The following is a 72,089-nucleotide window of genomic DNA, read 5'->3' as shown; positions in this document are numbered from 1 at the left end:
AGCAGGAAGTAAAATTTAGTGCATTGTGTTCAAAGCTTATTCACTCTGACAGTAACAGGGTATGAAAATATCAATTTTTGGTGATGTTAGGTATCCAACTGTTCTGGCTTAGAAACTTTTCAACATTGAAGTTTTGAACGCAAATTTAAACCATAGTTTGTAATCATAGAAGAAAGAAAATCATAGAAGAAAAAAGCAGGAACTTTTTTTTTTTTGTTTGTTTTTTAGTTTAAGTAATTTTAAGCTATATTTGGGAAGGAAGGGTTTATTAGCTTTCCTGTGGATGTACCAAAAAAACACAATTTTCCTTTTTTTTTTTTTTTTTTTTTAGGATCTTTAGTGATGCTAGGAGGATGAACTATCAGCGCATCCAAAACTGAAATCATGTGGCTCTTCTAAAATTTTTCAAAACTCAAGCTTGAAGAATGCAATTTAAGGCTATTTTCTGGTTACAATAATAGAAAAAGGGCGTTTGGGGTTCCCACTTGAATTCTTCTTCTGAAAACATATAATTAGGAATAAAAAGCTCAGAATCTCCACCCCACCCCCAGAAATTTAAAGCTATTTGTAGCATTTTTATGAAAGAAAGATGTAAGGACTTAGGAATCCTTCTCTTGGGCTAGAGTGGGGAAGTGTTATATTTCGTTTATTCTCAACGCAATCTTTTTATATAGTCACAGAAAGTGCATGGAAAAAACCTTTGTTCTCAATTTCTCTGATGAAAAAACATTTTTTTTTTGGTTAAAATATTATTTTAACCTTTAAAAAAAATTGAATAAATGCATCTTTTTCTTCAAAAAAGCTCAGAACTCAAGATATGGGGAGGGGGGATCAACCCTGGTTCAGATAAGTCTTGAAGTAAAGCAAAAATCCTTTTCAGAGCATTTTTTTCTCTATGATGAACTAGTGTACCGTTTTCAAGACAGATGGCAGCACTAAAACATGGAGAGAAGCCAGATTTGGTAAGTGAAATTTGATGCTGAAGTCGCTTTCATCGTTTCAGAGACTAGTCGAATTATTTTCGCTGCTCTTTTCAATATTGATTAAAATTTAGAAGTTTTATTTCTTGCATTAATTCTAAGTTTTAATGCTGAACCTCTGAGGTAAGTAACTTGTTTTACTTTTAAATGTCATCTCCATATGAAAACTTCACGTAGTAAAACTTTACCTAACTGAACTGTGGTATTTAAAAGCGAGCGTATAAAATTTCATAAAAGCAGCATCAATGTGATATGTATTTGTCGCACAACAACGTACTGCACTTTCAATTCATAGCAAGTCAATTGTATTTGTGGCATGTCGATTTATTTTATTGCGTTCTCAAATCATCAGGTACCGCAGTTGGATGATTATGCTGACAAAACCATTAGAAACCAAAAAATATTGCTATTTCCTTTTCACGGCCTTTTTTTTTTTTTTTTTTTGACAACGGTAATTATTTTCTTGCCATAAAATATTATATATAATTTCTCTTTGACTTCCAGGGCAGCCGATGCCGATGCTCCGCCTCTTCCCCCGTAAAACTTTTCCGTGTTTTATGTCTTTTTGATTAGTTCAGTTTATGTATTTTCTTATTGAACTCCCACAGATTTCTTTACTCCTAAAATTCGAATACAGTATTAAAATATATATATATATATATATATATATATATATATTTTCCCCCCTTTGATATGTGAGCACGTTTTTATTTTGTCGTTTCGAAGTTCTAATTGGTAATTCCGAGGGGGCAAAAAAAAAAAAAAAAAAAAAAAAAAAGGCGCAAAAGGGGAAAAAAAAAAAAGGTGATCAAAGAGCGTTCGTGGGGGCATCGGCCGGCGGGCTTGAGAGACAAAAGGCTTTCCCTAATTTAGGTTAATCGGGCCCCCTTCTCATAAGATATGTATCTCGTAAATATGTGCATGTTCATATTTTTTTCATTCGGTAAAAATTGAATTTCATTCAGCAAATTAAGAATTTCCCCCCTCCCAAAGTTTTAGTTTGGAGCTGATTCTTGAATCAATTTATTCTTGGAATGTATATATATTTTATATATTAATCACCACGTGTTGTTGATGCTTCTCATTTTCGATTGATGAGTTTTTGAGCTTCTTGCGCAAGAGCTGCTATTAATATTAATTTCATGATTGTCCAGAAACACGGAATTTTTTCAAAATGTATAATTGTTTATTTATTTTTTTTATATTAATAATTTCTGCTTTGAAAAGTGTGGAAGTGAATTACATTTCAATATTGGAGCAATCTCTGAGAGCTCTTCATTGTGTAAACATTTTCGAAAAATGCAACATAATTTTCTGGAAAAACCCCTAACTGTAGCATTTTTGATGGAAGACTTCAGTGACCATCTGGCCAAACTATAAAAAACTTTTTTCTTTTTTTTTTTCGTTTCTTTAGAAGCATTTGAACCCCCCCCCCCCTCTTCTCCTCCTTTTTTTTTTTTTAAATCCTCTTGTCAAGAACACTTTTGCTATTTTCGGTAGTAAAGTTGCAAATGAAATATTATTCTCACAGAAGAATCTTGACAGTGAAATGCAAAGTGGGATAAAAATATTAACAAATCAAAAATAACCACAGCAGAACTCCAATTATTCGAACTCCAACCATCCGGATAGCTGATTATCCGAATCGCTTTCAGAATAGTGGGGGGGGGGAATGTTCGGTGGAACGCGATTTTGTTATTTTCCAATAAAATTTGCATTGAATCCTTTCTTTTCAAAAATGCGAAATCACGGACCTGCCTCCCACTAAAAATTCCACCCCCCCTCCTTGCGACGCCCCCTCCCCCCTATAATTTATTTAATAATGTACGTATCTCATTTTGGATAGATAAATTGAAATTGCTTGCTTTCTTTTTGTCACATTGGTCCCGGTAGAAGCCGTTTTTCATCAAGACTGCGAAGTGTAGATCGTATTTGTCATTGACTGTTGGTCATCACATTTTAATTGAAAGCTTACCTTGAGTTATAATGCATAGTTCCAATCTAATTTTCAAAATTGTTTACGCTCGAATTTATTCAAAAATTTAGGATGTAAATAAACAAAGGATCGTCGTTGGTGGAAGAGGGAATATTTTAAATTATTTTTTTTTTGATTAAAATGTTAAAAAATTTATTCACGTCAATTTGTTTCTTCAACAAAACTTAAATCCTCAAAAGATCGATACAATCGAACTCGCTTTTATAGCGAGCCCTGATTTAACGAGAATTCGGATTTGACAAGGAAATCAAAAAAATTTGGTTGGTACAATGTTAAGTGGTTAAGTCTACGGGAACAAAACTCGCTTATCGAGCAAACTCCGCTTAAAGAAAGCTAGGGAGCAATATTTTTGGAATTCATAAAATGTCAGTTGATTTCCTGCTCAGAAAAGATTATTCTATTTTTGGAAAAATCCCATTAACATTTTGAATTTAACCGAAAGTTAGAGATAAGACATAATCATGAGAACCAGTGATGACAAGGCATTTTATTTTTTAAGTTCGTGGGGTAGAGGAGCATTTAAAAATAACATATTTGTTAAAGAGAATGTTATCATTTCCGAGGCTATTGTAGCTGAAAGTCAAGAGAGAGAGGGGGGGGGGGAATATATAAAAGCAACCACCATTACGACAAATGTAAAGAATTTGAAGTTAAATAGACCTCGGCATACTTTGCTTCTAAAGTGGAGAAAAACTTCAAACTATTTTGAAATTACAAATGCAAATGACGATGTTTTTCGGAACCCACATTCCTCGAAAACAAGAACGAGACAATAAGACAGTTCAAATCAAATCACAAACTTCTTTGGTACTGTACAGAAATATAAAAATAATTAGAGGACCCAACAGACGTTGTTCTGTTCAAATTTTGTAAATTGAAAAGTTAAAAAATTTCAATTAACTATCAAGTGTTTAAACCGCTTTGTTGAAAAAAATAAGTAAAAAAAATGTTAATGCGTGTATTTATTACAACTTGATTTATCTAATGCCCACTGAACAGTTGTTTTATTAACTATTTTTTCTCCCGTACTTGATGGTTTGTTCCTTCAGCCACATTCAAAGGATAAAAAAGTCCTTATGTATTAAGTGTAAAAAACTAATTACCCATCTAAAACAAACGGGAAATCCCGCTGCAACATCCCCCATATAAAAAGAATAAAACAGTAGAAAGGATATCGTTTTAAAAAATGATAAAGGTAAAAACAATTCTCTGAATAAGCGAAAGTCACTCATCCCTCCCCCCCCCCTCCCGATGTAAAATAAACATTCTTCAACTAAAATGACTAAAAACTCTTTAAAAACGAAAAACAATCAAAGCAACTAAAATGCAAACCAATGCGCCAGCTACTTTATTCGGTTCCTTTGCGAGATTGGTGAAAACTGTTCTCGCGAAGCGATCTTGTTATTATAACCCCGCCCATCATTGCACCGCTGTATCCCATAATTCCGACTTTAATTTCATCTCCTTTTTATCATAGCCGGGGCCCATAGAGTAAAGAAATTGCATAGAGAGGCCCCGCTATACTAAGAATTTAAAGCCAGAAGTTGCACCGCTGTATCCCAAGATCCTTAGATTCTTGCTAAATATCTTGAGATACATTTAGATTCAAAACATTCTATAACTGAATCTCAATTGGTAGTTAACTTAAACTTAGGTATTGTTGCAAGTTTATGAAGCGTTTGAATTTATGAAGCGAATTTTGAAAGTGCATTACAATATAAATTAAAATGTAAACCAATCCGCGAGCTATTTTATTTGGTTGCTTTCATAACCTCGCCCATAATTGCACCGCTGTATCCCATAATTCCCCCCCCCCCCCCCCATAATTCCGACTTCAATTTCATCTCCTTTTTACCATAGACGCGGCCTCTCTATGTATATGTCTTTACTCTATGGTACTTTCACGGGAACCTAAAATCGTTGCTTTCAAGAGATATGAAGGCTTCTCTCTCTCTCTCTCTCTCTACGTTTTATCTATTCTCAATTGACAATCACAGTAGGAAATTTCATTACAAAAAGCAGAGCCGGTTTTCTTATTGTTCTTTGGCAACGGGTTACATATTTATTTCAGTTCTCGCTCAACAATAGGTTAAAATAAATATTAATCCTTTGGGAGATATAACCATCCAATGTTTTTAAATTTCTTAATTAATTATCAAAAACGTTTCCGATTCGATCCATCGCGCTTCGAAACCATGCTTGCAACAACTTAATTACACACAAAAAATTTCATCAAAATCAGTCTAGCCGTTTAAAAGCCTTATGGTGACAAACGTCCGCACAGAAGATTTTTATATATTAAGACAAAGTAAACATGTTTCAATTTTAATGATTTTTTTCACGTAACCTTTTTTTCAGAGCACTCGGTAAAACGAGCAAATATCGCGGTCTCTTCGCGCTCGTAATAATCAAGTTTGGCTATACTATACTATTAAAATTAATCAAATATAAACATAAATCTACGATAAATACCGATATACTGATGTTGTATTTTCGTATATACTCTTAACACATTTTGAAATAAATATGTAAGAATGGCAGGGGTGGAAATTTTCCTAGTTGTGATATCTCTTCACCGTGTGTGTTTCAAGAATTACAAACAGCATCGATGAAATATTTATTTTCCCGTGAACTACAGGATGCGTACGGACAAGAACCAAAGGATGAAAATAACTGCTCAAGAATGATCTAATTTTAGATTCCTCCCAGTCCCTGCCGTGACTCCGCTTCCATGGTGCAGTCGGATCAATTTTTTCCCCCCTTCTTCTTTCTTTCTTTACGTAATGGGGCTTTGTGTAAGAGAATTAATTTCTGTTTGGAAACATCGTATAATTTAAAACAGAGGACGCTCACTTTTGTTCAAGATCTAAACTCCCCCCCCCCTCCTTACCTATAACACCGCGGGTGCTATGATTTCAATATATTTTTCAATTATAATCAAGTATAAACTTAGAACAACAGACTTTTATGGATCGCTTCAAATGTTTTTAAAAAAAACGAAGGCGTACAAGCAAGGGGGTGGAAGAACAAGCTGGCCGAAATGCGCTCATTCTGTCTCAGGATTGAGCCCCACCCCCTCTCCCCCCGACTTACAAAAAAAAAAAGTTGCACAAGCAGGGAAAAAAGCATACAGGTTCGAGGGCACATAGGCGGCAGGGCGCTAACTTTGGCTTAAAATCTCATCAACTCATCCCTGAAATACCTATTACATCCCGGAAGCTATGAATTCAAAGTTAATTAGCATAAAATATTAACTGTGGACACCTTCAGTAAACCTTTTATGGATTGCTGAACGTAAGAGACAGAAAACAAAGGCCACAGATCCGAGGGCGCTCACTTTTGCTCAGAATCTCTCTCTCTCTCTTTATATTTTTATATATAATCTCTCCCCCCTCCCGCCTTACCTATAACATAACGGGTGCTGCGATTTCAATTTATTATTCTACTGTAATAAAGTATTAACTGAGAACAGCAGCAGACTTTTGTGGAAGGCTTCACACGCTTCAAATATAAAAAAAAAAAAGAAAAAACCGAAGGCACTCAAACATAAACAGGAGGATGGAAGAACAAGCGGGCAGGAAGGCATCACCCTATTTCAGCACGCCCCCCCCCCCTCCCTTTGACTTAACGAAAAAAAAGGTGCAAAAAAAAGTAAAGATGTTTAGGCTTGAGGGCGCAATGGCGAATAGACGGGAAGGCGCATCGGTCCGCGGGCCGGCCAGTCCGCCCCTGCTTAAACTGTGTTTTAGTGATTTAAATTTCAAACAATTTCCAGGGAGATACTCCGAGAGGTTCTTTCCAAACATCTCCATAGCTTAAAATAGCGTTTTCGAAACTCCAAGAAAAAAATTTTCTGGAACAACTACTAAATTCTGACCAGTCCTCTAACACCATCAAAGAAATCCTGAAATGTGATTTTTTAGCTTCGTTCCGAAAAAGTTTCTGAAGAGAGCATCTGAAAACTTTCTCATTTCCTCAATATCACAAATCACCAAAGATAATCTAAAATTGCGTTAAAAAAAAAGTTGGAGAATTGAATTGCAACTCCTCTTTCCCTTAATTTTACTAAAATTCCCCGAAAAGGCGAATTGTGATGTACATTTTGAAAATTTCACCGGAGGTGGACGCTGAAACATGTCCCCCCGACCATCTCTAACGCCGCCAAAAATTGACTAAAATTGCGTTTTTAAGACTTCAGTTTGTAAAAATTTCCGGGTGATATGACTCGAGCCTCCGTCTTTTTTCTGGTTCATTCTGAGACATTTGATGTGTACAATATATATATATATATATATATATATAATATATATATATATATATATATATATATATATATATATATATATATATATATATATTATACACTTCTGTTTGTGAAAATTGCAACACCACGAAGGGCTTACGCGAGTGAGCTGAAAATGGCAGGAAATGTAAAGTAGGGCATGATATGCAAATGATTAGAATTGCAGACCGGTAGCGCATGCGTATGATGAGCAGCGCCCTCTGAACGGCGAATTGAACCGAATATAAATAGACGGCTGTAGCGAGGCCTCTATGATTATCGGTGGTTATATGCTAGAGTAAATGTTAACTGAATCTTTACTATGCCTCTTCGACGAAAGAAAGCGAAATTTGGTCAAATTTCGGAGTTTGAACGATGCAGAATCGTCGGCCTTCGTGAAGCTGGATTGTCTTATCGTGCAGTAGCCGCTCGTGTGCAGCGTAACAGCAGCACAATCATGCGTGTTTGGAAGCAGTGGACGGACGAAGGTCGGACAGCTCGGAAATCCGGGAGTGGACCCCGAAATGTGACGTCAGCTCGCGATGACAGACACCTGGTGCGTATGGCGCTGACGGACCGCACAGCTTCTTCTAGACAATTGGCAGCACAGTGGTCAACAGCTACAGGTGTTTCATTGTGTGCTTCATCAATTCGGAGACGTCTGCTGCAGGGACGTAACTAGATCATTTTCGAACAGGGGCAAGACCTTGTTTCAGCGCCCCCCCCTCATAAAAAATAAATACTAAAAAATAATTATTTAAAAATATAGCAGTGAAAATAAAGGATGTGTTGATAATCCTATAAATGCGATTTTACAGTTTTATCACTGTATTGCATTTTTAAAAATATCTATAGGGAGTAAAAATCCTTTAAATTTTATTTATTATTTTACATACGAAGGTTTTCAAGGAAATATAATTTTGTAATTCCATTTAAGAGTAATTAACAACTTATTGCATTATTTTTTTTCCTACTAGGGGACTCTGCCCCCTGCTCGTTGACGCTTACCAACTCCTGAAGATTGATTCGAAACCTTCTTTGATTCGCGAAGATTTAAATCGTCTGTCAGAAAGAATCAGATTGAGAAACACGTTACAAGTTCTGTTTCGAAGAAAGTGAATATTTCCCTCTCAATCCCATAGAAAATAGAATGTAAATGAAGAGCTCATTTTTAGAACATAATCCCACTCCTACCCGAAAATATACAACGAATTTGATAGAAATATGCATAACCGAGGCATTAAAAAAAATCACTTTAACGAGCACCCTTTTCAAGTCTTCCAAACTAACTTGTATTAACTTGCAAAGCTATAGGTTCTAAAGGACCTAAAGACTGAGCCTAGGACTTTTCGCTAAAATGGAAACCCTTATATCTGCTGTTCTAATTTATTGATAAAATTGTTACATGCTTTATTTGATGCAGAAAAAAATCTTTTGGAACAACATGAAATGTTAAAGGATGTGAGAAATCTTTCATCCGTTTAATAGGCAATTTACGTGAAATTTTAGACTAAAGAAATAATCACAAAAAAAAAAACTAATTCAAAATTTAAAATAAGAAACCCCAGGTGCAAATCCTCGGGGCTCGAAGTAATTTTGTACAAAATTTCAAGAATGTAGGTGCTATGAGGTCTCCTGGACGCAGGCCCGCCACAGACATCCTTTCACAATTTCTTTGGAGTTACTTTTTTTTAAATATATTGAGATACGAATTTAAAATTACCACTTCAAATGAAAACAATAAAATAAAAATATTTTCGATTATTTAAGTATTTTTACTATACTACTATGAAGAAATTCATAAGAAAAATAACAGTATTCAACTACAAAAGAGCAACATGTCGCAAATAATACGTGAAATAATTTTAACTCCGAGGAAAAATTTAGTGGGCTATTTGTTTTTGTTTCTTACTTGAAATTAATTGAATATTACTACACTTAGTATATTGACTTTAAGCCGACAACTTACAATGAACTTACTTACGACAACTTACAATCGAAATGGACAGATTGTCTTATTTAAACATTATCTTGATAATTTTATATGAAACGCATTTAAAATTAAATATTAATTATTACAAGAGTTATATTTTATAAAGGACGCACGTTCCCCACCTATGGTATTTAAGTATACATTTGAAAAACATTCAATTGAAAAACAGAAACCTAATGTGCGTGATATCAAAACTCTTTCTATTAACCTTCTTTTTAAAAAAACACATATCTTGAACATTTTAACATTATTTATTTTCAGTGCGCTTCTTCTCGGGTTATTTCTATTTACAGTATAACCTTATTTATCCGGACTAACTTGGACCAAAGGCAGTTCGAATAAACGAAAATCCGGATAATAAGCAGTAATTAATTCGCGAAGAAGCAAACTTATCTTTTATTAACAGCAAACAACGATGATTTGTAACAAAATTACATAGGATTGTTACTCGCAAATACTGTATCATTTCTAGTTTAGCTGCAGTGGTGTCAGACATGGGCGTCGCGGCCGGGGGGGGGGGGTCCAAGGGGTCCGCCCCCCCCCCCCAATATTTGCGGACCGGACCCCCTCAATATTTGAAAATCGGACCCCCTCGATAATTGTCTAGATGAAATTCATTATTTTGGGGAAATTATTTTTGCTTTGAAGACTTTAAACAGTTGCATAATACGTAATTTACCATGTTTAATTCATATCAAATAAAACAAAATGAACATCGAAAAAAAAATGAACTAAAAAAAACAAAATGGGTGATGTGTATAGGGAACGGAAAGTCGGAAAGTGAACTCCAATGACAAGTCATTGCTCTGCTCTCTGCACACACTAGCTTCAGTGGAGGATGCTAGAATAAAGGGGACATCTTCTCCCGAGTGCAATGTCAACCATCCACAGTCGTGTCGCCGGTCCCCAGCTTGAAAGTCATTCCAGCGTATTTGTTGCTATTTAGGGGGAAACAACGGGACAACTTTGAGATACTGAAACTAGATGGACACCCCCCCCCCCTTTTTACGACTCTCGTGCTAATAAGTCAACAGAAGTCAGACGGGGATCTGAGTTTCTGCCCCTTTCTTTCTTATCTCGTTTCTCGGCGCTTCCAGGTTTCTGTTTCGAGTTTTGCAGTGTTTGTTTCTCCGATTCGGTTCAACTTATAGCGACCACGATGTTACCCATACAAAATGAGACACCAGACCTCTTTGGCGGATTTTTGCAGCTGTCAACAACACCCTGGCCAAAGGATGCACAAAAATTTAGAAGACCACTTAGCTGATCTAAGGTTGGGGTAGAAATTGAAAGGGACGTGTCATGTGTTTGACATTATTCAACACGTGGCTTCAAAGTACCTTACCGAAGCGCGATTTCTCAAATGTGTTTGCGGCATCTCAAATTTGACCAAAAAAGCGTTGCAGAAAAAAAAAAGAGGATGAGTCTAAAAATTAACGTGCAATTTCAAAAGCAAATCGTAAGCCAGCATAACGATGGATACTGTGATGTCACTTCCGATAGACCAACGAAAAAAGAAGCGCAAGATGACCAGAAAAAAAATGACAGAAATAAAAGGAGTTTCCCTATTGGGTAACGTTCCGACAAAAATAAAGATATATATGGTCTTTTGGTCTCCTTGAGAGTAGGTGACCTGAAGAGCGCTCTTTTTTTTGGTAAAAATACTTTTTTTTACATATTCGATTACTGCTGTGGAGAGGTGACTTGAAATGGGAAAATGTAGCAAAACTTCTACATCAAATAAACCTGAGCAATTTTTAACTACTGAATCATCATCAACATCCACGGAACCGTCTTCAAAAAGTCAAAATACCGTGATAAGTAAATACCATTCTGTTTAGTGTAATACAAAATGGGCTCCCCGATTTTACACTATTCAGATGGGGTTACTTCTCGATTTTTCGAATGAAATTCCTAACTACCCACAACACTACAACTAATGAGAATATCTTTTTAATGCAATATTTCACACAAAACTTTCTGGGAAAGGAAAGTTTATGAAAATTCACAGTGACCTCCTATCGAGTAGCCCCTGAATGCCTGCTAATCAGGTATGCTTTACAGTCAATATTTTGACATTATGATTCCTATCGGAGCTAATGCGTTCAACTTTCTCACTCTTTTTTTTTTTGAAATGTTTCATCTTTTATAAATTTTAATGGGAATAAATAATACTCCTTTCAGTTATTAAAGCTCAACAGAAAATTATCCATTAATAATCCTGCTTTACTGAACAAATTTTATTGAAATAACCATTTTAAAACTTATCGTCACGTGCCAGAAAAAAGCAGTTCATTTCTCTATCTCTTTCAAATCGTCCGCTGATCAAAATTCAATTATACACCAAATGCTGTTTGTTCTCTTTGTAGACCAGTACTTTTCAATCTGTGGGGTGTGCCTCTCAAGGCAGGCCTGTCACTTAAAGAGGATCAGGAGGGGAACTTTCCCTGCTGACTTTGAGAAATCAGAAATTCATGTATTTACATGGGCATGGTTTTTGCTGTTTTTTGGTTTCATATGCATTGAGTGTATGGAGAATTCAACAAAAAAGCAAAATTTTGGTGCATTTGTTACAAAAAACCTGAAAAAATAAAGAAAATGCTTTAAAAGGTTGCATTATTAAAATATGATATCATGAGAGCTTAATTATTTGTCTTATTTTATTTTTTTAGTTGTGTTTTTCGTAGGTTCGTGAATGTCATAACGGTGAATTATATACTTTAATTTTTTAATTAAAAGCATCAAATTAAACTCCTTCGAATCCAACTTGGGCCAAGAACTTAGAGCTGCAGGGTTTATCACTATGTAATATAAAAATTTAATTATTCAGTTGTCGCGGCTTATATGAGTCACATTTTGTTCTAAACAGCTCTGATTCTATAAAGCGGCTGATTCAATAAACCTGGATTTCGTTTTTGATGATTTCATTCATTAAAAACGGTTAATTCAATTATCCACTGTTTCAAAATGTTGAAAATTTGATGCGGCTACTCTTGGTGTGCCGCCCTTCGTCGTGTAAAGCTGAAAGAAGCTTCAGTGCGCTGAGAAAGCTGAAATTGTATCTAAGGTCGACTATGACACAAAAGCGGTTGAATCATGTTGCTTTATGTTACGTTCACAAAAACATCTTGGACGAAATTGATCACAAAAATCACACACGCGCACGGATATTCGTATCCCATGTGCAGTCTATAAAAAATGTATTTGTTGTTGTTTTTTTCTTATTTTGTAATATGTAAATTAATATGTACCCGTTTAAAAGTATTGTATTAAATGTAAGCCCGTTCCTATTTGTTGTCAAGTTTTTGTCTCATATACAAAGTCCAGTCACATTAATGTGACCACCACGTACTTTCCACGTCAGAGTTAAATAACCAATTACAGAAGGCAGGTGGCAGCACAGTGCAGTTGAGCGTATATAAAAGGCGTGTGAGAGCTTCGGAAAACATTTCAATCGTTGGCGTAATGCAGAAACGAAGCGATTTATCCGACGTCCAAAAGGACACGATCATTGGCTTTCGGGCCAAGGGTGGAAGCATTTCCGAAACGGCTGAATTTGAGAACTGTTCGCGTGCCGCCGTGGTAAAAGTGTACCATGCATGGCAAAATGGGACTGTCCAAAATCAGCGACGTGGCAAATGTGGTGCACCACGGGCCATGGCTACCAAAAGTGTCTCCCAAACTACTATTCAGCGAACATTGCTGCGTCTGGGCCTCCGAAGCAGACGCCTGGTTCGTGCACCTATGCTGACTGCTGTTCATCGACGACGAAGGCTAGAATTTGCACGCCAATACAGCAGCTGGACGTCTACTGAGTGGCGACAGGTAGCGTTTCCAGATGAATCGCGTTTTATGCTCCATCGGACAGATGGACGTTGGCGTATAAGGCGTGAAACCTCTGAAAGGAACCACCCTGCAACGATTGCCGGAACGGTCCAAGCTGGAGGCGGGAGCATTATGGTCTGGGGAATGTTTTCTTGGCATTCTCTGGGTTCACTGATCATTGTGGAAGGCACGATGGATCAATACAAGTAGGACACACACTCACACACACAAATTTTTCTTAATGCAACTTGAATATGACAGAGTCAGAATGGTCCCCCCCAATAAATTTCAGCTGACGACGCCAATGGTGTCAGACTGAAACTCCAAGTACGTCACGTTGTTTATTTGATAACTATAATTTATTCATTGTGTGTCGCAGTTGTGTATTTAATGAAAGTAAAGAGCGAATGTTTGGCACATTTATAGTTCCGTTTTTACTATCACAATATAGAATTATCATTCAAGTGAATATATTTTTCAACTCTACAAATTTGATTCGGATAAGCCAGCGATCTAGATAAACGGGAGCCAGATAAACGAGATTCTACTATAAATATAAAAGTATACATTCATCAAAAGAACCAAAGCAAAGTTGAAGTTTCAGAGGTGAACAAATAGTTTATTTCTAACACATTGATTGAATTTGAAGTAGATGATTATATGTAAAATATTCTGTGGGTGGCAAAAATATATCGAAACTAAGTCTAAAATTTCTCATTTTAGCTCAATTTATCTCTAAAAAACCTAAGTATTTTCTAAAGAAAAATAGGCAGCCTCTCGACTTTAAATTGAATCTCCATTCTTATAGTGCGAGGTTTTTCTCCAAGAATGGGAAAATTGTAAACTAAACTAGGGCAAGGGAACAGTGTAACGTTTGGGGTAGACAAGCTCTCGCCATTGTAAATGAGAGGAAGGCATCATGTTGGCAGCTTTATGACGTTTAATTGTAGAAAAATGACATTTGAACTTTTGAGCATTTCCGCTGTTTTGTATTGGTGTGTACTCCCCATAGGCTTTGCTCCTATATTCCTCCTCCGACAGGGAGGTTCTTTAGATAAGACAAAATAAGTACTAATAACTCTAAGAAAATACATTCATGCTATTTACTGCGCCCTCCTCACTCTCTTTCCGTCTATCTTTACTGCACTTGATTGTTTATCCACATTCGCCCGCACTGAGGGGGTCTTTTTTGGACTTTTAAAAAATGTTTCCCTTTTTATTTGTTTTACAAAAATAAATTTGAGCATTTACTTAGTCAGTTTAGCGCCCCTAAAATTTGGCGCCCGGGGCACGAGCCCCGTCTGCCCCCCTCTAGTTACGTCCCTGGTCTGCTGCAGAGTGGGTTGCGCGCAAGGATTCCTTTATACAGGATTCCTCTCACGCAAAACCATTACCGCCTGCGGCTACAATGGGCCAATGTGCATAAGAGCTGTCGTGCTGATCGGCAGCAGGTCGTCTTTTATGACGAATCCCGCTTCAAATTGTGGCACCATGATGGCCGAATTCGTGTCTGGCGCTATGCCGGTGAACGGCACATTCCGGAGTGCATTATCGAATGCCACAGTGGACGAACACCCGGAGTTATGGTCTGGGGTGACATAGCATATCATGAACGATCACAATTGCTACAAATTGTGGGTAATTTGAACAGTACTCGATACATAAACGAAGTTTTACAGCCCCAAGCTATTCCTTTCTTGCAAGGATTGCCAGGGGCTGTATTCCAGCAGGATAATGCCTGTCCACATGTCGCCAGGACTGTCAAATCCTACCTTGATTCGCAGCAGGTACAGCTTCTTCCTTGGCCTGCATATTCCTCGGATATGTCACCGATTGAACATTTGTGGGATTTCGTTGGGCGGCATCTCGCTCGTGATCCTCGTCCTGTTGCTTCGACAGACGAACTTTGGTTGCGCATACAAACAATATGGAATATTCTTCCGCAAACAGATGTTCAAACTTTGTTTCACTCCATACCGAGTCGTGTAGCAGCTCTTATTGTGGCGCGTGGTGGCCACACAAAATACTAATTTCTATACATGAAATACACCGTCAGCTCAGTCATTCCAGCCGAGGACCGCAGTTTCGTGCTTATTGGAATTGACTAAGCTGGCGGTGTATTTCATGTATTTCTGCCTTAGCCCTGGCTGTAGGGCGGTAACTTACTGAATACTAATTTCTATCTCTTTTTATTGTTTGTTTGTTTTGAAAATGTATCATTTATTTGTACCATTACCACTCAACTGTGTATTAAATTTCACTCAACTATGATGCTTCCTTCACGGTGTTGCAATTTTCACAAACAGGAGTTAATATATATATATATATATATATATATATATATATATATATATATATATATATATATATATATATATATATTATTATTATTATTATTATTTATTTATTTATTTATTTATTTTATTTTATTTTATTTATTTATTTATTTATTTATTTTTTTTTTTGAATTTTCGGTTTATTTAATTTCTTTCATTGAATTTTTATTTTTTTCTCGTTGAGCCAAATTTGAATTCTGTGTCGAACGGTCTGTTACGTTCGTCACAAAACGTCCCTTCCACACTTTTTATGTAACTATAAAAAGAAAATTTGTGCTTTATTCTCTTTTCAAGAGCTGCGTAGAATGTATTAAAAATATTGAATGTTTATTAAATTATTTAAATAATTAGTTATTAGTATAGGCGGATTTAAGCTTAGCGAGGGGTGGTAATATCCCCCCCCCCCCCAGTATTGGGAGGACTTTATTCATAGTAACAACACACCTCCAAAAATCTTAAAAGAAAAATATCATTTTTTTTTTTTTTTTTTGAATAATTCAGATGTGAAAATGAAGAGAATAGCGAATGTATTTTTCTGGTGGGAGGGGGGGGGCGTACACTGTATTAAAATTAGTAAAGCTGTCACTGGGTTGCTGTAAATGTGTTAAAAATAACTATTTTGAACTGAAAACGATTAGGGCAAGTATATTAGTGAAAATATCTACTGTTCGAACAATGAGCAATGCGTTCAGCTGTTTAAAAGGAATTGGCGGTTAATTAAACAAATTAAAATCTAAAACAGAGATTGAAAAAAAAAAAAAAACGGATTTACCTATAAACTAAACAGGCTTTAGCTTAGGGCACTCACTTTGTTGAATCCTCTCAACTACTTGTAACTGAAAAAAAAAAGTTGGTATATTGGGAAATGTATATTTTTCTTTTAAATTTAAAATAGTTGTTCTTTCAAAGTTAGAACAATACTGTAAAACTGTACAACTTAGTGCTAAATTTCAGAGACTGAAAGGGCAAATGAAGTGCCTTTAATAATCTTAATTGTTCTCGGGTCCTTGAAAAGAATCAGACCAGTCTTTGAAATTCCTAAGCAAAGTATTCTTCAATTTTATTTATTATCAAGTGTATAAATTATGAATTGCCTAAATGGGCAGTATGTTACTCTCTTGTTGCCTATTTTCAAAATCTGTACACCATTTCTTTTAAAGCATTTTTTACTATTGATCATTTTGTATTTAATTCATTGTTGTATTTGTGGGTGGGTTGGAGGCGTGATTAAAAATTAACTGAATTGAACCGATAGCGGATGTAAGCAAATAACAATGCATAATTATCTGTTTTCCCTTGATGTTTCTCTCTGAGTACTGCTGTCATTGATTTGTCGACTCAAAAACAATTTTTTCTGGATATTATCGTAATTTGCAAAAGAGTATGTTTGCCTCTCCCCCCCCCCCCCCCCGAGATTTTTGTAAGTTCCAATTACCCCTTATAAAGCTTCAAAATGAAGAATTTTAAATAAATTTTGCAAAAATTCTTCCGGGGGATAAATTCCCGCACGCCCTAAAATTGGAGATATTCTATACCTTACTTAAATGGGATACCATTTTCCCTCTTAAGTTCAATTCAAAAGGACAGCAAGCAACACAAAATACAAAAAAAGTAATGCATGACCTTATGTATGACAGGAAAAGAAAACAACAAACATAAAGGGGAGGGGGGAGGGCTTTATATAATGGACTTTTTCGCTACCGACAGAAAAGTTGTCTGGACAACAAAAGAGACCAAAAACGTGAAATAGCTTTAGGATTGTGGACATAGGCGGATTTAGGACTGAGTTCCTGGGGGGGGGGGCAGGATTTTTTTATTTTTTTAGCAACATTTTTATTGCCCCCCACTCCTATGTTTTTGTCTGTTTCCTGTGATGCATAAGTCCATGCTTTACTTTTTTGTGTGTCGTTTTCATTAATGCGTGTCCTTTTTGAATTGACCTTTAAGAGATTGAGCTGGTATCAACAGTGACGCAGGGCTCCCTTTAAGTGGGAAATAGAATATCTCCAATTTTAGAGGGCCGGGGGTTTCTCCCCCGGAGGAAATTTTGTAAAATGGATGTAAAATTCTGCATTTTGAAGCCTTATAAAGGTTAATTGGATAGACATAGAAAATGATAACTAGATTATACAGTTGTACAGTATTGTTCAAACTTTGTAAGAAACAGCCATTTTAAGTTTGAAAGAAAAAATAAACTAGATTTCTCATTACAACAACCTTTTTTTAATTATAAGTAGTGCAAAAAACGAAAAGGAATAGAGGTACTGTATCATTTTTTTTTTTTTTTCCTGGCTAAACAGATTAACAATATGCAGTAGAAGTAATTGGAGCCTACTTTGCTTAGAAATTTCAAAGACTTATCTAATTGTTTTCAAGGACTCTGGAATAAATAAAATTATTTAACGACCTTCATTTGTACTTTCCAGTCTCTGGTATTTTAGTACTTGATTGTAAATGTTTGCAGTCCTGTTCTTACTTTGGGAGAAATAACTATTTTAACTTTAAAAGAAAAAAGAAACCATAGATTTCTCATGACAGCAACTTTTCTTCAGTTGCAAGTGGGGCAGAAAACGAAAAGAAATAGAAGTAGTGTGCATTTTTTTTTCCGTGCTAAACAGATAGACAATATGCAGAAGAAGTAAGATAAAAGCAATCAATACGAAAGAATTTCCAAAATACTGAATTCAGGATTGAATAAATAGCAAGATATGAAACATGTGAGTCACAAAACTTTACTTCAAATAATATATTACATTCGTGAGAACCATGATTTTTACATTTTTAATACAGGATGTGGCAAGGAGCTGAACTTGACATATCTTGGCATTCCTCTCCCTCTACCATTTGTTAGAAATTTTAAAATTTAAGGTGTGTAACCACATGTTTCCAAATATTCAAGGTTTTCAAGCACTTTTTTTTTCAAGCAATTTCCATTTTTAAGGAACGAATCATGAATTTTTTTTAGAGTTAGGGACCCACTTCAAAGCAGGGGCCCTAAACAATAGCTTGTTTATCTTATAGGCAAATTCGGCCCTGTTTGTAATGCACTCTTACCTGCAGATTCTTGCTTGATTTTTTTGTAATTTTTACGAAAATTCGTCAGTTTTTACGGTTTAAGGATTTTTACGATTTTACCAATTTTTATTAGGTTTTTATAGACTTTTATAAAATTTCAGCGAATTTTTCCAAAACTTTTGATGACTCAATTATTTAGATTTCAATAATGACAAGGGCTGACTCACTTAGACTTTGATTATGACTTACCTTACTTTTTAAACAGTATTTATAAAGTAAGTAAAATTGTACTCTCCCTCTAAGTAAAAATATTCATTTAATCAGAAGACTCAGATAACTGAAATTTATTCAGTTAGCGGTAGTATTTATTTTCTCTCTCTCTCTCTCTCTCTCTCTTAAAAATAGAAATAAAAGAGAGAGAGAGAGAGAGAAAAGGAAAAAAAAACTATGTTTTTTAGAATTTCTCAAAAGACCAATTATTCTACTAAGAACATAAATATTATGCACAAATATACTTGAAATGTGGACACAAATCATAACGAGTAGATCGTTTTATTAGCGCGAATGGGGGGGGGGGGGGGGTTCCTCTTTGCTTTAGGTTCTAATTTGTTAAAATAAGCGTTAATTATAAGTGTTGCAGCTTAATATATAGCTCGTTTAGCCTATATTTTCATTCATATATTTGCCCAAATGGTTTTCAGTCCAAAATAGTGAATTTAGACACATTTTCAGCACCCCAGTGACAGCTGTACTATTTGTATTCCCCCCCCCCCCCTTTCTTTTCTCCCATTAGAAAAGGACATTCGCTTTTCCCTTCATTTTCATTGAACTATTCAAAAAAGAAAAAGTCATGACATATTTTGGCATTCCTCCCTCTCTACCATTTGTTAGAAATTTTAAAATTTCAGGTTTGTAGCCACACGTTTCCAAATATTCAAGGTTTTCAAGCACTTGAAAATGAAATTAGTTTTTTCAAGCAATTTCCATTTTTTAAGGAATGAATCATGAATTTTTTTTTTTTGGGGGGGGGGAGTTAGGGATCTACTTCAAAGCGGGGGCCATAAGCAACAGCTTGTTTATCTTATGGGCAAATTCGACCTTGTTTGTAATTCACTCTTACCTGTAAATTTTTGCTTGATTTTTTGTAATTTTTACGAAAATTCGTCAGTTTTTACGGTTAAAGGATTTTTACGATTTTACCAATCTTTGTTAGGTTTTTATAGACTTTTATAAAATTTCAGCAAATTTTTCGAAAACTTTTGATGACTCAATTATTTAGATTTCTATAATGACAAGGACTGACTCACTTAGACTTAGATGATTATGACTTACTTTACTTTTTAAACAGTATTTATAAAGTAAGTAAAATTGTACTCTCCCTCTAAGTTAAAAGATTCATTTAATCAGAATACTCAGATAACTAAAATTTATTCAGTTTGCGATAGTATTTATTCTCTTTCTCTCAAAAAAGAGAGAGAGAGAAGGGAAAAAACTTATATTTTCTTAGAATTTCTCAAAAGGCCAATTAATATACTAAGAACATAAATATTATGCACAAATAAATACTTGAAATGTGGACACAAATCATAACGAGTAGAACGTTCTGTTAGCGCGAATGGGGAGGGGGAGTTTTTCCCCTTTGTTTTAGGTTCAATTTTTTAAAAATAATCGTCAATTATTATAAGTGTTGCAGCTTAATGTATAGCTCGTTTAGCATATATTTTCATTCATATACTTGCCCAAATGGTTTTCAGTCCAAAATAGTGAATTTCGACACATTTTCAGCACCCCAGTGACAGCTGTACTATTTGTATTTAATGTTCGTTTTTTTTTTTTTTTTCCTTTTCTTTTCTCCCATCAGAAAAGGACATTTGCTTTTCTCTTCATTTTCATTAAACAATTCAAAAAAGAAAAAGTCATGATCTTTTTGTTTTAACATTTTGGAAGTTGTGTTGTTACTACATAAAGTCCTCCCAAAACTGGGGGGCATTGCCCCCTATGCCCCCCCTATAAATCCACCCATGCCCTTCTGAACTTTTCAAAAAAGAAAAAAAAAATTTTTTAATTTCTGGAAGATGTGTTACTACATAAAGTCCTCCCAAAACTGGGGGGGGGGGGCATTGCCCCCTCTGCCCCCCCATAAATCCGCCCATGATTGTGGAGATTCGAGGCACTCTCCGGAAACTAATCGAAATTTAGACTCTAGAAACGTATTTCAGTTGATCTTCAATGATATGAAGGGGAGTTACTGGGACTCTCCCTCTGAAAATTTTCGAAGTGGAAACCAAAAATTAAGGTAATCTTAAATGTTGCTTCCGAGGGGGCGCTCCGTCGGAAATTTTTTTAATTTGTCGCGTTAAAAAGCAGTTTTAGACCATTTATGGTAATGTTTGTGACCAAATTGAAAAATGTTTCTAAACGTCTTTTCCCATCGAGAGTTAAAATGCCATCCCTTTCTCAGAAAAGAAGGATCATCCAGGTCGGAAAGCCGTCCTTCACTCTTCCCAGATACTCCCCACTATTGTGCAGATGCATGCTATGTACCTGGAGAATTCTTTTTATTTTTTAGCATTAGGGATTGTTTCTTTTCCCACTTTTAGCTCTATTCTTACTTACTAATATTCCACTGAAAAATCATTACAATATTTTACTTTAAAATCAGTGTAATAATTTTGGCAAATTGCCGCCCCTCTTGCTGTTACGCCCTTGGCGAGAGCCACTCCTGCCAACCCCTTGGTATTCCACTGGTGATAAAACTATGCAAAAACTATTACAAATACTTTAAAGTTGCGTTTATGGGTTTATCAACAGATGCGGCCTCCATCATGACTGTCTAGAATTACTAAGTAAAATGCGGCCTCCCGTGGTAAAAAGGTTCTGCCCTCTGCGATAGACGATCTACTGATGTCTCACGAGCCGCTTGTCGAACAGATTTTCTACAAGATTGAAGGAATATTTCAGTGTCTTTTCTTTCTCGATTGAGGTTGTGGAGGATCGTAATCATCCAAAATGATTCTCACATTCAAAGACACACATTCTCATTCTCATTTCTCTGACATTCAAAGTTCCTTCTTCTTTCATAAATTCACTAAACGAATAATTGTGAGTTTCCTTGGTACAGCTCTTTGAAATTCCTTTATAAACTGTTTTTGCCCTTCTGTCTTGTTATCAGTGTTTCGATCAGAGACGCCCCGATAGGAGGTCACTGTGGCCTCCCAAATATTACCTTTTTCGGCAAATTCTGTCTGACGATTCTGCAAAATTACCATCATTCGTCAAAATTTGAAGATCCATTCGTCAAACTGAGAGTTTCCGCCCTCCCAAAAATCTAACTTCGGCCCCTTATTCCAATGCCACTTAAGAGTAATTTTCTTCACTCAAAATTGAATCTGACTTCAGCCATTATTTTGAGCCATGACACTTGAAAAACGGATGAAAATTGTCAGTTATAAGTATTTAAAGTAGGTTTTAAAAAATTCTTTAGGGGGGGGGTACACCCATACATATCTGTGTGTGTGTGCATACTGTTCAGTTCCCATATAAATTATATTATAGAATGCTTCTTTTACTTTTCAGTGCAGTTGCCTCCAAATGGCTGTCGCCGAAGACTCAAAATCATCAATTCCAACTAGCACCGAAACGTCTCCATGTAACCAAGAGGCGCCAAAGGACACTTTTAATTCAGAACCAAGACGACAAAACAACATCTGGGCTGTGAAAAGGAACAATTATATTCGAAAAATCGATTCAAAGGTGGCATCTTCATGCAAACCCAGAAAAACAATCGTGCATCACAAGAACACATTTCACATGGATCTCCGAAATAAGTGGTCTCAACTTGTTACTAACAAAATTTCAGCCCTTGCTTTCCAACGATCCTTGCGCGGTCACCATTGTTGTAGCTGAACTGCTCTACATTCAAAACATTTTTGAAAACGCGACTGAACACTGTGGGACCAGTAAAAGGACAAGAACAGCTTCATGCTTAGCTAGGTATTTACGTAGTCCGCGATCCACTCGTTTACATGACAAATTTCTCAGTTGATGGCGCCAGTGAAATCAGCTTGTTTTAATATAACGTTTCAGTGGCGTTATCTAAGTAGAAACTGATGAATTACATAGGGAGATCTCGTATTGCGCAATTACCGAAAACTTCTAACTATAAAAATGTGCAAAAAGTTTCAATGTTAATAAACTTAAAACTTGCATGCAACTGTTTCGAAACCAAGTGCAGCCTTTTCTGCAGCCGTAAGAACTAAATCCAAGAAATAAAGATTCGGAAGAAGAAAAAAAAATGCTACTAGAAAGAGCAAACAATGTCATTAAAACGATGTTTGTTTTGAGTTTCTTAAGTAATTTTTAGAATTTGAGAATGCAAGGTACCCACTGCAGGAGGTAAGGATCGGATCAGTGTACAATTTTTCATTGAAGAAACAGTTTTTTTTTTAGATGAGGAAGGGGGAGGGGCCCTACAGATTGTGCTACAAGGGAATGGGGGATTTATAGATACGGGCGTGACTGTTGGACATAATGAAGACTCAAAATTTTTTACTTTTATTTTAATCACATAACTTAACTCAATTTCATTTTGCTTCGTTAAAATCAAGATGAATAATTTAAACGAGCTGATTTGTGCATCACATGACTTCCTTTTACACCAATTTAATGTTATTTCCCTATTGCAATTTTAATTTGATTATCTCTCTAACTCTCTAAATATCACCAACAATAGCCACATTAAAACCAGATTTAAGAAAAAAAATGCCAAATTTGTCGCCAAGTTGGCGACAAAACTTGGCGACCAAAAGACTGACGATATATCACCAAGTGTCTGCCAAATTTTAACACTACTTGAGTTTGCATCGAAATTAACAATGAATTCCCCTCAAAAAAGTGCAAAAGAACCCTTTAGAAACACCCGAATGCAACCAAAATGGAAGGTGCACAACTAGACCCCACTAGGAGTCTGCATACCAAATTTCAACTTTCTAGGACATACCGTTCTTGAGTTATGCGACATACATATACACACATACATTTGTGCATACAGACGTCACGAGAAAACTCGTTGTAATTAACTCGGAAAAATTTAAAATGGATATTTCGGGCGTCGAAACGTTCTTAGGTACATATGTAGGTGTGGTCGGGTCGAAAAAACTCTACATTCATTTGGGGGTGAGTAAAATGGAAAAAAAGGCCGATTTTTGAATTTAAGTTTTTTCGCGAATACAATACTTCCTTTTTTGTAAAATTAAGTAAAAATAGTCATAAAGTCAGAACAGTTGGTTTGCACTGACAAAATACAACTTAATACAAAACATTTTTATTTCTATTCAAATATAATTTTTCCATAATTTATTTTTGAATTATTCGAGGAAAACATTTTTAATGTCCGATTTAATGTTTTTAAATGCATGTTGAGCAATCACGCATTGCTTATTATCCTCACTTGACCAAAGTTTATGTTGCTGTGATTTTTCAGATTGCCATGACGACGGTTATTTTTTCAGAGAGTGAAATTTTTGTCGTCATAGTTATAAATCCTGTTATTTGATTTTATTCCATTTTTTTCGGGGCTTAACTCAAGCAGACTTTACATTGAAAAAAGGGTTAATTGTGTAAAGTTATGTTTCTCTTCAAGAAAAACACCTATATAGATGAACTGGAACAACAAAACAAATTGATTAAAATTAAAAATACATAGTGCTATACGGGCTGTAAATCATCTTTATGATAAGTGTACTGGTGGATATTGGCCATAAAATCTTTGTCTTTATTACCGCATCCTAATCACAATTTTTTTATGGATATGTATTGTTACCTATTTTAGAAAATCACCAGTCATAATATGAGGGGTGCAAATTTTTTGGTCATTTCCGTTCCATCTGTAGAAACAAGAAACCCGAAGAGTAGAGTCCTCTAGCAATTCCTGATTGCAAAAAACGTAATTTGAATTCATGACTTCATAAGTATGTATAGTATACTGTGTTATTCTTACATCGAAACTCTAAGGAGTTTCATCAGAATTGTGGCCTCAAGAGATGTCAAAAAAAAAAAAAAAAAAAATCAGACACTAAATTGCTAATTTAGTTAACTGTTCCAAGGAGCAGTAAAAATGTTGAAAGATCTATTAGCTTATGGGGGTAGGAAGTGGTCGCAATCAAAAATAAAAAAATGATATTTTGAAGGCGTGTCAAACGCCAGAGCATCTTCTATATGAATTTTAATATATATACTTAAAGCTAAATGTGAGCTGTAGAACTACTTAAGTAGCAACACATCTGCCATCTTGAAGCTAAAGATGCTATGGGGTCATTCCATATGAAATGAGCAAAATTCACAAAAAAGTATTGGCCGCATGGTAACAGATTTTTATGAAATTTGGTATACAGGTTCCTTTTATGCCTGTATAAAAATATCCAAAATATTTTTTATTTGAATAGTTACATGCGATTGAAAATTGGTCAAATTGAACAGCATTCCCACTAATGCTAAATGTTGCATTTTTGAAGGCTTGTATCTTATTAACTATTTATTGAAAACATAAAAATTATATGTTGTTGCAATCTATGGAGTAGAGTAATTAATCTGATATCAGTAAAATTTTCAAAGTTATTATAGTTGACTTTTAACCGAGTTTCAAAAACTGAAAATATTTCAGTTTTCTCATAATTAAGCATTTTATTTTTCAATCTCAATCTTTAAGGAATGCATTAGCTTTGCTGAAATTAATACCCAATAATGTGCTTAGTATCATAAAAAAAATACTTTACTTTTGAAGTTGTATTTTAACTCCTTTGTCTTCAAAATCAGTTTTAAACTTAGTGACATTTTGTAAAATAATGATTTTCCCCTTCACATAGACACAAAAATTCAAATGAGGGAAAATTCAGACAACTTTAAAATTTTGTAAGAATGTAGAGCTGTGTTTCTACTATTTGCTTGAATAAACTCGAAATTGGTTTTCAATTTCCAAACTTAAAATAAAATTCAGAAAAATAGCATTTTCTTTGTGTTTTATGGGTCATCCATACAGATTTGACAAATGCGTGCGCTCGACCATTCTATTTTTTTTTTTAATTCATATCCCTTAAAGCTGCATATGAAAGATGTTTAAAACCACTTTTATTTTTTCTCTCAACAGGACCTTTGATTTTTTAGAGGTCATCAAAAGGGATTTTCGTAGTCAAAAAAGGGACTTTTTGCATTTTGGCCAAAATCAATTTGAATTACATTTATGATAGTTAATTTAAAGCTTTGATGTTAAAGTGCATAAGTTGATAGTCTTACATGCTGAGTTACGCAGCTGTCAGTTAATAATTAAAATAATGGCAACAGGTTGAAGTTCAAGGTCAAATGTAAAAATTTTACTCATTTCAAAGGGGGATAACTCGCGTAGGAGACGGAAACACAAAATGAAATACGGCAGAAAACTAATTACTGGAACCATGCTAAAAAGAATATGTAACTGTTGCTGTGTGTTTGTGTACCCTTTATAGATTATAGCCCCTCAAAAATCGGAAAAATGACAAAAATGACATTTTTAGACCCCTGTAAACCAAAAGAGGATGAAGTGTATTTCGTCAAATATCTTATTCATGGATAAAACAAATTTCCTCAAACTCATAGAACAATCTCAAATGCTATTGTGAATTAGACGAGATGGTCCTCTGCCCATATCTTTAAACTTAGTATGTTCTCTAAGAGCTATTTTTTTCCTATATCACGAATGGAGAGGAAAATTCAACACAATAATTAAGGAAACATTTCAGCAAGTACTTCATAAACATGCTTTTGAGAAAATGAAACACGAAAGAAATGGTCAGTTTTGCTAAACTTGCAATAAAAAGAAGTAACTAATGAAATTTTACCTTAGTTCAAGTTACTCTAGCAACAAAAATACGCTGATACCAATGATTAAAATTTAGTAGCATCTAAAAGACACTTCAATGTGTTACGTAAAAAAAATTGAGTAAATTTAGAGCATTCCCTCATCTTCAAAAAAACATCTGAAATAGAGGAAAAAATGAAATTTTCGGAAATTTTTGATTTTATAAAGTATGATTTCGTTATCAAGAAATTCATAAACAATTACAAAATTAGAGCAGATAGTCAGTTATAAATAATTTTTCAATCTGAATCATTTTTACTGTTATTTTTTCATTAAAAGAGCTGGAAGAGTGAATTGAAATCCGAAGTAAATTGGCAAAATTTCAATCTTTGTTAATATCTGAGATTCAAAAAACGATCCTAATTAATTTTACTTTGTTATTTCCCAATAGAGATTTGTTTATAGAATATGGAGATATTTATTTTTCAAGTGTATGTTTATAACTTATGGAGTTATTGAGTCACAAACTGTCCGCCATGAACTCTGAAAATTTAGGCTTAGAGTAAGCATCAACTTCTAATTTCAATAACAAAGCAACAAACCGTTTTTAAACTTCCATACTTTGCATTCCCTCATAGATATGCATGGTTTACCTAAATAAAAATTTTCATTGAAATCTGTGACATGTCAGCCACAGCTGATTTGCTCATTTCGCATGGAATAACCCTATGGTGAAATAGCATGTTTTGTTTTTTTGAATGTGGTGCTTCTTGATCGTAGATTAACCTGGAGTCAATAATAAACCACAATCAAGAAACAAAACCAGCTCAAGAAACAAAAACATAGCAGAAGTAGAAGAAAGCATAGTTCAGCCCCAAGATGGTGGATGTGTCGCTACTTTATTCTACAGTTCAGGGCTCAACTGTTAAGAGTTCAACAACCCCTGTACCTCCACCGAAGTTTTGGATGAATATTCTTATTCTTTACTTAATGTTTTCTCACTTCCCCAATCATTAAAAAGCATTCATGCTGAAAAAAAGTAGAAATTAAAAATTCTATGAGGAAGAATTTCCAGTTTTTTAATTCTAATTTTGTTGTTGGTCAATTTTGAAAAATAGCACAATAAACGATCACCAACGGCAACGATCATGGTCTCCACTAGATAGTGCTGACACTTAATGGGCCTTGATAATTTATGACTTTTCTGTGTTAAACCTATGCAACTGTGATCCACTCATGCATCAATCAATGTCAACATTTCAAATTTTTTTTTTATTGGACGTTGCCAATTTTTTAATTGCAAGAAGCGCTGATCGGAACTCCTGCATCCACCAATCGATGGCAACGTAATGGAAACTGGTTCTCTGTAGCGCCCTCTTTTTTTGCCATGAGTTTCAGCGATTGTCACAGCCTATAAGCATAAGCAAAAGTTAGTGGAACCGTGCATTGATTCATATTTTTGTTTTTGGTGATTATTTGTATTATTGATTGCCATTTATAGGCTCAAAAAATGAAAATGTTTTTATCAAAATCTTAGCACTTTGTACCTCTGTATAGAACTATGGAATATGAAAAGTTGAGTAAGATTGTGCTTCCATCTAGTTTTTTTAAACAAAAAATGGACATAGTAGTGCCCTTTACCCCCTAAGTACAGATACTTACATATATCTTCATGCAAATGTCGATGATAGTCTTCCCCTTCCCCTAAATTACAGGTGTAATGAAATTAGTAGCAGACTTTTGCTCAAATTTCAAATATATTCATACTTAAAAACATTCCTTTTACTATTATAAGATCTGACGGGTTCTGATTTTGACGCAAAAAGACTGTCACTCAACGAATGATTCCAATTAGTACTCATAAGAACATTTTAATTGATATTAGGACATTTCATAGTAAAACTATTCGGGCGGCTTTCCCATGCGTCTATCATGGGCGCTCATATGCAAAATTGTAAGGGGGGGGGGGCTCAGATATTTTAACCATAGTTTAGCATAATATTTTCCCCAAGAAAATCAATTTCAAGACAGATTAGAGTCATTAAAATTTGACATTTTTAATAACTTATTCATTAATGGCTGGAGAAGAAATATTTTAACATTTTTGTAAAGAAAAAAGTACTAAAAGCAAGAAAGTTCTAATTCGTAAGGGGGGCTAGAGCCCTCCCTTGCCCCCTATATGGGTGTCCTTGGCACCTATTCATTCATTCTGGTTCTCTTTGCTATTCTTCGCTCGCCGCGAAGACTCATGGAATATGTTGATTCCCGTGTGGCGCTGGCTTTTCCAGCTTTCTCAAGGCAGTCCGTTGTTATGGAGCCCCAGTCTAGGCCCCTACATATATACATAAGATATTTACAATGGGGTCATTTCCAAAATTTTAAAAGCATTTCTTTCTGAAAGAGCATGCTTACAAACATAGGATCTGATCATTTTTTATTATAGAAATATTTAACAGATATTCATAAATTTGCAATCATATGCTCAGTCCTGATTTTCTAATTACATAACATCTTTCTCACTATATTTTTGGAAGTTTTTTACTTCCCATCAAACTCAGAAATTTTCAAAATTTAAATTAAGGCATTCAAGAAAATAAAGAGCTTGATAAAGTTATCAAATTATGTTCAAATACCTGAACCCGTTGAGGTACAATGGCCACGTTTTAGGTCACCATTTTTTTTCTAACGAACTGACAGTGGTTTCAACAATTGGCTGGAAGGGGGGGGGGGGGGAAGTAGCCTCAAACAAAGACTAAGTCTCAAGTGATAAGTGAAACAGGGTCAATTCATGTGCATACTGCAACAAGAATAAAAATTTTGAAATAAAGTTCTATGCGATGAGGCAAAAGTGCGAAACAAAAAACTATAAATATTTGAAGAAATTGTATCAGACACATTTATTAAAATTACATTTACAAATATTAATGTCAACACTGAAAAATGAATAAAAGTTTAAAGTCTTCTGCAGGCATAGATTTATTAGATAAATAAAAAAAACTCGTATAAAAATATATAATTGGACTCATATTTGAGGTAGATCAAACTGTGTTCTATACATTTCAGCTTTTTAAAAGCATGATTACAAATGGCAGTGTTGCAATTATCAAAATAGTTTTACATTGATTATTTAAATTTTTTAGAGCATCAAGGAGCTGTATTTACAATAAAAAGGAATTATAAACATACAAATTAACAGATGCACAAGATTTTAACCAACATGTTACACTTAAATTTGAAACATCATGTGATTTTAATCAAATAAATCATAAGTCTTTATTCTACACATAATGAAAAACCAAACAATAGCTGAAAATAATCAACAATTTTTTTATAAAATGAAAAAATATTTTTATTTGAATATTTACGAAGATATAACTTAAAAATGCATTTAAAAATAGAACATGTACACACAACACTAAAATTAAGACTCAACATACAAAAAAAGACTTCACAAAACTAGATCGTGTTTGATTTGAGCAAATATTCCATAAAAATTAGGCAGTGTTCATTTATTTGGCTCATGTAGCATATCACCAATAAAGTCAATCATAAAAAAGAGTAAATCTAAACTCGTGAAAATTTATTAAAAGTTGTACGTTTTTGTCGGAGTTGAGCATTTTGTTGGAAACCAAGGCCAGGAGATAAGATTGCTTGAAACTGTATCAATTTGTTTCACAGGCTCAGAACAAATGGCGACACTGTCCATCGACATGTCAGACCTCGAAATGCCGCAATCTTCCATGAGCTCCGTTACTGGAGTTATTCTCGATAGGGTTCCTCCATTCCCCACTGATGTCATTACATTCTGTGAGGAGCTAATGCTGCCTGTCGCATACCCGGTGTCTAGCTCCTTGGAATTGTAGGAAGGAAATGCTATAGATTCTTGTGATTCTGCATTGAAGCTCATCGGTTCTGGTGGGGGAGAAACTGAATGGAAGGAAGATTTATCAGATGAAGAGTTACTTTCTTCATCAATCCGCTCGCTGAAAGCTCTCATTCGGAGACCTGTAACGAAATTAGTATTGTTGAATGGCAAAATTAGTGAGGGGAATTTTAAGTACAGTAAACTCCCGATTATCTGCGGAATTGGATGGTACAAGTGCCATGGATAATAAAAATTGTGGATAAACTGCATAAAGGCTAAAATAAGGAACGAATGAGATAAAAATTGTCCTTCATCAAAAACTTAGCTGTAGTGATGCATAATACTTTCCTCAAACAGTGAAAATATATACAGTACAGGAAAATTGTTGTATTTTTTCACAACAGAATTTAACAACAATAAAAAACAAGTGTATGCATGATGAAGAAAGCACAATAAATAAATAAAACAAAAACAACCGAGTTTAAATTTACAATTTTTCGAAAAAAAAGTCATTGGTATTAGCCTTTTACTGCGAAAATACATGTTTCTGATTGTTGATTGACTAGCGGATAATAGACTTTTAAAACTATGTTTCAAATAAATTAAATAAATACCTTTGTGCATAAAAAGTAAAGTAAGAAATAACACGTTAAATAGCAAATTGTAGATTACTGCAGACACCTGTTTTGTCGTTACAAGAAACCCCGTTTTCAATGCAGAAGAAATGAGCATATTAATGGAAAGACATACGACAAAAGCCAACAATACAAAAGGTTCTATCAGATGTCTTTTCATCCATAAGCTCATTTTTTTTGCATAGAAAAAGGTGTTCCTTGTAACCTCGAAACAGGTGCCTGCAGTAATCTGCAATGTGTTATTTGACACTATTTCTTATTTTATATTTCACATATTTGATTAAAATTTGATGTAAATACACTAATGCTTACAATTCAATAAATAGGCATGTTCTCACAAACCATGACCATTTGTCAGATTCCATGATTTTTGAGCATTTTTTGTTGAAAATCATAATTTTTTCATGATTATTTTCGATAATAGTCGAAATCCATGACTTTCCAGTTCACGGACAATCAGTGGTGCTGAATCAAGGGGCCTAATTATCAGGGCCCGATCAAAACAAACTAGTGCCCAGGTCCTGAGAAAAAAATTTGTGCCCCCCAATGAGAAAATCAGCACAATTTCAAAGTTAATGTTTCGTACTAGAAACCTAATGCACTAGAAACCTACACATTACTACAAAAACCTGGGATTTGAATACCAAACACTTGACTGTCCCCATACTAATCATAGTTAAAATTGCCTTACCTCAAGGTGAAAATGAATTAAAAAACAATTTAAAACTGCAAAAATAGCAAAAAAAAAAACTAATTCTGACATTAAACTTTAAAAAGGCTTCTTTCTGGCTTTAACAGAGGCAAATGTGTCGATCACATCATCAAAATCTAATTTTGGTGTCACAGAATTTTCAATGGTCGATAAGAAAAACGCCTGTAAATTGTCCTGAGAAACGCAGCTTCTCAAACGATTTTTGATTCTTTTCAAAGCTGAAAAGGAAGGAATTAAGTTAATTTAGGTTATTTTAGTGCCCCTAAATTTGTGGTGCCCAGGTCCACTGACCCGCCGGACCGTGCGTTAATCAGGCCCTGCTAATTATACACTGCATTTTATAACTTGTGTGATATTTAGGGCTCGACCAACGGCATTTTTTGGCCGATTGGCCGATTGTTCAAAGATGGCCGATTGTTTTCCTCCAAATGGCCGATTGCCAATGGTAAAAGAAAAAAAAAAAAATCAAATAGAAATAAATTGATAAGATTGTCAGGGATCATTGATTCATTTCACTTTACTTCCTTTCTACGAATAAAGAATTGTAATCACAAAAGTAAAATCAGATTTCGACCTAAATTTCTATTTTACTATCACCAAATTTATACTACACAAGTTTTTTCGGCACATCTGTACATACATATGTACCTAAGAACATATAGATAACCAAATATCCATTTTGAACGCCTCCTCAGTTAATTATCGCAAATTCTCTTGTGATGTCTTCATGCGCGTAAACTTGCGTCACTCAAAAACGTTATGAAATAGTAAATTGAAAACTCATACGTACGTAGTATGATCTAAAAGTTCAAGGTCAAGTTGTATAAAACCTTACCCTGAATAGTTCACATTATCGAAGCATTATCTATCCACAAAATAGTCACCTTGAACGATTATGCACTTCTGCCAACGTTCGTATAGCTTTTAGAAGCACTCCTGGAAGACATTTTTCGCAAATTCTTGTAAGGCTTCTTGCGCTGCTGCTTTAACTTCATCGTGGGGAAGAAGGCGACTTTAATGTTGAGGATGCACGGTTCGATTGGTCAATACTCTGATATGACAAACAAGTAACATAACGTTTCGTCGGACTTAACTCCGTGTGACTTTTACCTGCTCACAGCAAAAAAAAAAAAAAACATTTGCATAGACGCCGCTTTTTTCCATCAGGAGAAGATGAAACTGCATCATAGAAGGTAGCAAAAAATGGCTTCCAAGAGTGTTTTCAAAAGTTATATGAACACTGGCAGAAGTACATAGTCCCTTAAGGCGACTTTTTGAAGGTGGATGTGCTTCGGTAATGTGAACTATTCTGTGTAAGATTTTATACAGCTTGTCCCCGAACTTTTGCATCGTACTACGTACAATCTGTATAGGGTGTAGTTATGCTTCTCCTTTTTTGACTGCTGTATGATGAAAGAGAAAGAACAATAGCCAAAAAAAGAAGGAAGAAAAACAAAAAGACTGTTTAATAACCAATTGATTTTTTTTTAAATTGAGCATATAACTAAGATTTCAGTAATGTTGTAATAATGTATGGATTTAAGTACACTCAACATAATTAAAAAAAATTAAATTACGTTGTTGAATCATTCAAAAAAAAAAAAAAATATTAAGAATAGAACTATGAAACCGTCAACAAATTACGCAATTAAAGTGGAAAGATTGCACGTGGACATTTTTTAGTCATCAAATTAAACAAAAAAGGTAACAGAGAATTTACAATATTAAATCAAAATAGTAATATTTTTATACTTATTTAAAATTTATGAATAGAAAAGTTAGCATTTTTCATAAAAGCTAGGGTCATTCCATAGAAATGTCAACCTCAACCTCAGAAATTTTTTTTTTCACAAAGCCTTAATTGTGGCCTATCATTTCATTCATCATACTTCCTAGTACATAAATCCAGTAACAGTTTGCAAGAATTTTATTCGGTGTTTTTCTTATGGATATAAACGTGCGAGGTAGTAGAAAAGGCTTAGCATGTGCAAAAAACATGTGTCTACGTTTTTTTGTGTAATGTAAAGATTTTTGCAAATTTTTAAAAGTACTATATTTATTCTAAATGATTAGATGTTGGCCCAATAAAATTGACTGTTCTTTTTGCATACATTATAAGATAAGTATTTTAATTAGTTTGGTTATTTCACTGAAAATATTTGAGTTACGTTAGTCACGGAAATGCACTATTTTTTGCTTAAAAACTAAACCAGATGATTGAACCAAACAACACTTGGAATTTTCTTACATCTGTATCATATCTACTTAAAAAGCGCAAAATATTTATTTTAGTATCAGTAGATATAAAAAAATTAGTGTGACTAACGTAACATTTGAGCTGTGACTAACGTAACAGTTTGCATGTGACTAAAGTAACATTTTAAAAATGACTGCTAATATTTGAAACTTATTTAATTTAATGTACACAGGGATCGCGCTAAGGATTTCGAATCGTTCGCCAGTAAATTTGCCAAATTTTTAAAGTGTTAGCCAAATTTTAAAAGTTTTAGTCAAAGACTAACTTTTACTCATTTTAAATGTATTTTTGTTTTTAGAAATATTTAATCAGAAAGTGAAGTATAACTTAATTTTTGACAATTTTTTGAGGATAAGGGCAAGGGTATATCCAGGAATTTTTGTCCGTTTTTGGTGAGAAAAAAAATGCAAATTAAGTAGTTTTTCCAAATGATATGTAATTTTTCAGAGGAAAAAATGGCTAAAAACAACTTCAAGTGATATTTATCATTCTTCAATAAATTTGAGATAGAAATAAAAGCTTTTAACGAAGTAAAGACTGCATTCCTATCTTACTCCGATGTTTCAGACATCGAACAAAATGAAACAAACGCGCCATTCAACTAGGCATCCGCCATCACTTTCTACTCAGTAGCCACGCTGCGCACTCGATATCCAATCAGCGAGAGGCGCAAGTACAGTGACGCAAAGAGGCGAGAGACAAACGTCATCCTTCCTCCGATCCGATGGACGGTAACGCTCCGATCCGATGCTAACGCGTGTGCGCGCACCTCAATCTGCCCGGAGTGTTCCGAGGATAAAACAACTTTCAGTGATTGCTAGTCTGGGAGTATTGTGAAAGGTTAGTTTATAGGGGTCGGAATTTTGTGACGGGTCCGTTTTTAGGGGTCCAAATTTTATAAACGAACTTAATTTTTATCTAGATTGACTTCTGAAGTGGGATTTTTTTTCCTCTGTGTATATTTTAAGAAACTTTCTGTTTGCCGATAAATTCGCCAAATTCGAATTTTGTTTGCCGATTTTACGATTTTATCGTATTTGGCGCATTGGCGAATGCTTAACGTGGTCCCTGGTACATTTTCATGAACAATTTTGAATATGCAGGCATTCTATATTGATTAAAAATATAAAGGGTGAAAAATACCAGTAATATTAAATTGTAGACCTTCTGTTTACTTAGAAAAATACTTTTTTAAAGGTCTTTAAAAAGATACTTCCAATTTAAAGAATAATTAAAAAAGAAGAAAGGGGAGTAAAGCAAAATGAGTACTCTGCTGAATGTGCATTCAACACAAGAATCCAAGCTTAAGAATTAAGATAATAAAAATACAGTCTTAACAAAGGAGAACATCTCTATTTTTTAGAAAATACATCTCCACCTATTATTAAAATGAAGTAAAGGCTGCTTGTTGGAAAACATTTGAAGGTGTTACATGATACAGTGACAATAAACGCTGCTGCCATATGTTTCAGAAAATGCAAGAATGATCATTTAGAAATTCAAACATTTGCGGTGATATCTGGAATTAAAATGCATTCTGCAAAAACGTTCGATTTCTTTTTTTTTTCAATATTACATTTTAATTCAAAAGGATGCACAACACTATTTGTTTGATGAATCAGTAAACCTTAAAAAATAATATGCCATTGAAAAATACTACGGAGTTTCTTATGACGATAACTAGTATATCGGCAGAATACTAGAATTCGGTGAAACTATCAACTTGCTTAAAGTTAATTTTTTTAAAAAAGAGATATTTAGATTTAATTACCCCAAAATGATGTTATTCAGTTTGTAAAAGCATTTTTTTTTATTTGTTAATTTTTTTTTCTGCACATTCAAATTGAGTTAATTGAACTGACTCCTTCCATTCAATTTATTACGCTAATATAGAAAAAACGTAAGGAAAGAACCATAATGCAACACAAAGAAGGTTCCTAAAAAGTGCAAAAGTAATATAAGAGCAAGAGATTAATTTAAAAAAAATTTTTAATATACATTCTTCGCTTGTTATTCGATGGTTACATTAGTCACGTTAGTCACACACAGTTTTTCGTAAAAGTACCATTAAAGGCCAAAAAAGATTCATCTGTAATAAATATGTAGTACATTTAAAAAAAATAGATTGTTTACCTCTTCCAAACATATCGGCCAATTTTAAATGCCTGCGTAAGTTTCAGAAAAATTTGCCTCGTAACATAAGCATCGTTTCTCAGGGTTGCAAAAATGTTACGTTAGTCAAGATGACTTTTTCGGTAAAAAAGCACCTGCCAGCGCTTATTTTGCTTCAAATTCTCGGTAGAAATGAAAAATAGTCACCTTTTACATTTTAAATCTGCATATTAAAGCAAAACACATTTATTTTTACTCTCGGTGCAAGTAAAAAGAGTTTGAAAATCAGTTGCGAATGTTACGTTAGTCACTGTGGAATGACCCGCTACAACAGTGACATACATTTTGCGAAAAAAAAATAGCCATGAAAAGAGCAAGGTTCTTAAAACGCAGGTACAATAAACAAACTCAATATTTACACCAAGTTAATAACTGAATACATATACTACTTGATCTGATGTTTGCACACATTGTACTGAACAATTTGATTGTTTAATCTTTTATGAAGCTTTACAAACAAGTTCAAATTAAATTTTTCAATTTAACAATAATTTTCTGAAATTTGAGAAATTGCATAATAGAAAATCCTTGAAACTTTTCTATGAAAAACGAAAATAACTTATTCATTGATTTTATATAAATACATAAAAATAGTTACAACAGAAAAAAATCAACCGCTATTAATGATGCAAAAAAGATGGCAATTTACGAAATATAGGTGAAACAAGTATGAGAAATACGCAAAATGACATTTCTTGACCAAAATAAATAATCCCTAAATATTTAAGAAAGGCTTGAAATGACGAGGTAGGGTTAGGGGGGTCACCCTCTGATTTTGGAGTAAATCACACTTCGGCCCCAACCTCTGCCTCATTTTTTTAGTACAGAACAGCTACCACCAACGCCTCAGAAGAGTTTCTAAATCTACTTCAGTAGTTCCGAAAAAAAAAAAAAAAATTCAAAAGTCCCTTTGATTTCCGAATTATGTCACCATTCAAAACGTCTTTAATCAATTTCTTACATTAATGCCCTAAATTCTTTCTAAACAATAGATAAAGTTTGAAAAAAAAAAAAAAAAAATCTCCAATTTTATGAATGGTGTTAGTTTTAAACAACTCAGAAGTACAACTAGAGTTTAATTTCAGAAATTGAGGGAGGGAGGAGGGGCACGCAAGTGTTCTCGGAAATTCAAAAAATATTCGTAAAAATAGAGTTTAAAATAATCATAAAAATTGAGCAGAAAACCCTTTCAAAACTTGCACCCGAGTTTGTTTTGACGTGCAATGGCGGATTTAAAATATAGCAAATGTTGCAATTGCACGAGAGGCCCATAACCATAGGGACACTGAAGGAGTTACAAAAATGCGAATGATTAATGTTTTACAACTTCTGTGATCCCCAAAATGTATTTCGAGGGCCCCAAACTTGTAACTCCGCCGAAGTGATACAGAAAAGACTGCATTACTGTGATTCATATTACAAATATCGAAAAATTAAAAATTGCCGTTGGTTCAACGGGAATCTAATAAAATGACAAAAAAATCGGTTTCGCCATCTCATATTTGTTTCCATGGTCTCCAATTCGGCAATATATCACCAAATGATCGTCAGTCCGAGACGCTATATTAGTTTTGCATTGAAATAAGTAATTAATAGCCACAAAAAATGAGTAAACACGCTTTTCAGAACACCCGATCGAAAACAAAAAGGGAAGTGCACAATTGGAACGTCCGCAGACCCCACATACGAAACTTTAACCTTCTACAGATTATCATTTTTGAGTTATGACTTATGACAGATACATACGTACATCCTGCTGCAAGAAAGAACGCAATAATTAACTTGTTTGGTACCTGAATGTAGTATTAAATACTCTTCTAAGGATGACTAAAAATAGAAATTCATACTGAAATTTAAGTAAATAATTTTATATGAAAACAACAACTCCATTTGCTTTGTATTAAAAAGTAAAACAGCAAAGGTCCTTTTTTTTTCAAAAACATCGGCCAATTAAATCGGCTTTTCGATATTTTTTAAGGCCGATGGGCCGATGTTTCCCGCAAGTTAGCATCAGCCGCCGATGCCGATGGCTAAATTGTTGAACCATCGGTGCCCATGCATCAGTCGAGTCCTAGTGATATTTGGATGCTTGAGTTGCCAAATCGATTAACTCCACTTTCTACAAAAAAAAACATCATTTGTGCTTTAATAGTGCTTAATCAATGCTTAGTATGTGAATTTATATCAAATTTTTGGTACAGTACATTTCTGACCACGTGATGACAGAAAATATAACGCAAGGTCTTATTTACTCCTATGGATAACAATCTTCTTTACTTTCCTCTACTTTTTGTTTTATGGTGTTAATCAATTTGGCAAGTGAGGACTCCATTTATTGAGCAAGTTTATTGCTTATAATTATCGTAATATAATTAAAAGGATCAAGTGTAATAGTTATTTTGAAAAAAATGTACACATCCGTCGACTCAGAGCAACACTAAGACAAATAATCCCAAAAATAACACTAAGATATCCTACAGTTTCTTTGAAGCGATATAAATCTAGAGTTTAAGCTTCAGCAGTCCCCAGATAGGACATTTTAAAGTCCCACTTTTATCTGGAGTTTTCAATAAATTGAAGGCAGTCTAAAAAATAATTAGCTTAATCAGCATGCTATCCCTTTAATTGTTCCTTTTAAATCCGTTGATGAAAACTTGAGATTAAAATGCAAAATAGTTCGCAAACAGTATGTTTTAGTACAACATTTTACATTTATTTTAAGAATTTGGAGTATATTTCATTAATATCTTATAACCTGGAAGATATACCTGATTTTGAAATACTTGGACGATCCTTAGGTGCAGCTATTGGTGAAAAATCAAGACAATTAACTGGTAACACATTGCAACAGTCACTACAATTTCGCTGTGAAATAGGACTTGAGGAAAGAACATCCTAAAAACAAAAGTAAAGATTATTTATTATTATTTTTTTTTTGTTAAGCTTTGATTAACTCATGATGTTTTCTAATTATTTTTTCATAATATGCATTTGCTAAAAAGTAAGCTATATATTTTTTAATCCAAAATCTAGACAGTAACAAAACTTTTATATTATTGATAAAACCATTATAACACATATACTGTACATAAGTTATCACAAATATTAAGATAAACAGCTATAATAAAGAAAAACAGCCATTGAAACTTCAGTTTTTTGAAAGTATGAAAATTAGGTTTTAGATATTTGTAAAAAAAATGAATGATCTCTAATTTCTTATCAAACCGTTTTATAGTTTAGAAATTGTGATTAGAAGCATAATTATATGAAAGAAAATCACAATAGAGAACAGCAAAAAAATAAAAAAAAATAATAAAAAAAAAATAATAATAATAAAAATAAATAAATAAAAATATATATTTACAATCCAAAACTACAGATTATTTTTTGTTGCTTTCAACAAGATTTTGGTCACCTACTAATTTATAACAAATGTATGAATTAAACGCGTGATATGTGCTTAGTTCAGCCAAAATAAATAAAATAGAAATAAAATAAAAGGAAAAACATTTTACATTAAGTTCTGAACTTACAGATGCAGGAGTATTTACACTATGCATTTGCAAATTAGGAGTACACCAGGTCATGCCAGAAGATGAATTACTTTTACACCTGAAAACAAAAAAACTTGTACAAAAATGTATTTGCTAACAGATGAAATCTAAATGTTGGAATAATGTTTTTAAATTGCTATTTGAAAAAAAAAATATAGGAAAGGTAAGCTTATAATGATGATGCCATTATGTGACTACAAAAATAAAATTAGGTAAAATATAAAAAAATCCAATTAGTGATTAAGTTTACAATGCTTTTAAACATTAATATAAATTGTGATTTAAAAACAAAATGATCTAAAATAAAAATTATATTAACATTTACAAGGGCCAAAATTAAATTTTTAAAGAGGAGTAGCAGCTACTGATGAGAGTTGGCTGAACACAAGTTGGCAGGTAAAATAATATTTTTCGGGCATTTTCTCAAGCCCTGGGTATGCCCTACAACTGGGTATTTTGGAGGGAAAAAAACATTTAAAAGCATTTTCTTTGCAAGTTAGAAGAAAACTATCTCAGGTGTTACTCAGGAATTACTTAAGTGGTACTAATTTTAATATTTTAATGCATGAGTTACAATTAAAAAAAAAAAAAAACACACACACACAATGTGGCATCAATTGATAATTACTGAAGTTCAGTATTAGCAAGCAATTCAAAATCAATGGCATAAAGATCTTGGATATTTAACAACTTAATTACAGATAGGTTGTTTTCCCCATGATTTCATTCAGTGCAAGATTTCCTTTTATTTCAAAGAGCATTACTGCTGTGGGGAGGTAAACGGCAGTGTCTGCAGAAATGAGTTTTCGAGATATTTGAAGAAATGCGTGATGGATTCAATACTAACAAAAGAGGAATTTCGGAATTAGGCGTTTTTTTCGGGCCTTTTTTTCAGCAGCAACCAAATAAGCAAGCTTGTACAATAAAGCTAAACAACAGATGACAAAAATGCAAACATGAAAAATTTGCAGTTACTGCTTTTTACCTGCCCACAGCAGATTGCTTCAAGTTTTTTCAACAGTGAACTGATTCAGCATATAGCAAGTAAGCACTCTAGTACTTTGATTAGCTTTATTTTGAAACAACTACAATGGCTGCCGCTTATATGAATTATGTTTGTTCTAAACAGTTTTGATTCCATAAAGCAGCTAATTTAACAAAGCTGGAAATTTTTTGACAATTGGATTAATTAAAGCGGTTGATTCAATTCACCACTGATTCAATAACCTGTGTCCACTCTAGTAAACAAGATGCTGAGTGAGAGAAACTGAAAAATTACCATTTGGGGGTAAAATTTTCCTCTTTAGCAACAAAGAGCTTTCTTCGTAATGAAGAAGTATTCATAAGCTCAGATTCTTTCGGGGAACTTTCTGCAGAGCAACAATTTAAATCATTGTCTTCTTGATATGTGAAGTACCCACCTAGTAAAAATTTAATAATCAAAATTGTAAAAAATTAAAATGCAGACAAAATAAAATAAAAAGTACAGCAAATATAAAAAGCATAGTACCTAATAATGCCTCAAGATCCACAGAAGGAGGAATAGTTAATTTGGTTTGAGTTGAAGCTGCAAAACAAAAAATGTCCACTTCTAGTATTTTAAGTTTCAAAAGAAATGGCAAGAACTAAGTTTGATCAATTTAATATTGACAAAAAATTTGTAACTAATTTTAAAATAAAACGATCTCTTAAGTTTAAAAACTAATATATATAGGGGAAAAAAAGAAGAAAGCAGTGTCATTACAAAAATCAATTGGCTTGTAAAATCATTTTGAATTACAATATTCGATTTAGCCTTTTTACTTTAAATCAAAAATAATGAAACACATGTTTTACTTTAAATGTAAAATAATTTGTTAGACAAGTTAGTAAAGTAGCCTAGATTAAAGAAAAGAACAGATTATTAGTGTTCAAGGTTCATACACTTCCAGACAAAATGAATTTCAGGAGTTTTCAGGAGTCAAAAGCAACAAGAGTGGTTTTTACAAGAAAATTAGTTTTAGTAACATTTAATCTACTTTGCTGTCAAATTTTTAATCGATCAGTAATTTTTTTTTTTCACACACTATTCAATCAAAAAAAAAAATGTATTCAAAATATTTGAAAATAACAGGAACACACAAAATATTAGATATATCGGCATATGATCAGTACTAAATATACTACAAAATAGCACTACTAATTAGCAATATAGAAAATATGATTAATAACTGTTGCTGTTAACGCAAAAATGAGCACATGCTTTTGGTTCGTTCTCTAGAGCCAGTTACAATCAGTTACCTTAATGGGCATGTTTGAATAGAGTAACAGGTCAGTCGGTTCGAACACCCCCATGTTTTTGCGAAAAGCACTGGGGGATTTGTATAATACTAGGGCTCGATCGATGGCATTTTTTGGCCGATCGGCCAATGCCGATTGTTCAAAGATGGCCGATTGTTTCCCTCCAAATGGCCAATTGCCGATGGCAAAAAAAAAAAAATCTAACGGAAATAAATTGATAAGATTGTCAGGGATTTAAAGGATCATTTATTCATTTTTTACTTTACTTACTTTCTACGAATAAGGACTTGTAATAAAAATAAAAAAAAATCAAATTTCGACCTAATTTCTATTTTACGATCACCCAATTTAAACTTCACAAGTTTTTTTCAGCACAGCTGTACACGCATATGTACCAAACAACATATAGATAACCAAAATATCCATTTTGAACACCTCTTCAATTAATTATCGCAAGTTCTCTTGTGATGTCTTCATACGCGTAAACTTGCGTCACTCAGAAACGTTATGAAATAGTAAGTTGAAAACTAATACGTACGTAGTATGATCTAAAGGTCTATGAAACCTGACCCTGAATAGTTCACATTACCGAAGCACATCTATTTACAAAATAATCACCTTGGACAACTATGCACTTCTGCCAATGTTCGTATAGCTTTTAGAAGCACTCCTGGCAGCCATTTTTCGCAACCTCTTGTACGGCCTCTTGCGCTGCTGCTTTAACTTCATCGTGGGGAAGAAGGCGACTTTCATGTTGAGGATGCACGGTCTGATTGATCAATGCTCTGATATGACAAACAAATAACATAATGTTTCGTCGGACTTAGCTCCGTGCGACTCTTACCTGTTCCCAGCAAAAAAACATTTGCATGGACGCCGCTTTCTTCCGTAAGAAGATAAAGCTGCATCATAGTAGGTTGCGAAAAAGGCTTCCAGGAGTGTTTCCAAAAGTTTTATGAACACTGGCAGAAGTCTCTCAAGGTGACTCTTTGAAGGTGGATGTGCTTCGGTAATGTGAACTATTCTGGGTAAAGTTTTATACAGCTTGTCCCCGAAATTTTGGATCATACTACGTACAATCTATATAGGATATAGTTGTGCTTCTTTTTTTGACTATTGTATGATGATAGAGAAATAATAACAGCCAAAAAAGGAAGAAAAACAAAGACACTGTTTAATAACCAACTGATTTGTTTTTTTTTTAATTGTAAATATAACTAAGATTTCAGCAATATTGTAATAACGTATGGATTATGTACAGTATACAGAATTAAAAAAACTTTAAATCATGTTGTTTAATAATTCAAAATAATAATAATAATAATAATAATAAGAATAAAAATATGAAACCATCAACAAATTACGCAATTAAAGTGGAAGGATTGCACGTAGACATTTTTTAGTCATGAAATTAAACAAAAAAGGTAACAGATAAATTACAATATTAAATCATAGTAGGAATATTTTTATAAGTATTTAAAATTTATGAATAGAAAAATTTGCATTTTTCATAAAAGCTATAACAGTGACATAAATTTCTCTGAAAAAGAAATAGCCATGAAAAGAGTGAGGTTCTTAAAATGCAGCTACACTAAACAAACTCGATATTTACTTCAAGTTAATAATAACTGAATACATATACTATTTGATCTGATGTTTGCACACATAATATTGAACAATTTGATTGTGTAAAATCTTTTATGAAGCACTACAAACAAGTTCAAATTAAATTTTTCAATTTAATAATAAATTGCTGAAATTAAAAAAAAATGCTTAATAGAAAAGCCTTGAAATTTTTCTATAACATATTATTAACTAGTATGTTGTGGCCATCACGAAACTTTCTTCTATATTTTTCTTTTTTTTTTCTGATCCCTCCCCATGCTTGACGAGGAAGCAATATTCCCAACAAAAACAAAATGACACATGCAAAAACTTGACGACTATCCCAATGTCTGAATTATTGCGAAAGCAAAGCAAAGAGCGAAAATTGAAAGTTATTTTAAAAGCCTTGCTTGAATGAATTACAAATATTTTATTTGTTAACAAACATAAGATGGCAACAGTTAAAAATTTTAAATCATTGCGATAATATTTCCTATCATTTCCATACAATTAAAATCACGAGAAATACGCAGACGACAATCTATTACGATTTATCTTTCTTATTGTTGCATTAATAAAAATATTTTTATTCGAAAAAAAAAAAAAAATCAACACCTCTTGGAGCGATCGGCGTCAAAATAGAACCAAAGCCTGTTTACATATGGATTCACATATATTCCAAATTTCAACCAGAACGTAGCATTACTTCTTGAGATAGGGCACTCAAAATGGAAAAAAAAACGGGTGATTGCGCTACCCCCTTTTTAGCTGTTGACACAAAAATAAAATCAGTTCTTATACCCACTAAGGGCTACTTGCCGATAAATTTTTCTTTCATTCCGTTCATTATTTCTTGAGATACAGCAGTCACAATTGACGACAAAAAACGTTCTATAGCTCAACCCCCGTTTGAGTTATTGACACCAAAATTGAATCAGCACCTGTTCCTGTTAATACCAACATATCATAGCTGCCAACCTCAAGATAAAAAAAATAGGAGCACTTAAGGGAAAAAATAGGAGCAATGAGGGTTAAAATAGGAGCACCAAATCGTGGCCTGTGCTAAACCTTCCTTCTGTACCGTAAGCTTCTATAAGTTCTAAGCACCCTTACAATGCGTTTCTGAATTTTCATGTTAGATTTTCAACAAAACTACAACCAAGTATAAGATAAAAATATTTTACATTAAAAAAGCATCATTACCTAGGTACATATTGAAAATTAAAAAAAAAACATGATTACTGTTTGATTTAATAAAACTGCAACCCTTTTTAAAAATATTCCTTTATACATATCCTACATGTATTGAAAATGCATTGCATAAGAACATATTGAAGATTAAAAAAAAAAAAAAAAACACGATTACTTCTTATACTTGGAAGTAAAGCAACTTCATAGTAAAGGTCAAGACTTGGAAATCTAAGTGGCCAGTGGCCACTAGACTCTAAAAACTTAGTGGCCACAACTGTCACCAAGTTTTGAAACACAAACTGGAGGGGAGATGGGGCAGTTTTTACAACTTTCATGAAAAAAATAGATGAATAGGACTTCACACATTTTAAAATAGAGTCATTCAATACTTTTTTTGTACATGGAAAATTCAAGTTAAAATAAATTTCTGATTTATTTAAAAAAAAAAAATAAATAAATGAGAAGTCAGCAGGAACCTTCATTTTAGATGAAATGGTTTCAGCTTGTAACAAAGCCTCCGAGGCAATAAGGATCAAATACAGATAAAATTTCTCCTTCAAAAAAATAATTTAAAAAAAAACCATAACTTTTTGCCATTTGTTATTTTTAATAGTTCCCATTGAGACAAACAACCAATTCTGTTTTCGGAAACTTAGGCTATTAATAGTCTTGTCTACTTCCATGTTGCAAATGACCAAACATGGCAACAATGCAAAAAATTTAAGATGATAGATTTTTGAATTTGTTGCATTAAAAGTAATTATAAATAATTAATAATCCTTAAAAAAACTAAAATTCAGATGAAATAGAGTTTTTAGCACATTAGCATCCACACCAATCAGGATAACATAATATTCTGAAGAAATTTTTTTTTCATTTTTCAAGAAAAAAATTAAGAATTTTCCGAAAAAAAGCCCATTTTGCATTATTTTCAATAGTTTGCATCGCAATAAACATCTAATTCCGATTTTGAAAACTTGGCTACTTTAAGAGTTTTGTGTACTTAAATCTCGCAAATGACCAAATATGGCGACTAAGTCAAAAATTCAGATATAAAATTTTGAATTTGTTGCATGAAAATAATTTGAAAATAAAAAATCCCTATGAAACTACAATTTAATTGAGAATCTTTAGCACATTTGTGTCCAAAGCAATAGGGATAAGATGAAATTTTAAATAGTATACTTGTTTTCATTTCTCAATAAAATTACTTAAAATAACCAAAAAAAAAAAAAAAAACATTTTGCAGCACATTTTGCTGATTTTCATTAGTTTGCAGTTAAAAGAAACCCCCAATTCTGCTTCGTCTTTGAAAACGAAAGCACTTAAGCATCGTCTACTTCCATCTTCTGAATGACCAAACATGGCGGCTACGTTTTGCACGTAACTGAAATGCTCAATGAAAAAACGATGTTCTCCGATCGATTAGCGCTCCCACTCAGTGTTTATCTTGACACTAATGCTTCCAGGGCATTAAATTGCCTCCTCTTTTGTTGAGTTTGTGCACAATTCCTACCTTCCAGGATAGGGAAATTTCTTCTTTTTCCTCAGAAATCGAAAAGTGTACAAGCAAAGTCAAAAAACGGAGTTTTTTGGAATAAATCGGATTTTTGGAGTACGCAATAAAAATCGGAGAAACTCCGGGAAAAACGGAGCACTTGGCAGCTATGACATATGGATCAAATTTTGTTTGATTCCGCCAGTTACTTCCTGAGGAATAGCAAGCACGCGTAACTCGAAAAACGTCCCATTGCTCCACCCCCCTTGGAGGAATTCGCGCCAAAAACTAATGGGCACACGTTCACATAGGGGCACATATGTGTACCAAATTTCGTTCGATTTCATGCGGTAGTTTTTGTTGTAGAGTGGCCACAAAAAACTGGTCACACACAGACGTGACACACATACACACACACATACAAACAGACAGACATTTTCCAAAAATGATCGAAATGGACTCAGCACACCTCAAAACGTTCGAATCCGTCAAAATTCGAAATTCGAAAATTTGCACGAATCCAATACTTTCTTCTATATATTAGATATAGAAGAAAGTAAAAATATGATGAAAACGAAAATAACTCGTTCATTGATTTTATAAAAATACATGAAAATAGTTACTTACAATAGAAAAAAATTGATCGCTATAAATGATGCAAAAAAGATGGCGTATTACGAAATAAAGATGAAACAAGAATGAGAAGTACGGAAAATGACATTTCTTGAGCAAAATAAATAATCGTTAAATATTTAAGAAATGCTTGAAACGACGAGGACGGGGCGGAGGGGGGGGGGGGGACACTGCTGATTTTGGAGTAACTCATAACATTAAACTTCGTTCCCAACTTCGGCCTCATTTGTTTAGTACAGAACCGCTACCACCAACGCCTCGGAAGAGTTTCTGAGTCGGCTTCAGCACTTCCGAAGAAAAAATTCAAAACTCCCTTTGATTTCCGAATTATGTCACTATTCAAAACTTCTTTAATCAATTTCGTACATTAATGCTCTAAATTCTTCCTAAACAACAGATTAAGTTGAAAAAAAAAATCTCTAATTTTATGAATGGTGTTAGTTTTAAACAACTCGGAAGTGCAACTAGAGTTTAATTTCAGAAATACAGGGAGGGGGAGCACGCAAGTGTTCTAAAAATTACCGTCGGTTCAACGGAAATCTAACAAAATGACACAAAAACCGGTTTCGCCATCTCATATTTGTTTCCATGGTCTCCAATTCGGCAATATACTCTATAACAAAAAAAAAAAAAAATCGAGGCATCAAGAAGCAATCATCCGATTGCTTTGAAATTTTGTATGTGTGATTGGTTTGACCAGATGTGCAAGTGATTAAAATTTGGTGTTCAATGAATGAATAGTTTGATCTTCAGCGAGTCGAAACTGTGCATCCAGCAGATGTATATAAAGAGCAGTTCTTCAACAGTTGTTATAACTTTTGGTTTGATTACGATTCAGATTACAACTTAAAACTGCCTCGCCGCATGGTTCGTGCTCATTACGAGCAGCTGTCAGTTTTAAAGAGGTCGTATCTTTAGATTGAAAGAGGTCGGCTGGTCAAATCGGAGAATCGCTCGTTATTTGAGTCGAAGCGAAGCGGTGATTCGAAGGTGCTGGCAAGGATGGGTTGAAAATGGCAGAATTCAGCGTCAGGATGTTAGCGGTCGACCTAGTGTCACAACAGATTGTGATGACAGTGTGATTGTCCGATCAGCTGTCACAGTGCTTTCTTCATCTCTACGAACCATCAGACATTCAACCTAAGCACCAGTGTCCATCATGACCATTTACAGACGGTTGGGACAACGAAATCTACTCTCGCGCCGACTGTTACGCCACCTGCTACTGACGCCTACACACTGATGAGCCAGATTACAGTGGTGCATGGCTCGATTAGGATGGTATGGTGCCGACTGGGGATTTATAGTCTTTAGCGACGAATCCCGCTTCCAACTGTGTCATGACAATCATTGAAGACGTTTGGAGGCACCCAAGGCAGAGGAAGGATCCTGGTTTCACTTTCGCACACCACACTGGCCCTCAACAAGGCATTATAGTCTGGGGTGCCATTTCCTTTGGTAACTAGACCCCTTTGGTCGTTATTAGAGGCACGTGTTGCTATGAACTGTCTACAAGCTTGTCAAACTCTTCCGTGGCCTTCTAGATCGCCAGATATCTCTCCTATCGAGCATGTCTGGGATATGATGGGTTGGCGATTGCATCTGGCTGTTGTTGTATCCAGGCTAGAGGCGGGTCAATACTTTATTCAACTTGTTACTATTTTTCAATTTTTCTAAGTCTCAATCGGATCACTCCTTCTTGGTGCGTCGATTTTTTTTTGTTATAGTCCAATTTTGTTTTGTATCACCATATGATCGTCAGTCTGAGACGCTATATTAGTTTTGTATTGAAATAAGTAATTAATTGTTGGCTATTGAAAACATTATTGATTCCCATGCAAATTCGTTCTTGCACGTCGGATGGGTGCGGGCCGACGCGAATGACGCCATCGCCAATCGGCACGTGCCGAGTCAACGTGCATAAGACACGTGCATTGAGATGGAATAAGGTGGTTGTTTGGAATGAATGAGTGAGTGAGGGTGACTATCAATTTGATAGATGGAGATCGTTTTTGTTTTTAATTGATTCTGTTTTTATTTTATTTTCCTGTAAATAGTTATGATTGAGTGTTCAAATAAACGACGAGTTTTTAAACATTAGTTTTTCTTTCAAAAACAACTGCTACATGGGTTTAGAACGTTGGGAAAGTTCAGGAAAGGAATTATTTTTTCTAATATTAATAGCTACAAAAAGAAAGAGTAAATAGACTTTTTAGAACACCCGATCGAAAACAAAAAGGGAAGTGCACAACTGGAACGTACGTGCACCCCAGATGCGAAATTTTAACCTTCTACAGTTTACCATTTTTGAGTTATGACCTATGAGAGATACATACATACATCCAGCCGCAAGAAACAACGCAATAATTATCTTGTTTGGTACCTGAATGCAGTATAAAAAACTTTTTCAGGGGTGACTAAGATAGAAATTCATACTGAAGTTTAAGTAAACAATTTTATGTGAAAACAATAACTCCCTTTACTTTACATTAAAAAGTAAAACGGCAAAGATCTTTTTTTTTCGAAACCATCGGCCAATTCCATCTGCTTTTCGATGTTTTTAAGGCCAATGGACCGATGTTTCCTGCAATTTAGCATCGGCCGCCGATGCCGATGGCAGGGCTCGACCGATGGCCTTTTTTGGCCGATGGGCCGATTGTTCAAAGAGGGCCGATGACCGATTTTTTCCCTCCAAATGGCCGATTGCCGATGCCGATTGCAAAAAAAAAAAATCAAACAGAAATAAATTGATAAGATTATCAGGGATTTAAAGGATCATTAATTCATTGCACTTTACTTCCTTTCTACGAATAAGGAACTGTAATCACAAAAAAAAAATCAGATTTCGACCTTAATTTTTATTTTACGATCACCCAATTTATACTTCACAAGTTTTTTCGGCACATCTGTACATAAGAACATATAGATGACCGAAATATCCATTTTGAACGCCTCCTCAGTTAATTATCAAAAATTCTCTTGCGATGTCTTCATGTGCGTAAATTTGCGTCACCCAAAAACGTTATGAAATAGTAAGTTGAAAACTCATACGTACGTATTACAGATCCCGAAAACATTTTTTTTTTTTGGGGGGGGGGGGAGGGAGAGTAGGAAAAAAGGAATCAAAAATTGAAAAAGTAGGAAAAAAATCACTTAAAAAAAGTAGGAAAAAATAGGAAGAGGTAGGACTATACACACATCAAGAGGAAACAAATTTAGCGTAAATTTTATTTCTAATGTAAAATAAACTAACAGTATTTTTGATTTAAAACTTTCCCAAAAATAAACTAACAGTACTTTTGAAGTATTCAAGAGATTTAATGAAATACCGATACCGAGTTTCTGAAACAAAACGAAAGAAACAAGCGGACAATCATCTGTATTAAAAATAAACTGGTGGAAACAAAGATATTAATTACGAAAATATGAAAATGAAATTGAAACAAAGAAACACCTTTTAACAATACAGAAATAAAATTTTTAAGTGTGAAAGAGTAAAATGCAATATAACGATCGCAATAATAATAATAATAATAATAAAACTCATATTTTGGTGCAATAAAACCATTTTTGTTAAAGATTTGTTTTGTCAAAAACGAAAATATTCCTTCGAAAGCATCCTTTTATCATTTGAAAATAGCAACACTTTCAGCTCCTGTTGTCATAAACTATGATACAAAAAGCAAAGCAAATATTAAATTAGTTTTAGTTAAAAATAATCAGCAGTTACCACCAACGCCTCGGAAGAGTTTCTGAATCTATTTCAGAACTTCAGAAGAAAAAATTCAAAAGTTCCTTTGATTTCCGAATTATGTCACCATTCAAAGCGTCTTTAATCAATTTCTTACATGAATGCTCTAAATTCTTTCTAAACAATAGATAAAGTTTTTTAAAAAAATCTCTCTAATTTTATGAATGGTGTTAATTTTAAACAACTCAGAAGAGTAACTAGAGTTTCATTTCAGAAATTTAGGGAGTGGGAGGAGAGGCCTCGCAAGTGTTCTCGGAAATTCAAAAAATAGACGTAAAAAATAGAGCTCAAAATAATCATAAACATTCAGCAGAAAAACCCTTTCAAAACTTGCACCTGAGTTTGTTTTGACGTGCAGTGGCGGATTTAAAATATAGCAAATGTTGCAATTGCGCGGGAGGCCCCATAACCATAGGGGCACCGTAGGAGTTACAAAAATGCTTCTGATAAATGATTTACAACTTCTGTGATAGAGAAATAGGGCCCCAAAATGTATTTCAACGGGCCTCAAACTTGTAACTCCGCCGAAGCGATACTGAGAAGACTGCATTACTGTGATTCATATTACAAATATCGAAAAATTAAAAATGATCGTCGGTTCAACGAGAATCTAATAAAATGACACAAAAACCGGTTTCGCCATCTCATATTTGTTTCCATGGTCTCCAATTCGGCAATATATCACCAAATGATCGTCAGTCAGACGCTATATTAGTTTTGCATTGAAATCAGTAATTAATAGCCACAAAAAATGAGTAAACGGGCTTTTCAGAACACCCGATCAAAAACAAAAAGGGAAGTGCACAACTGGAACGTACGCACACCCCACATGCTAAAATTTGTCCTTCTAAAGCTTACCATTTTTGAGTTATGACTTATGAGAGGTACATACGTACATCCAGCTGCAAGAAACAACACAATAATTAACTTGTTTGGTACCTGAATGCGATATTAAAAACTCTTCCAGTTGTGACTAAAATAGAAATTCATACTGAAATTTAAGTAAACAATTTATATAAAAACAATAACTCCCTTTACTTTGTATTAAAAAGTAAAACAACAAAGGTCCTTTTTTTTCTAAAACATCGGCCAATTCCATCGGCTTTTCGATGTTTTTTAAGGCCGATGGGCCGATGTTTCCTGCAAGTTAGCATCGGCCGCCGATGCCGATGGCTAAATTGTTGAACCATCGGCACCGATGCATCGGCCAGGCTGATGCATCGGTCGAGTCCTAGCCGATGGCTAAACTGTTGAACCATCGGCGCCGATGCATCGGTCAAAGGAGAGAAGTCCTATATAATACGAAAATTTTTATTGGTTGCCAACGATTCAATATGGCTGCCTAAATGGAGACGACATGGAATTAAAATTAGCGAAAGTTGTCGAAAATTATTTTCAGGAGGAGAGGAGAAAAATCAGGTGGTTAAAACAAAAATTTAGGAAGTTTTAAGGGCCCTTAGAAGAAAAAATTAAATTTCAGGAGTTTTTCAGGATTTTCAGGAGACATACGAATTTTGAGTGTTCCATTGAATAGATGTGCTTGGCCACACACAAACAACTTGCCCTTAGAATAACATGCTGTTCAAACCTAAAATCTGTGATTCTGTTTACTTCCAGGTAGATGCCTTTATAACAGCGGTTCCCATCCCAAGGGCCGCGGCCCACAAGTGGGCCGTGAACAGCATGGACACTGGTCGAGAATCTCAACCATCAATATTAGATCAAGGGTCCTAATTTCCGCTGTTTGCTAAAATTTAGTTATTAGCTGTACCGTCAATTGAATGTTGCGAGTTATTTGAGACTAAAACTATCTAGTTTCAATCCAGATATCAAACTGCCTCGTAGAGGAAAAACAGCGTCAAAAATCTCATGTAGCTTTAACTTTGACTTTTACACTTGAAGACAGTTATATGAGCTGATATAACCCCCCCCCCCCCCACCCGGCCAGTAAGTAAATTTTGGCTGTGTAAGTAATATATAGTAGTTAGCGGGCCTCAATGGCGTTTTCTAAAAAAATGGTGGGCCGCACAACTGAAAAGTTTGGGAACCGCTGCTTTATAATGATAGTATATAAGACACATATAAGCTTAATATTAAAAAAGTTAGTTTAAATTTTGAGATCTTAAGTTCAAATTATGTTTTTCGCAAACAAAAATTAGGTTAGGACCATACTTGTTGGGTTTATTATTTCTACTAATGGCCTTTATCATAACCATAATTTGAATTCAAGATGTCAAAATTCAAATGAATGCCAGGGGCTGGATGCTGTATGTTGAGTGCTAGATACTGTTTTCACGGAAAATGGATCGCGTAAAGTCGAGAAGGTCGTTTATAAATAATTCGATTTTGAGGCCCATGGACATCACCGCCCAGAGAAAGGAATATGCTCGTAGTGGCCTGTGGATATGGATGCCACTATTGAGGAGGAGAGACATGCTCGTGGAGACCAGAGAAGTTTGTAGTATAAGCATAGAAAAATAAAATCAATGGTCAAAAAAAAAAAAAAAATCTATTGTCAAGTGAGAACAATAAGCAATTGTGATTGCTCAAAGAAAAAACTTTTTATCATTCTAATAACAAACATGCTTTTAAGAACTGCATATTGATAGCATTATGTACCACATCAAATTACTAGGAAAGTAAGTGACATATAATATTACCAGCTTAAAAAGACAATTGTTTTGCATTCTTTAGAAAGATAAAGCAATATATATAAATCATCTTTACAGCATAACTCATTTCTCAGGCTATGCATATACTTACTATTTTTGTTATATTTTAGGCACTGAAATTTATTTCGAGCAAATAAAAAGGAAAAGAAAAATCTCTACTAGCAAAGCAAGAAATTTAACGCCTTCCTTTGTTTGATTATATTGCTTGAAGAATTGAAACATTGTGTTTGAATTTATGTTTGATAAATCTGCTGAATTTCCTCCTCATTTTTTTCTTTATTTGGATACAACTTTTAAATAATTTTAACTTCATTAAAGGAACTGCAAGGTCAAAATTATATTTTGCTGATTTCAAAGAACATTTGATATATCTTAATCTTCTTAAAAGGCTGCAAGAGATGGGGCACAGATCACTATGTATTTCAAATGCCCTGCTTCATTATGAAAAGGTAAAATTTTTTGTAATATTTATAAGATTTCATAACAACTAAAATACTTGCAATTAATTCAAAAGAAATGAGACATACCATCATTATTAGTAAAACTATTAGCAGGTGAACTATGACGAATCGTTCTTCTCATTTTTATCTTCCTTCCGCCTGAAAAAGATGTTCTTACAGATTATACACATTTAGAAACCTTGATAATCAAGTCAAATTTTGCTACACACAACATTTAAGCTAACAGGTTACCATTCAGCCTTTACGCGAACTAATGGGCCATTCGACTGTGACGAGCAGGACAATCAGACTGCATAATTTTACCAACATTTTGGCATACATCTTAATGTTTTATGCAAAGATACTCCGGACACAGTTATCTTTTCATTAAATAATTTTGTCATTTAAAATTTATTTGTATGCCTCATGCGCGGGACAGACAAAATCAACCTCTTGTAATTAGCTGTATGACTTAAGTTAATTATTTTTGCTCTATTAATATAACAATAACAAAACAAATTGGAACCTTAGCTTTCAAAAATCACAATGTAAAGGAAACATATTTCATTTGTTTGAGAAACAATTTGAAATGTTGAAAAATATTATGTATAGGACATTCAACGAAAAAGTAGCCATTTTGTCTTGCATGTGGCAGGTCATACATTCAGTTAAAAAGCAATAATTTTGAAAGTGACAAAATTTTTTGCTGACAAAAATCACACATGTGTTTCTGGGTTGCCACAGGAAAAAATGAATAAAAAAGTAGTAAAAGCAATCTAAAACTTTTGAAAAAGTGGCCCAAAAAATTTAAGAAGTTACAAAAAAATAGCATTCATATGATTAAATAAATTACATCTTGAATAAAAAATTAAATCTTGTGTAGCTGAAAACTATGTAGTTGTAAAAAGTTGACTTTTTTTTGTTGATGGATATAAATACAAAAAAAAAAAATAAAAAAAAAAATAATAATAAGTGACAACTTATTCAAAGCAAAGGCGAGTTTTTTTTTTATTTTTTTAAAGCTAACTCTGAAAAAGTCCTGACAGCAAGATATATCTAGTGTACAAATAAGTTTTTAAGGATTTTTTTTTTCAAGTTTGACGCTTTATTGTGAAAAGATGGTTTCATGTTCATTTTTGAAGCATTGTCCGTTGTTGGCCACTACCTTTTCCCATCTTTCTGGCACTTTTCGGAGGCCATCTCAAAACTAGTATGTTGTGGCCATCACGAAACTTTCTTCTATATTTTTCCTTTTTCTGATCCCTCCCCATGCTTGACGAGGAAGCAATATTCCTAACAGAAACAAAATTACACATGCAAAAACTTGACGACCATCCCAATGTCTGAATTATTGTAAAAACAAAACAAAGAGCGAAAATTGAAAGTTACTTTAAAAGCCTTACTTGAATTAATTACAAATATTTTATTTATTAACAAACATAAGATGGCAACAGTTAAAAATTTTAAATCATTGAGATAATATTTCCGATCATTTCCATACAATTAAAATCACGAGAAATACGCAGACGACAATCTATTACGATTTATCTTTCTTATTGTTGCATTAATAAAACTATTTTTATTCGCAAAAAAAAAAAAAAATCAAAACCTCTTTGAGCGATTGGAGTCAAAATTGAACCAAAGCCTGTTTACGTATGGATTCACATATATTCCAAATTTCAACCAGAACGTAGCATTACTTCTTGAGATAGGGCACTCACAATGGAAAAAAAGAACGGGCGATTGCGCTACCCCCCTTTTTAGCTGTTGACACCAAAATAAAATCAGCTTTTATACCCACTAAGGGCTACTTGTCAAAAAATTTTTGTTTGATTCCGTTCGTTATTTCTTGAGATACAGCAGTCACAATTGACGACAAAAAACGTTCTATAGCTCAACCCCCCTTTGAGTTATTGACACCAAAATTGAATCAGCACCTGCTCCTGTTATTGGCAACATATGGACCAAATTTTGTTTGATTCCGCCAGTTACTTCCTGAGGAATAGCAAGCACGCGTAACTCAAAAAACGTCCCATTGCTCCACCCCCCTTGGAGGAATTCGCGCCAAAAACTAATGGGCACAAGTTCACATAGGGGCACATATGTGTACCAAATTTCGTTCGATTTCATGCGGTAGTTTTTGCTGTAGAGCGGCCACAAAAAACTGGTCACACACAGACGTGACACACATACATACACACACACACACATACATACATACACACACACACACACACAGACAGACATTTTCCAAAAATAGTCGAAATGAACTCAGCACACCTCAAAACGTTCGAATCCGTCAAAATTCGAAATTCGAAAATTTGCACGAATCCAATACTTTCTTCTATATATTAGATATAGAAGAAAGTAAAAATGATGCGTCTTTTAATATGATCCATTAATTGATCCAATTTTGGACTTCTTCAAAAGACAAGAAGTGCTGATCCTCAAGAGCATGCATCATCGACAAAAACAAATAGTAGTAGAAGGGGGCAATGACTAGACTATATGGCAGGTGGTATAGGACTTCCCCTTTCAGCGTATCAAGGTATGTTTTGACCGGCTACACAACATGCGGCTGAGCGTTATCACAAAATTACCTTGTTGTGCCTCTCCTTATACAGTGGAAATTTTTCCAGCAGTGCTCGGATCAAACACATTCAGTTCGGTTAAGTCATTTTGCACTAGTCTTTGTTCAATATAGGCTCCAATTCGGCATCCTCAAACTTTTGTGGTCGTCCAACGCGCTTTTTGTCAATGGTATTAAAATCACCAATTCTAAAAGTCTATGCCAAAACTCACATGTGAAAACCGATGAAGCATGCTTCTGTAAGCTTCTTGCAGTATTTGATGGACTTCAGCAGCACCTTTCTTCAAATGCAAGCAAAGCCCGCGAATTGTGTTTTGTTGGCACAAAAGTTGACATATTCAGAGCACACAAAAACTATATTGCTTCCACTTCAAAAAAATGTCCCAAACTGAAAATGAAAGCCTAACGATGAGGTTATAAAATGAAGTTAGTTACAACATTGTCCGTTTTAATTAAATACTTGTGACACTATCTCTTTAAAACCTATTTGTATACCAGATATCTTAATATATGTTATAAATGTTTTTGCTAATTAATTAATTTAAACTTTGGATGGTTATATCTCCCAAATGATTAATATTTATTTTAACCTATTGTTGAGCGAGATTTGAAATAAATATTTAACCCGTTGCCAAAGGACAGTAAGAAAGCCAGCTCTGCTTCTGAGTTTTGACACCGATATCAAGAATACTTTAAGGATTATCAAACTAATCAGTACATTATTCAAGGAAAAGATGATGGAATTTAAAGACGAAACAAAATTTATTTTTGCCCAGATAAATTACAACAGGGTAGTTCTGTACACAAAAGATCAGTGCAGTGGAAGATCGGGGATATTTCGATAATTGGGAATCTGGCACGGTCGTCTCATTTTTGGCGTTAAATACCTTATTTTGGCAACACTGCTGATTTATAGTAGCCCTATGTAAATAGATGTTTCCGTACTCTTTGTTTAGCTTTGCAACGAAAAATACCTCTCGCGCAGGCACTGGAACCAAAAATTGATGCCAATGAAAAAAGATTGTCAGATGCCCAACTATCGAAATATCCCAAGAAGATCTTTATCTTTGGTGGAAAGAACAAATTAGACAATATATGAAGTTTTAAAAGTTTTCGTTCAAAAGATCCGTCTGCTAATTGGTCGGAGTTGGCTTCGCTCACTGATCGGCTGGATTACAGTAACGTGATGGCTTGGCGACTTTGGCTATCTTAATATATAAAAATCTTCTGAGCGGACGTTTGTCACCATAAGGCTTTTAAACGGCTAGACCGATTTTGATCAAATTTTCTGTGTGTAATTAAATTGTGGCAAGCATGGTTTCGAAGCGCGATGGAAAGAATCAGAAACGTTTTTGTCAATGAATTAATTTAAACATTGGACGGTTATGTCTCCCAAATGATTATTTATTTTAACGCATTGTTGAGCGAGAACTGAAATAAAATATTTAACCCGTTGCCAAAGGACAATAAGAAAGCCAGCCCTGCTTTTTGTAATGAAATTTTCTACTGTGATATGTCAATTGAGAATAGATAAAACAGAGAGAGAGAGTGAAGCTTTCATTTCTCTCTTAAAAACAACGATTTTAGGTCTCGAGATATATTTTAAAGTAAAGTACTGGAAGGTTCACGCAAAACGTGTGTTTTGTCGTCGTAGTTGAACCATGTGACCGGATAGGTGCTTTAGGTTTTCCTAACCAAATGATCAGAAAGTACCATACCTAACAACATTTGTTTCTTGGCTCAAATCCATCTTAGTATTGGCACCAATGTCAAGAATACTTTAAGGATTATCAAACTAATTAGTACATTATTAAAGGAAAAGATGATGGAATTTAAAGACGAACCAAATTTTATTTTTGTCCAGATAAATTACAATAGGGCAGTTCTGTACACAAAACATCAGTGCGGTGGAAGATCTTTATCTTTAATGGAGAGAACAAATTAGGCAATGTATGAAGTTTTAAAAGTTTTTGTTCAAAAGATCGGACTGCTAATTGGTCGGAGTTCCCTTCGCTCACTTATTGGCTGGATTACAGTAACGTGGTGGCTTGGCGACTTTGGCTACAAACAATATAGTTGCGTGATCATTTGTTTACATTTTAAAGCTACTGCTAATGTAATTTATTGTATTTTTTGTTTATTTGGCGAAAGATTTCAAACTGCAAAGAACTGATTTTCGTTTTTAGAGTGTTTAGTCATTTTAGTTGAAGAATGTGTTCATTTTACATCGGGAGTGGAGGTGGGGGACGAGAGATTTTCGCTTATTCAGAGAACTGTTTTTACCTTTATCATTTTTTTAAACAATATCCTTTCGATTGTTTTATTCTTTTTCATATGGGGGATGTTGCAGCGGGATTTCCCGTTTGTTCTGGATGGGTAGTTAGTTTTTTACACTTAATATCTGGAGGACGCTTTTTATCCTTTGAACATGGCTGAAGGAACAAGCCATCGAATCCGGAAGAAACACTAATTAAACACTACATTTTGATGAAAACCCAATGTGGAGCAATTAAAAAGTTTTTTCAGACCATGATAATTACCTTTACTTGACAATTCTGGCGACCATGGTGAAGGAACAATACTGTTTTGTGAAAAAAATGTATCTATTGCTTTTTGAGCTTTTAACTCTTGATCTGGATCAGTCCTAAGGAAAAAAAATCTTATTACAAAACCACATATTTTTTTTTTTAAATAAATTTATTTTCATCTAAAGGGGATATCACACGAGAGAAATTACAGGACATCGCAACCGCAATAGCAACCGTAACGCTATCCGGAACTGGTTTTTCTACTCACTTCCACAAACGATTGCTCCAAAATTCTCGTGTGCTATGGAAATTCGCAGTTGCTCGTATAGGGGCAAACTTTTTCCTCCGCTAGAAAAAAATTGCCTTTAATTCTGGGCAAGTTACGAAGGAACCAATCAGGACGCTCAGATTTCGTGACGTCAGGCAGCGTCACTGTAAAATACATTTGCAATCGTGGCGACAGAAATGTGGGGATTCCTTTTTATTGTTCTATTTATTTTATGTTTCAAAAATTTTCAGTTACACTTTAAAAAACAGATGAGCGACATTTAATCTTTGGTTTTGCATCTGATTTTGAATTTAAATTGCTACTTATATGTTAGTTCACATCAGTGCGAATTTTATGCATTTCTTAATTTATATTGGTGTTTTTCGTTTCATTGGGTGTTTGAAAATTGTTTTGCACAAATGTTACAATGGGGTCGTTTCCAAAATTTTAAACGTATTTTTTTCTGAAAGAGCATGTTTAAAAACATAGGATCTGACCATTTTTAAAATAATTTGTTTTTGTTTAATATTTTTAAAAAATTACTTAAATCGTGGCACTTTCATTGTTTACATTTCTGTCGTGTGACGTCACGAATGATGAAATGCCATTCGTGTTGACATTCACAGAGCAAAATATTTAATTCGCATCTTTACTCACATGCATTTGTGACGTCATCAAGACCACGCCTTGTTTGAAAAATCGGACATTTAAAAAAATTAATTAAAAAATAACGGTTGGGAAAATGAAAGTATTTTTGGTCCTTTTTTTTTGCTTATTCTATCAATTTCAGTGATAAAAGTACTACTTTTGACTGGAGGAAACCACCCCATTCTGATACTTGAACAATTACAGTAAATTTTTTCCTTGAAAAAGTTACGTGAAAATTCCTTTTTAAAAATCATAGCATTGAAGCTGTACTTTTCTTTTTTAATTCAAACTGATGGGTACATACAGTATGTACCATTTGAAAATACTTAAAATGTAGGAGAATGTGAGGCAAAGTGAAATGGTGAAATATTTACTCTACTTTTAGCTCCACCTATTTAGTAATATTTTGACTGTGTAGTAACACATGTACTCTATTCCAGTCAAGAAAAATAATCCCTCTGAAAATCAAAAAATATGATAATACAAAGAATTTTTTTTTAATGATACGCACATTGTAATATTTTGTTGAGATGTAAAAAATTATGTTTGGCATTATTAAATGATAAAGTTATTTTTATTAACATTTGAAATATTGATTGAGACGTACTAATATTCAATGCAGTGTTAATTTGCTCAGTATTAAGCTTATTTGTATTATAAATGCTTGTATAGCTTGTATAAATGCGCATCATCGTTTCATTACATTTTTTTAAAGTGTCACTTTATTTTTAAATGTCTGGAACTATTTTAATAAACTCGGCCACAGATTTTCCTGTGTGCAATATGTATTTAGTGGCGTTATATTTGTGTAAGTTAAAATGTTAGCACATCTCCAATATATTTATGAACTCGAAGTTTAAAAAAATAATTATGAAAGGGCTATTGATCAGAGTTTGCTGGATTTTTTTTTTTTAATTTTTCATGTTTGATTTTAGCTATGAGTTTAGGTATAATTTGTTAGAATTAAAATTTCTTCTTACTGTCAATAAATGACTAATAATTCCTATCTAAAATTAAGATTTAATTTAGTAGTTATGGGGAAAAATAAGCCTAGAGAAGTCATATATTCTGTATGTCTTCTTTAAATGTAACAAGAGTATCACTTTAAATCAAACATTTAATTAATAGTAATAAAAGTTTTCTGTTTTTCTGAAATTTTCATCATAAGTTCTATATATTAATGTTAAAACTCAAATATGAATTTAACAGGAGGAGCTTTGGTGACTGCATAAAATAATAATTGATGCTCTAGCCATCTTTTCACAAATCCACATACAAGTAAAGCTGCAAGAGCTGCATTAAATATTTGATTACTAATTTCATCCATAAGTGTCAAATTAACGCGATGCAGCGTGATAACCAAATGCGGAATTGACGAAAAGCGATGAACAAGCGCAAGCACATGGATGTAAGCTAAAAAATAGTAGCCCCCGTTGTGAACAAATCGAGCAACCGTCCGCGCAACCGGCAGTAACCCGGTAGGCAACTTCCCGTCCAGAAAACCAGTTCCACATAGAGTTGACAGTTCCTATTGCGGTTACGATGTTCCGTAATTTCTCTCGTGTGATATCCCATTAAAGACATAAATCTGCAACTTTTGCTAAAAAGAAAATCATTTCCTTAACCAACATGTGTTTTAAGGCATTACTTAAACCAGTCATAAATTATTGCTTTTAAAACTAAAATTAAACCATCAACAAAGTAATAAAGGCATAGGTAGCACTTGATGCCACATATATCATTTAATTTCAATAATTGTTGAAATTAAATGATAAATGTGGAAGGCTTCAAATAACCAACAAATTTGCTGGATGAAAAAGGATTGAAAGCTCAAACACATGTCCTGCAATTTCCAGCTCAATGTTGGCATGTTCGAAAAAAAAAAAGCATTGCTTTTACTTATTTGTATTAGAAATTAAGAAATTTTCATTAAACCAGGGTTGGCAAAAACTGGGTTTTTTTTTTTTTTTATAAAAAAGTCCATGGACCCAGGTTTTTTTTAAATAAAACCCCCAACTTAAGCTGGGGTTTTTTTTAAAAAAGAAATGTGTTTGTTTTTTTTTTTTGTCTTTTTTAGGGAAAATGTGGGTACTTGTAGCATATTGTAGCGTAACTATATGGACAAAGCACAAAAATTATCTCGAGGTAAAAAAAGCTGGAAAATTCAGCGTTTTCTGAAGAAAAGTATAACAGACGACGAAACCCAAGAATGGTGAAGTTCCAGATTTTTAGTTTCCATGTAACATGGCAAAGTTACTTCTCGAGTGATAAAATCTATTGTTCATTTGTTCGTTTTTAGTTACTACATTTTTTTTTTTTTAAATTTTACTTTATTATATTTCATTTTGTTATGCGAAACTACTGTAGAACCTCAAGTAATTTAAATCCCTTTTTACTGAATTCCAGCTTAATTAAGACATTTCTTTGAATTTTATGCTGCCTGTTTTTCTATTTCTATGTACAGAGTAAGAAATATTAAACTTTCTCGTAAGATAATGAAAATACTGTACATCCTATTCTGTTTTCTGTCTGACCGTTTGTAAAAAACCTGTTAATTTCTAAAAAATATAACGTTATATAAAAATATAAGTTTATTTGAGATTTGTGACCTGTTGGTTTGCAGAAAATAATTCAAATGAAAGTCTTTTAGCTAGAGTAGTTTACTCTGTACAATCTACAACAGGGTGGCGACAGGAACTGTGAAAAAAAGTTCCCTGACTTTTCCCTGATTAGGTTTACCAAATTTCCCTGATTTACGTTACCAATGATAATGTTTTCTTTCTTTGCTCTACTTGAAATCCATTGTATGTTTGTAAAAAATGCAGTATTTTAAACGTTTTAAGCTGTGTAAAGTTGTTGAACTAAAGATATTTTAAAAAGATGCTCTTTTTTAATAAAATGGTTTTAAAAAATATATCAAGTCAATTTTTTTGGGAAAAGAAACCCTACAAAACAGTATATTAAATTTTTCTACATGGGAAGATCATAGAAAAAAAAAAAAAAAATACTTCTAGAAACCACTTAGCATAAGAATTTTAAGAAATTATTAAAATTACTCTTAAAATTATGTATATTTATGATAGAACTAAAAAGTAATTGAAATTATTTTGAACTAAGTTTTCAAACAGTATAATAATTATTGCAAGAATAACAAGTAATAGTGAAAGAATTGAAGTAATGTAGTTGTTCTTATGTAACTAATTGACATATTTATGCAAAACCGATGAAACCATTTGACATCCATTCATAGGGAGCTTTTCTCTAATAAAGAACATAGGTTTTAATGAATGAATACAGCATTTTAACAATAAAAAAAATAAAGATATTTACTTAAGTACACAAGTTAACTCTATTTCAAATTATTTCAGTATGTAACGAAAAGAAATCTTAGATTGCTTTTGTAACAAACAACTTTGAAATGCAAGAAAAAAAATCAGTTAATTAATTTCAAAATATATAAAAAAAAATACAACTTGGTTATAAAATTAAAGAAGCACTTAAGTCTGAAGAAAAGAAAACCTTTATAATCTGCGGTGACAACAAAAAGTATAACAGCAAAAAACAAAGTTTTTTTAATTGAAAGTTCAATTTTAGCAATTAAATTAAAAATGCGAAGAAGTAATAACTTTTAAGCTTTTAAGGTCTTAATTCAAAAACCAAAGATTTCTTCTTGAAATCGTGATTACAGTACACTAACTACTTCGAGACAATGGAATAAAGGCAAAGGAGTTAAGGTATTAATGAAGGCTTCCTCTTTGCCTGTATGGTTGTTTATATTACGTAGCATTGAAAGCGTATAAGGAAATTTCAAGCTAGGTAAAATAAACAACCTAACAGACACAGAAGCAATCTTAGGAAGTTTATCCTGTGGTTAATAAGTAAAATTCAATACTTTGACGTTTATTAAAAAAGATGCACAAATATGCGGCAGTGTATAATCGCACCTTATTTTTTTTTTTTTTTTTTTTTTGAACAGATAATTGGTGGAAAATGAGTAGGGAATTAGAGTACTTAATTTTGTAAAGCAAAAAAATTTTTTTTTCTTCATAAAATCAATTTTCCCTGATTTTTTGTTATTTTTTCAAAATTCCCTGATATTTCCCCGACTTTTCCCTGATTCATAAAGTTCCCTGACTTTTCCCTGATCTCCCTGATCTGTCGCCACCCTGTACAAATATTGAGAAAATCAGACGTGACAGGACTTAGTCAAGATAATTTGAGTTATTTATTGACCAGTTAAAAAAGTTAACCATTTTTATTTAAAATCTTTGAAGTATTTTTTTAATGCCATTAAGAGTTAAGAAATACTATTAAAGTTCAAAATTCATTTTTTATGTCCATTATCTGTGGTGAAGAACAAATAAAAAAGAAGTTTAAACTGTAGAAGTATTTAAATGAATTAATTTTTTTTTTAAACTTCTCAGAAAATTTTAAAAAACCCAAAAGTGGGCTAAATAATGGTTTTTTTTTCAAAAAACCCATTGCGCCCAACCCAATTGGGTGCGATCTGGTCAACGCTGATTAAACTACCAGCCATTTTTCTTAAAAACAGATGAAAATCATTTTTGTAGACGAAAGTTCATTCCTTTAAAGACAAGAATGATTTCCACAGAAGCATTACTAATTAATCTCCAATACTCATTCTAGTATTTATTCTACCAATCTATGGTAAAAAATGTAGGGGGGGGGGACAAGAGGTATATGTGTCAATTTCATGACTCTACCAATTTTGCCTCAGTTTTAAGTGTGAAGGGAAATCTCACAAGATGCAAAGTTAGATGAATAAGAAGATCGGCAAAACCTATCTAGGTATTAAAGTTTTGTTATGAAAACAATGCAAAAATGCAAATATATTTACCAAGAATCAGGAATAGATGTTTCATCTATATCAGCTGGAAAAAGTACAGAAAGGTGTTCGATTGACCATCGGAAGGGACGCTGCTAATGTGGAGAAAAATGCCCGAGTAAGAATTAGTAGTCGATACAAAAGGCTTTTGCTTAATTCTTTACTGAGAAATATAATTTAATATCGTGAATAGATATCAGAAAAAAATATTAAAATCTGGTTTTAAAAGATTTAGGTAATTAATACATTTACACTAATAAAAATTAATAAATTTGAACAAAAGAAGAAACAATGTAATTGAAACGAAATGTATAATAAATAGATAAATCTTATACATAACATTGAAATAGCAATATGAATAAGAAGAGATTAAAAAAAAAATATTCGCTATTGTTCCCCACAAAATATTTTAAACAACCAGAACTGTTAATTCTTTTCTCCCTAAAAAAGTTTATTTCACCAAGGGAAAAACGAAATTTTTGAAATTTCTAGCACAAAACAACAGCTTTAAATTTATTTATAACAATCACATTCTGGTGCTTTTTTTCTCAAATACTTTTTCAGTGTTTCACACTATCTTTGATAATCAAGCTGAAAGATAACAGGGGTCTGTCCAGGGTTTTTCACAAGGTCCGTTTTTTGTGAAAAATCAAATAATTTTGTGAAAAAAAATTATGTGAAAAATCAAAAATTTTTAGGAAAGATCTTTTTATTTTGTTTTTGTGAAACATATAATAATTTTGTAAAAACAAAATTTTAAAATTTATAAACAAAAATATGAATTGTGGGGGGGGGGGGGGGTTATGGTGCAAACTGCTGAATTGAAATAATTTGTTGGGAGTTATATAGTATTTTTTCTTTTCTGGAGAGATTATTATTCTCGAAGGGCATTTCATAGCATTGAGGAGTGTGGGGGGAGGAGCATCGCTCTCTAGAGGAAGTCCTCCCTGATGTATCATATGACATCATCTGATGTATGTCTATAATCTTCCATGTCTTGGTAAATTTTTCTTGAAATATTTCTTGAAGATGTTGTATGGAGAGTAAAACCTTACAAAATTGAAACAAAAATACTAAACTGCTGCCTGAATTTTATTTAACTTTTTGGCACATGAAAATTTCAAAGCACAGAATTTCGTTCAAAACTTTAAAATTTTGTAAATTTATTAAAAATACATTTTAATTTGTTTACCTCTGAATAAAGCATGATAAGCATCAAAAATACAAAAAATTCAATCCCCAGAGCGGATGCAAAAAGATTGAAATTTTTTAAGTGAAGGCATCATAAGTATGAAAACGTCACATAAAAGAATTTTAGTAAAATTCTGTTAAAATTGCATGTTAAAGGTAATTATAAACATATTAATAATGTCTATCGACATAGCTGAAGCAAAAATAAAATTAAACTTTTGATTCAGCGTTTAACTTCTTGACACTCGTAAAAGAACACACAATTCTGCTTAAACTAATGATTTCAATAAAAAAGAAGAGAATTTTCATTTGTTTGCCTCCTAACAAAGCTTAGTTAGCTTGAAAAATGAGTAAGGTTTGATTCTCATTCCTGATGCAAAGAGATCGCATTTTTCAAAATGAAGGCATTAAAAGTAAAAAAAGGCAAATTAAAAAGTTTATTCAAGTAAAACAATTTCAGAATTGCATTTTAAAAGGTTTACATGATGAATATTATGAATAACCACTGACATATTCACCAAAAATTCAGAGTAAGAAAAGAAAAAAAAAGAAGGTTGGGGAGATGTAGCATATAACGGACAATACCAGATTCCCGGTATTAATACAGGAATCCCGGTTTACAACTGGTATAGAAGCACCCCTTTTTGCATTAAAAGTTCAAAACTAATATAATTTCCTCTCAAGCTAATGATGCCAAGATGGTATATTTTTCAATTAAGTACCTGTAAAAGGTTTAACACTAGACATTAGTAATTTAGCGTTGATGTTAATTTTATAGCTGATAACCCTATCAGAAGTGATCACATTTCTTCCCCACCCTATAGCTATACAGTTAAATTCATTAGCAGTACTAAGTTCAATTCGATGATATATGCTATTATTGTTTAGATTGAGAGCAAGGAGTAAGTTGCTTTGGGGGCCTCGATAGAGTAGTTGGTTGGCCTGTCATTGCAGTAATCCCGAGGTGGTAGGCTCGATTCCCGCCCATTGCTCTGGTTGTATTTTCTTTCTCTGTGCTGTTAATTCTGTCCTACACTATGTGCCTGCATTGTGCTATTTGTCATATTGGACATGAGTTCATAAACGGGTCCTGTGTGACCAAGTATGCGAACTCGAAATGTATGTTGAGAATAAATCAAGTTGCTGAGGCAGCAATATCAAGCTGCAGGTCATAACATTTTCAGAGAAATCTATAACAACAACATCGTTGCTGGCTATTTTGATCCAGCTGTGATAAAAGAAAGAAACCAAGTGATAAAAACAACTAACTTTTAAGTTCATTAATTCTTTTAAGGAAACAAACAACAAGCGTTACATTTGGTTGCATTAGTTATTTAGTGCTTGCGAAATGTGTAAGCATCACAGAAATATGCTGACATTTCTTTTGCAAAGTTAGCCATTATTTTGATTTCAGATTTGCTGTTACAATAAATAATTTGTGAAAGATCAGTTTTTGTTGATTAGAATTTTGTGAAGCGTCCATTTTGATTGAACGTATTTTTGTGAAGGGCCCAAATTTCCTCTGGCCAGGTCCCTAGATAAATAAAGATCCCTGCACATCAAAGTACAATAGAGTCTCAAGAATCCGAGTCTCAAAAGTTCAAGGTTCTGCCTAATCCGAGGTGCTTCATTCATATTTTAAATTTAGTTTTTTAGTCGCTCAAAAAAATACTTTCATTAAAATCTGAAAAAGAAATTTTGCTTCTGTAAAACTAATCAACTTCCAACAGGCTTACTGAAAATTGAGAAATTTGTTTCAACAACTCCCAGAGAGACACGAAATATTCGACTAAAAGATATGTATTATGACTACAACATATGTATTCAAAGAGGCCTTGGAGACAGTAACTTGATATGCAAAATTGCATTGATTTTCCACTAAGAATGTGTTAACATCCCTTTTGGAGTATCTGATTGCAATAAAAAAGTTGGTGCACAACTCAAAACCACATGAGTTACAAAAAGGAAATTTTTCACAACTAACCATTTTTGTGTTATGCAAGATACATCTCGTACATACAGAAAACTGATCGAAATGGTATTGGGCACAGTGAAAGTGCATGCTTTGGTTGCTTAAAACGGCGCACATAAATCCGCAGTGATGTTGTGAAAAACTAAAATCATAATTGGTTTAGACACAATTAAAGCATAAGTTTATGTTGAAATTTGAGTAATAAATTTTGGGTGAAGAAAATACTTATTTTTCTCTGCACAAGGAAATAAAATGTCCCACTTCTATGTCGTCCGAATGGTGTCAATTTTCAATCTGGAAGAATTTTCTGAATTATCCGAGTTTTCAGTGATCTAAGGTGACATGAGTCCCGATTAAATCAGACATTCAAGACTGTACTGTATTATTTATTACTTTTTTCACAAAATATTAAATATAAAGGGCAGACTGACCAGTGAATGAACACTCAAGTGCAATTTTATTTCCAAAAATTTATAACATCATTTAAAAGACCTAGATAATATCGAAGAAAACACAAAATTTACACAGTTATATTTCTTTACAACGTTCTTGATTTACCTAGTTAATTTTCTGTAATGTGTCTTGATTTTGTTGATTACGTGACAATAACTTCTGTATATGAAACTAGCATTTATTACCTAATCATTATATTTTAGTCATAGCGGAGGTCTACTTTCATATATAGCTGTACATTTTTGCTGTGAGTAAAACTGTTTGCTGTTAGTTTTAAGAAATTCTTCGAATTCACAGGCTGTGGAACATTTTATCTAGCTCTGGTTAAAAACTGCAGAATTTGGCACCATGGCAGCAAAAACATTTTAAATGATATGTGAAATTTCTTTTTAAAAATTTGGGAGAATTTTTACAGATCTGCATTGGGTTTTTCGGGAGGTTGAAATGAAAAAAAGAAACCCAGTGAATAAACACCAACCAGTGAACAAACACAGTACTTTCTAGTTCTTGTTTTCTGTTTCGAAACTTATGAGAGGAACTTAATACAGCCACTTCACCAAAGAAAAATATTTTTAAATCTTAATTTTTCTAAAACGTTTCAACCTGTTCAATCGTTGTGGAGTGTTCTAGGTTAATCTGATTCAGTTATAATAGTACTTAGTGAAAATGCGAAAAAAACTATTCTATTATACTTTATTAACATACATAATCAAATTGTATCTTCATTTTACCTTATCTGTGCTATTTCTGGAAAATGTAGCAAAAATTGATGGTGAACAAACTGGAAAACAAAATGCTTCTGATTTGATATCAAATGGATTTGCAGACGCAGGTGTCTTTTGCTCTTCACTTTCATCAATATTTTCTTCAATTGCATTCAATGGAGTCCCAGCACTTTTCTGAGTTGAGGTTCGTTTTGGAGTGTAAATGAAACACGGTGAGCTGACTGATGAGGTTGGGGTTTTCTTAAGGAAGTCCTCACTTTCCATTATTCTTTGCTTGTCTATCTGTTAATGATATAAAACAGTATTTATACTCTATATTAATAATCCAAGTCAAAAGTTAATAAATTATACGATCATTTGAATGAGAAGATGCTCATTATGCTCTAGGGGATAAAGTAAAAAGTGAAGGTCAACCACAGAAGTTTTTTTTTTTTTTTTTTAATGCACTAAGGAGTAAGCTTGCAACAGAAAGAGAGAGGAACAAAGTATAAAATCAATCTACAACAGAATCTATTGCCAGTGTTCTGTAAACAATGTTCCATGAACCCAGTAGTGTTGTTTTTCACCCAGACAAACTAGGAAATCGGGTTCAATTTCTCTTGGGCTATGTGGCCATATTAGATGTCAAAACATAATCGTTGGGGGCAAAACTGGATTTTTTCCACACCTTCAAAATTTCCGGAAATTTTTATAGACATTACTAACCAATAACGTAATGAAAAGATATAAATCCAGAAAGTCCCAATTTCCATTATGGTAATTAAAAAAAGTAAACTAAAAGCAGTAACAGAGCTTAAAATTAATGGTATCCAGACCAGGTAAGCAAAAATTTCTAATGGACAAACAGAATATAAGTTGAAGTGAGCATTACATATCTGCCAGAATTGAAAGCTGAAAATTCGGAAGATTTTATATGAATAAATGTTAAGATAAAATTTGATGAATGAAAGGGATTTTAGAACATAAGTAAAGTAGTAAGGATTTTTTATCTTCCCCCGTACAGGATAGGCACATCATTTCGAATTTTTCCAAGGAGAGGGTAGGGGGACAGCAATGCAAAATTTATTTTAAAACTAGCTGCGTGCCCGGCGTTGCACGAGCTACTTAAAAAATGAAAGAGATGTCCAATTGATGTTTTTGTATTACTCTGACATCATTTTCTAAAGCGCTAAGGAGTAAATAAATATGCGTAATGCAAAGTTTGCAAAATACCAGTAGCGCATAGTTTTGGCAAAAATCTCTTTAACGTTTATCATAGTTATCAATGATACAAGTTATGAGTCTTTTCAAATAGCACAAAAGATGAAAATATATGCATTATCAACTATAATCTGTGCTCACTTTAAACTGAATTAAATCTGATAGACTATATCTGAAATATTTATGTACAATTACAGTCAGCTTTTTACATAAAATGACACATACTTTTTGGTCGATCACGTGAAACTAAAGCACCAAGACTAAATAAATACCAATACAGGGGTCTGGCCAGAGGATATTTGGGTCCGTTAACAGACCCTTCACAAAAATCTGATCAACCAAAACGGACCTTTCACAAAACCCGATCAAACAAAACGGACCCTTCACAAAATTCTGATAAACAAGATTGGATCTTTCACAAATTGTTTATTGAAAGAGCAAATCTGAAAGCAAAATAACACATATTTCTGTGTATAAACTGATAATTTTTGGAACCTTTTTTAAAATCAAATTAGAGGGATCAGCTTACACAAAATCGACTAATTTTGAAAAAAAAAAAATCGGCACTCTTGCTATGCTCCTGCAAGCGATAAATAATTGCTACTGCCAAATAAATATAATGGTTGTTTTATTACAGCTAATTAGCAGCGGTGTTGTTGTAAACTTTTCTGAAAAGGCATTGATAAGCACTTTTCTCCCCGCTCATGATTTAACAAACAATAATAATATATATCTGCGAAATGAACTTAGAACTGCAAAGGGATAGGGAAAAGGGGGGATATGGGTAGGGAAAAAATATGATCGCTTCAGATAGGGTCACCAACTTCAAAATTATCACCACTTAGCGTCTGGCATTGAACCTTTATAATGACTTAATTAGAAAATATTCTCATCATTTTACCAGTTTGTCAATATTTGCGTTTTTACGGGTGCGTGTGCGATGTTTAATTGTTATTTTGTGAGAAAACTATATGGGTTTTGATTTTTCGATGCTAACAAGGGTGATTAACTTTAAATAAACTCTTTTAATTACCGTTTTTTTTTCTTTAGATGTTTACATTTTGAAAAATGCTATCTTTTAACATCCGATATGAGAATCATATTTTGTTCTTTTTTCAAGCTAACTTCGCTTTATTAAGATGCAAATAAATGAAAAGTCTCTTTATTTCTGTTAGAACTCTCTTTTCAAGTTTTTAAAGCAAAATTCCATTTTCTGTTATGAGTCAAAAATTAAAATGCTCAATGGATGGTTTATTTTATTTATTTTTATTTATTTTTTTTTTTGCGTCAACTGTGTCCACAGATATTAATGAAATGTTTATCATAGGACTCTAAAATGCAATTTTAAAATAATTTTATCAAAAATATTTCTTTTACAAGCCGTCTTTATACTTTTGATGCCTTCACTTTGAGAATTGCGATCTCTTTGCATCCGCTATGGGAATCCGATTTTTCGAATTTTTGATGATTATTATGCTTTGTTAAGAGGTAAACAATTAAAATATCTTTTTATTTTTGTTAAAATCACGGAATTTATAAGTTTTAAACGAAATTTTGTGCTTTTTAAGAATGTCTTGGGTCAAAAGTTAAATGCTGAACCCTATTCTGAATTTTATTTATTTATTTTTCTGTTACAATTATTTTAAATACTGCACAGAAATATTTCTAGTATAATTCACCATAATGTAGAATGGTAGATAAATATTGATATTGAGAAAGCGATGCCCCCCCCCCCCCGCCAAATATCAGAAAAGCACCCCAGAATGATTTTCTTGACATAGAAGAGGAAAACACTCAACTTTAAGTTTAATTAATGCAGTTTGTGCCACCTCTAAATTCTAAAATTTTGTTTAAAAAAAAATTGCGAAATTATTTGATTTTTCACAAAATTAATTCATTTTTCACAAAATTATTTGATTTTTCACAAAAAACGGACCCTGTGAAAAATCCTGGACAGACCCCTGCAATAAGCATTAATTTAATACCAAGTCATCAGATTTCAATTTAGCTTTAGTTGAAATCCTTATAAACAATGTTTTTTGTACAACTCTGTTTCACTTAAAGAAATCCAAACAACCTTAATTTAACATGTTCTTTTAACGATATAAACTGTATTTCAAAAATATAAACAGAAAGGAAAAAGAG

General features: G+C 33.4%; 2 protein-coding genes across 2 annotated transcripts; both read right to left on the bottom strand.

The window, feature by feature from the left end:
* Positions 1–28,937: 28,937 nt before the first annotated feature.
* On the bottom strand, positions 28,938–40,543 carry LOC129216051 (uncharacterized). Its single transcript, XM_054850196.1, has 3 exons — positions 39,433–40,543; positions 38,668–38,794; positions 28,938–30,263 (listed from the first exon to the last, which is right to left on the bottom strand). Exons 1-3 carry the CDS (start codon positions 39,484–39,486, stop codon positions 29,842–29,844), a joined length of 603 nt encoding a protein of 200 aa, XP_054706171.1. The 5' UTR covers positions 39,487–40,543; the 3' UTR covers positions 28,938–29,841.
* Positions 40,544–40,728: 185 nt separating this feature from the next.
* On the bottom strand, positions 40,729–68,900 carry LOC129216569 (protein aurora borealis-like; the record flags this gene model as incomplete). The annotated part of the gene is made up of 6 exons (XM_054850784.1): positions 40,729–40,874; positions 40,964–41,020; positions 53,611–53,682; positions 58,654–58,757; positions 64,416–64,498; positions 68,751–68,900. Coding segments are annotated over 6 exons (612 nt in total), but the record flags the coding sequence as incomplete, so codon positions are not given.
* Positions 68,901–72,089: the final 3,189 nt, after the last annotated feature.

The sequence above is a fragment of the Uloborus diversus genome, chromosome 2 (assembly GCF_026930045.1).
Source record: "Uloborus diversus isolate 005 chromosome 2, Udiv.v.3.1, whole genome shotgun sequence".
Lineage (NCBI taxonomy): Eukaryota > Metazoa > Arthropoda > Arachnida > Araneae > Uloboridae > Uloborus > Uloborus diversus.
Note: the sequence above shows the minus strand (reverse complement) of the source record. Positions and strands in the feature narration are given on the sequence as shown.

Coding starts and splice junctions, on each gene's coding strand:
- LOC129216051 (XM_054850196.1), bottom strand. CDS start 39,486: ATGACCTGGTGTACTCCTAATTTGCAAATGCATAGTGTAAATACTCCT. Junction 38,795..39,432: donor GTGTAAATACTCCTGCATCT/GTAAGTTCAGAA, acceptor TTTTGTTTTTAG/GATGTTCTTTCCTCAAGTCC. Junction 30,264..38,667: donor TCCAAGTATTTCAAAATCAG/GTATATCTTCCA, acceptor ATTTCGTTACAG/GTCTCCGAATGAGAGCTTTC.